General features: G+C 43.0%; 2 protein-coding genes across 2 annotated transcripts; both read right to left on the reverse strand.

Annotated features, from left to right (window-relative positions):
- Window positions 1-46,607: 46,607 nt before the first annotated feature.
- LOC139170644 (Krueppel-like factor 2) lies at window positions 46,608-48,566 on the reverse strand. Its single transcript, XM_070758135.1, has 3 exons — window positions 48,225-48,566; window positions 47,470-47,854; window positions 46,608-46,783 (listed from the first exon to the last, which is right to left on the reverse strand). Exons 1-3 carry the CDS (start codon window positions 48,564-48,566, stop codon window positions 46,608-46,610), a joined length of 903 nt encoding a protein of 300 aa, XP_070614236.1.
- Window positions 48,567-50,405: 1,839 nt separating this feature from the next.
- LOC139170645 (Krueppel-like factor 3) lies at window positions 50,406-52,304 on the reverse strand. Its single transcript, XM_070758136.1, is given in 4 exon segments — window positions 50,406-50,581; window positions 51,272-51,496; window positions 51,499-51,706; window positions 52,002-52,304. Coding segments are annotated over 4 exon segments (912 nt in total).
- Window positions 52,305-72,089: the final 19,785 nt, after the last annotated feature.

Raw genomic sequence — 72,089 nt, forward strand, 5'->3', positions numbered from 1 at the left:
TCCGGAAGGATTGACAGCGCACTCAACCAGGAGTGCGGCGACCTCAGCGGCTTGGTCTACTCAAGCATCAATAGAGGACATTTGTAGGGCTGCAACCTGGGCAGCCCCTACGACGTTTATTAGACATTACAAGTTGGACTCCTTTGCTTCAGCGGAAGCGGCCTTTGGCAGGAGGGTTCTTCAAAGAGTTTGTGTTTCTCCTAAGTCCCTAGCTAGACCTTCTCCCTCCCATGGGCTTTAAAGATCTTTGGTATATCCCATGTTGGACTCTCCTTCCAGATGCAGTGGAGAAGACCCGTTGTACCTACCTGAACGGTCTTCTCGATGCACTGGAAGGAGAGTCCAAACCCACCCGGTAGTTGAAGTTCAGGGACACCGGAGGTTGGGTTGGTTTATGAGTTATTGAATTGTTCAATAAAAGTTGGTTATCCTCTTAAGTGCCTTTCATTTTTAAAACTGAGCTCATGGGGGACTGCAAGGGGGCGGTACCTATTATTATGCTAATTTTTTACTCAGTCTCTACCAATAGGATTGGTTAAATACCCATGTTGGACTCTCCTTCCAGTGCATCGAGAAGACCGTTCAGGTAGGTACAACGGGTCATCTCATCACCGGCTCAAGGTTGACTCAGCCTTCCATCCTTCCAAGGTAGGTAAAATGAGGACCCGGATTGTGGGGGCAATAGCCTAGCTCTGTTAAAAAAAGTGCTATTGCTAACATGTTGTAAGCCGCCCTGAGTCTAAGGAGAAGGGCAGCATTAAAAAATCGAATAAATAAATAAATAAAACAGGCCCCATGAACTTCCAGTAGGCCCATTAGACCTGTTTTTCACCATCCACAGGCTCCGGAGGCTTTCCTGAAGCCTGGGGAGGGCGAAAATGGCTTATTCCCACTCTCTGGAAGGGAGAAAATCAGCTGGCCAGCGTGCACATATGTGCTGGAATTGACTTAGGGCGATTTATTTATTTATTTGTTTGGATTTCTATGTCGCCCTTCTCTGTAGACTCCGTAGGCTTTGTATGTCCTCAGATATGGCTCTGAGTGCCATCTGTCGCACGCGTGCCATAGGTTCACCAACACGAACATAACTGATTTGATACAAGGCAATTTTTTTCCCCACTGCCTGGCAAAATGTTAATTGGTGTAATGAGGCCTCAGCAAAAAACCATATTCTTTTCCTGGTTACAATCTAAATATGGCTCAGCTTGACGCAAGACATAAACAACATGCCTTAGTTATTGGACAGCAGTATTGACTTCCATTCTATAGTAGCTCTTTGCAGTGGATAAATAAGAAGCATTCACACTTTTGAAAATTAAGAGGAAAAAATATTCTACTTGAAAAAAAGGAAGATACGTATGAAGAACACTTGAGAGGCAGATTTGGCTGATACTATTGATGTAAACCGGCATAGAAAGTGTTTTTTATAGACTTGCCTTCCATTATTACAATAAAAAAATCAATATACAGTGGTACCTCTACCTAAAAACGCCTCTACTTACAAACTTTTCTAGATAAGAACTGGGTATTCAAGATTCTTTTGCCTCTTCTCAAGAACCATTTTCTACTTACAAACCCGAGCATCCTGGGAGGAAACAGGGCCAGAAAAGGTGGGTAGAAGCCTCATGTGGGGCCTTTCTAGGTAGGAAACAGGGCCTCCACTCTCCCTTTCCCTAATCGCACACATTATTTGCTTTTACATTGATTTCTATGGGAAAAATTGCTTCTTACAAACTTTTCTACTTAAGAACCTGGTCACAGAATGAATTAAGTTCATAAGTAGAGGTACCACTGTATTAATGTTTGCTGCTCACTGTCTGCATATGACATGAGAGAATGCCATTCCGTTTTTTCCCGTTACATTACTGTATATCAGCGGGTGGTTGCTCCCACTTTGGACTGGTTCTTAGAACCGGTAGCGATGGCAGGAGGCTCCGCCCTCTTGGCCGAGACGCTTCTGCGCATGCTCAGAAGTGTTGCACATGAATGCAAGCGTGTGCACAAACCAATAGCAAAATCATTTACAACCACTACTTCTGTATATGTCTACTTGATTGTGGAAGTTTGGCTTACACGATGCTTTACTTGCGACATCAAAATTTTAATATAATTCTATCTATCCTTTTTCATGTTCATTAATAAACTCTTGTTACGGCTGAAAGAAAAAGGGAACACCTTCTCCCTGGGGGCCCTGGATATGGCAAAGTCCGGTTTTTCCATTGACACAATCCTTTTCTCTTCTGACAATAAAACTTCCCAATCCCTTCCTTGCTGAAAGGAATAGAGCATTGCTCGCCTTAAAGCAGGCCGAATAAAATAGGAGAACATTAAAATGAAGATCTTGACCCAGTTATTCAGGAATCATTAACTAGGCAAAATCTGATGAACCATTTTTTAAAATCCAAAATGAAATGACATTCAGGAGGAGCTCAATGAGACTTGCAAAATCAATGTCTCCCCGATTATATCAGTAATTCTCAATTATTTCATGTTACACTCCCTCTAAGAAGAAGTAAACATTTCGCCCTCCCAACTCTCCGCTGTGAATGTAAATAGTCCTCAAATTGTGCCCCACCATGAGACGCACATCTTACTTGACACTTGTATCAGTGTCGCATTCATTGGCATTGTAGCCAGGGCAGCCTGTTCTAAAAGAAAACATATTGGAATATTCATTTCTCCAATGGACACCATACATTTTTTTTAAAGAAAGTTTGTTAGAAGTTAGTATTGAAACAGGGCAAATTTGCTTAATAATTTGATTCAAAATACCAGTTATCCTGGTAAAACAGAAATCAATAGGGATGATTTTATTAGATGTTAACAATTTACCTCATTTCCTGTTAATTTAATTATACGCCTTCTCCCTGTACCCCTAATTTTGTATATCCTCTAATTATGGAAGAAGGGCCATAATATGGAGGTAATATGGTAATATGGAGGGATATCCTGTAGCCATTAATGGGCCGCATTGAGAGAACTACACTGTTGTCGGTAAAGGATGCAAGTATAGAGCGTGTGGTACATCAAGTTTCCAAATAATGATTTGGGTCTGTGCCGACGACGATATAACCAGACCAGAATATAATTATTGTTGTTTTTCTTTTCTAACTACATAGTTCACCATTCTTCCCAACGCCTCCTGTCTAAGGAAGAAAGCAATGACCATACCAAAGTGTCCATTACCAATATCTGTCTCACCAAACATATGGTCATATTTTGTATATTGTGTGGGATTATTTTGTACCTGTATTTATAAGTAGTAGACAATTGTCATGGAGCCCACAAAAAAGTGTTGTATTGTGTGGGGCGGTGGGCATAAGAGCTGAGGTGATTCAGGAGTTGCCTTGAACATAATTTTAATTCCTTAACAACAGCAACAACTGGGAACAAGAACACCTGACAGAAAACTGAATGCCGTTACTGGTAGGGGACGGTGCACTGATAGTGGCCACACAAAAATTGCACAATCTGGAGGCCGCTACTGGTGCACCTTCCCCTATCGTACCGGTAACAACCTACCATTTGCACAACCATTTTTCTGAAGTGATAGAGGGTTGTCTGCCTAAGCAAGGGGTTGTACTAGAACAGGGGTAGGCAAAGTTGGCTCTTCTATGACGTGTGGACTTCAACTATAAAGCCCTTCATGGCACAGGACCAGGGTATCTACGAGACCGCCTTCTGCCGCATGAATCCCAGCGACCGGTTAGGTCCCACAGAGTGAGCCTTCTCCGGGTCCCGTCAACAAAACAATGTCGTTTGGCGGGGCCCAAGGGAAAAGCCTTCTCTGTGGCGGCCCCGGCCCTCTGGAACCAACTCCCCCCGGAGATTAGAATTGCCCCCACCCTCCTTGCCTTTCGTAAGCTCCTTAAAACCCACCTCTGCCGTCAGGCATGGGGGAACTGAGATATTCTTTCCCCCTAGGCCTTTACAATTTATGCATGCTATGTTTGTTTGTAGGGATGTTTGGTTTTACAATAAGGGTTTTTTAGTTGTTTTAGTATTGGATTTATATGATGTTTTTTATTACTGTTGTTAGCCGCCCCGAGTCTACGGAGAGGAGCGGCATACAAATTCAATCAATCAATCAATCAATCAACTCCCAGAATTCCTGAGCTAGCATGATTCTGAGAGTTGAAGTCCACAAGTCATAGAAGAGCCAACTTTGCCTACTCCTGGACTACAAGACTGCCAAGGTTCTGTTCTGTTATGTTCTATTCTGTTCTATTCTATTCTAAATACTATTTTTCAGTGAAAGCTCAACCACATTTGAGATCTAGTTTCCATGAAAGTCAGAGTTCCGATGCTTAGTAATCACACTGAGATTCCATAAGGGAGATTAGGGCATGTGCTTTGGTGTCTGGCTGGGTTTAATTCCTTCGTGCAATTAATTTGCAGATCATGCAGGAATAAACACATCCTTATTAAAAGGATATTTCCAGTTTTAGATTGCTCATTTTGAGTGCTGATTTTTTGTGGTTTAAACAGACACAATCCTGGCAGATTCTGACATTGATCTTATTTTTCAAATCTATGTTGGTTTTTTTAAAAAAAAAAAAAAACACTGCCAGTATATTCTTGGGGGATTGTGAGGGATCACACCACAGGATTAGGGTTCTCTAATAGCTCTTCTGAGCTCCATATATCTATAAGAGAAGAAAAATACAGACAACACATTGCAAAAAGTGAAACTGACCAGGCTTTTCTGGTGTCCCAAAGTCAGATGCAAGAACCACTAGATAGCAATTTCTTGATGCCCCTGCCTCTTACATTACCCTCTGTAGACAATTATGTAGAAGCCTATGCTGTATAATTCTACAATGTTCCAATTTCCTATTTACCCCTATGCCCACCCCTGCACCTACCCCATTGCCATGGTTCCTACAACTTACTTGTTTATAAAATGTTTCCTAGCCCACATGGCTAAGCTTGCCTCTGTTAATTAAATCTGCCTGCTATCTGGAGATAGTCAGCAATAAAATAAGAATCTGCCCTATTTTTGTATTTATTGTTTGTTGTTTGTTTGTTTGTTTGTTTGTTTGTTTATTTATTTATTTATTTGATTTCTATGCCGCCCAATCCCAAAGGACCCAGGGTGGCTTACAACAATATGAAAAAATACAAATTACAATAATTAAGAAATCAAATATAAATATTAAAACAATAAACCCTTGTTATAAAACCCACAACTCAAACAATCCAATCAAGACATAAACACACCATTCAATACGATTCGGCCATGACAGATGTAAATATTCATCACCCCCAGGCCTGCCAGCAAAACCAGGTCTTCACGCCCTTTCGGAAGGTCACTCGTTGTTGTTGTTAGTTGTGAAGTCGTGTCCGACCCATTGTGACCCCATGGACAACATTCCTCCAAGCCATTCTCTGGAGTCCATTTAAGCTCGCGCCGACTGCTTCAGGGACTCCATCCATACACCTCATTCTCCGCAGTTCCTTTCTTCTTTAGCCCTCAATCTTTCCCAGCATTAGGCTCTTCTCCAGTGAGTATAAACTTACTCCTGGTTTATAAATTTACTCCTGGTTAAGAAACTGGTAGAACCCACAACAATGCCAAGTTGGTGGCATTTCTATCCACATGTTTTTATTACTGGGAAGACTGACTCAAGAAAACATGAGGCATGGAGTTTGCTTACTGTATATAGGCAGTCCTTGACTTACGATCACAAATGTCAATTCTGTTGTTAAGTGAAAAAATTGCAAAGTGAATTTGTCCCATTTTATGACTTTTCTCACCAAAATGTGTTAAATGACTCACTGCAGTTGCTAAATTAGCAACTGTATTAAATTAGCAACTGCAGTAATTCGCTTAACAAGTGTGGTGAGAAAAGCCATGAAAATGGCACAAATCCACTTCACAAATGGTTATTAAACGAATCTGGGATCTCCATTGACTTTGCTCATCAGACAGTCGCAAAATGACTCCTGAACACTGCAACCATCATAAATATGGGTCGGTTGTCAAGCATCTGAATATAAATCAGCATGGGGATGCTGCAATGGTCATAGGTGTGAAAAGCCACTAACTCACTATTTTATTTTATTTTTTTTATTTTTTTAAAAAAAATAATCTTGAATGCATTAAAAAGGACATTAAAAATACACAATATAACAATACTATGAATTGTACAGAAAAGACAATAAAGGAAAGATTAGAAATAAAGAAAATAAAGTAGGAAAATTAAAGAAAAGATTAGAGAGAAATAGAGAGAAATGTTATGTCAACTATGTAGATGACATTTCAATCACATCAACCTATAATTTCAGTTGTATGGTAGCTGTAGATTTCTCCTCAGTTTTAGTTATTTATAATAACATTTGTTGGTTAGATTTAGTGTGTAGGTATAATTTTTAAATGTTAATTATATTTTATCTAAGTAAACGGTATTTTGGGGTCACTATTTTCAGTGCTGTAATTTCAAACCAGTGATGGGTTTCTCCCAGTTCTGACCAGATCGTCTGAATCATTAGCGATCCATTGATGATGTAATTTTGGTGTCAGGGATCTGATTCTGTCTATGCCGGCCCATAATCACCGCCATCTTTTTTCCTGAATTTTCAGCTGATGTTACTGTGTTTGAATGGCCTCTCTTCATTTTGTGCTGTGAAAAAAGACCTCCTGCCTACCCTCGGGTTAATACTGACCTTTACTTCTACATTTAGGCAAGGAAAACAAAATGCACAGGTACAACATATGGGATACCTTGCTCAACAGTAGTAACTGTGAAAGGGATCTTGGAGTCCTAGTGGACAACCATTTAAATATGAGCCACAGTGTGCAGCAGCTGCCAAAAAGCCAACACAGTTTTAGGCTGCATTAATAGAGGGATAGAATCAATATCACGTAAAGTGTTAATACCACTTTATAAGGCCTTGGTAAGACCACGCTGGGAATACTGAATTCACGATGCAAAAAGGATGTTGAGATTCTACAAAGAGTCCAGAGAAGAGCAACAAAGATGATTAGTGGACTGGAGGCTTAAGCATATGAAAAATGGTTGCAGAAACTAGGTATGTTTAGTTTAATGAAAAGAAGGACCAGGGGAGACAAGATAGCAGTGTTCCAATATCTCAGGGGTTGCCACAAAGAAGAAGGAGTCAACCTATTCTCCTAAGCACCTGAGGATAGAACAAGAAGCTGAACAAGGAGAGAAGCAACTTAGAACTAAGGAGATATTTACTGACAGTTAGAACTGTTAATTAATGGAATAGGTTGCCTCCAGAAGTTGTGAATGCTCCAACGCTGGAAGTTTTTAAGAAGATGTTGGATGACCATCTGTCTGAAGTAGTGTAGGGATTCCTGCCTAGGCAGGGGGTTGGACTAGAAGATCTCCAATGTCCTTTCCAACTCTATTATTGTTATTTCTTCGTAGAGGTACCACTGTACGTTGTTATAGTTGACCTAAATAGTCTAAAAAGGAACGGGTGGTACAAGATGAGGAATACAACTGTTTGCTTTCCAACTTAATAAATAAGGAATAGGTTTTTTTGTTTTCTTTTTTTAAAATTGAATCATAAAGGTCAAAAGTGGAAAGCCAGGCAGATATCTGAAGCATGACAACAGCCGGTGACTTATCATTTCTCTGCCTTTTGGAAGATGTTTTGTACTAATTTGTTGACTAAACTGGCACTGATGGGGGCAAATGCTTCTCGGCCTTGATTTTGCCCTAGAGTAAAATCCATCTATCGACAAGGCAGATACAACTCATTACATGGAGGGTTTCAGGTTTCCTGGTAGTTCTCCGGGACTGAAGACTTGAAATGGCATGACCTTTTCAAGGAAAGCAAAAAGATGCCACTAAAACTGGGATGGCAGTGTAAGAGATGGGATGAGGAAAAGTCATACAGTGGTACCTCTACTTAAGAACTTAATTCGTTCCGTGACCAGGTTCTTAAGTAGAAACGTTTGTAAGTAGAAGCAATTTTTCCCATAGGAATCCGTAGACTCCGGGCGGCTTACAGCAATAAAACAATATATAACGACAAATCTAATAGTAAGAATCTAAAATAACAATAATACATTTAAAAAGTCTAAAAAACAAGAAACCCCAATATATTAAAACAAACAAACAAACATACATATATTCATATCATACACAGAAAACTACATAGGCAGGGGGAGATGTTTCAGTTCCCTCACGCTTGACGACAGAGGTGGGTTTTAAGGAGTTTACAAAAGGCAAGGAGGGTGGGGGTAGTTCTAATCTCTGGAGGGAGCTGATTCCAGAGGGTCGGAGCCACCACAGAGAAGGCTCTTCCTCTGGGTCCCGCCAAACAACATTGTTTAGTTGACGGGACCCGGAGGAGACCAACTCTGTGGGACCTAACCGGTTGCTGGGATTCGTGCAGCAGAAGGCGGTCTCGTTGATACCCTGGTCCGGTGCCATGAAGGGCTTTATAGGTGATGACCAACACTTTGAATTGTGACCGGAAACTGATCAGCTGTTATCCAAAGCAGCCAAGGGTAGAACAAGAAGCAATGGGTGGAAGCTAAACAAGGAAAGAAACAACTTAGAACGAAGGAGAAATTGCCTGACAGTTAGAACAATTCATTCGTGGAACAGCTTGTCTCCAGAACTTTTCCAACATTGGAAGTTTTAAGAAGATGTTGGACAACCATTTGTCTGAAATAGTGTAGCGTAAGCAGGGGGTTGGACTAGAAGACCTCCAAGGTCCCTTCCAACTCAGTTATTCTGTCCTGTCCTATCCTATCCTATCTTAACAAGGAATTCTCCAGCACTGCAGGCCACATAAATTTTGGGTTCAATTGTTGTCATAAATCAGGGATTACCTGTAGACTAAGGAGACTTCTTCTAACCACATATATTAAATATTATCAATGATATTATGTTGAATTTACACTGCTATTATTCTATATTTTTTCTTCCCAACATGAGATGCTGTGGACTTTTTCATCTCATATTTAGCCTCCTCCTCCTCCCCCTCCTCCTCCTCCTCTTTCCTACCTACCTACCTATCTATCTATCATCCATCCATCCATCTATTGCATTTATATGCCGCTCACTCCAAATGGACTCTGACACAACAGGTATAAATTCAATGTAAGTAAAAAAAACAATTAAAACATCACTAAAATCACACGTATTATAAAACCATATTTGCAACAATCAGTCTTAATTCCTGGCCTGCAGGCCTGCTAGAAAGCCAGGTTTTAACTTCTCCTCCTCCTCCTCATTATTATTATTATTATTATTATTATTATTATTATTATTATTATTATTATTCAAAAAGAGGACAGTGAAAATATTTACTGACACCTTACATCCGGTACACAAATTATTTCAACTTCTGCCCTCAAAATGTCGCTACAGAGCACTGCACACCAAGACAACTAGACACAAGAACAGTTTTTTCCCTGAACGCCATCACTCTGCTAAACAAATAATTCCCTCAACACTGTCAAACTTTTTATTAAGTCTGCAGTTCTAGTTTTTTCTCATCATTCCTAACATCCTTTTCCTCCCCCTTAGGACTGTATGGAACTTGTTGCTTGTATCCTAAGATTTTTATGGATATTGATTGTTTCTTCATTGCTTATTTGACCCCTGTGACAATCATTAAGTGTTGTACCACATGATTCTTGACAAATGTACCTTTTCTTTTATGTACGTTGAGAGCATATGCAACAAGACAAATTCCTTGTGTGTGCAATCACACTTGGCCAATAAAGAATTATATTATTTATTTATTTGTTTGTTTGTTTGTTTGCTTATTTATTTATTTTTGACCAATACACAATGAGGGTTTTAGTGGGTACATATATATATACACACACATACTAAAATACATGATGAAGGTTATAGAGGAGATACTCATAGTAAAATATATCTAAGAAATAATAGAAAAGAAAGTATAGTAAAAGAAGATATCAGTGAAAGAATAGAAGAAGAGAGGAATAGAAGAAAGGTATAGGAGATATAAGAGAGCAATAGGACAGGGGAGGGAAGGCACTCTAGTGCACTTGTACTCGCCCCTTACTGACCTCTTAGGAATCTGGAGAGGTCAACCGTAGATAATCTAAGGGTAAGGAAATCTGAGGAAAGAATTCAAAAGAATTTTATTACCTGACGGACACAATAACCTCCCACGCCTTATTTTTTCCACATGCACGTGGCTCCCACAGCTGTTGGAGAGCGGGGCGGCAGGCGGGGGGAGGAACTACCCAGTCACCGCCTTCCTCAGCTCCGGGAGATTAAAAAAGTGGGAGCTTTCTAAGGCCGCCGCTTCCAAACCATCGCGAACGAGCGGCAGTGCGGCAGGTCGAGGAGACGAGAGGCACCATGAGGGGGCCCAGCGCTTGCCGGACCCGGCCGGAGCAGCTCCCTTGGCCCCCGAACGGACACAGCAGCGGCAAAGCCCGTCACCTCAGTGGGAGGAAAGCCAGTCCTGGGACGCCTTGGCGGTTGCTGCTCGCGCTGCTGGCTTGTTTTGGGGTGAGCTCCTGCAGAGGTAAGTGAGGGGGGAGGGGAGAGTCCGTGGAAACTCATTTTAAACAGAAGCCGCAGCAGAAATAAATCTTCAATAGAACGGGATGTAGGACCAGGATCTAGAATAGAATAGAATAGAATAGAATATGGAAGAAATAGAATAGAATAGAATATGGAAGAAATGGAATGGAATGAGGAAGAAAGAACAAAACAGAAGGAGGAAGAAAGAATGGAATGCAATGAAGAAGAAAGAATGGAATAGAATAAGGAAGAAAGAATGGAATAGAAGGAAGGAAGGAAGAAAGAAGAATAGAATAAAATATGGAAGGAATAATAGAATAGAATGTGGAAGAAATAGAATGGAATGGAATGAGGAAGGAAGAAAAAATAGAACAGAACAGAATGAGGAAGAAAGAATGGAACGCAATGACGAAGAAAGAATAGAATAGAGTAGAATAGAATGTGGAAGGAATGGGATGGAATGAGGAAGAAAGAATAGAATAGAATAAGGAAGAAAGAATAGAGTAGAAAGAAGAATAGAATAAAATAAGGAAGAAAGGATGGAATGGAATGAGGAAGAAGAGAATGGAATGGAATTGAACAGAACGAGGAAGAAAATGGAATGTAATGAGGAAGAAAGGATAGAATAGAACAGAACAAGGAAGAAAGAATGGAATGCAATGAGAAATAATAGAATGGAATGGAACAGAACAAAATGAGGAAGAAAGAATGGAATGAAATGGAATGAAGAAGAAAGAATAGAATAGGGAAGAATAGAATAGAAAGAAGAAGAATAAAATAGAATAAGGAAGAAAGAATGGAATGAAATGGAATGGAGAAGAAAGAATAGAATAGGGAAGAAAGAATAGAATAGAAAGAAGAATAAAATAGAATAAGGAAGAAAGAATGGAATGAAATGGAATGAAGAAGAAAGAATAGAATAGGGAAGAAAGAATAGAATAGAAAGAAAAAGAATAAAATAGAATAAGGAAGAAAGAATGGAATGAGGAAGAATGGAATAGAATAGAATTCTTTAGCGGCCAAATGTGATTGGACACAGAAAGAATTTGTGATTTGTGAGTTCAAAAAAAGAAAGCCTGCAAGATTCTGGGGAGGGGGGGGAATGATGATGGTGATGACGAGAATTCTGAATTTGGGACATCTGTAGTACTATCAATCATGGATCTTGGGGAAAATAGATATGGAATAAGAAAAATGTGATAGAAATGGGAGTGGAAATAGGACAACCTCAGAAAAAGACATTGTATAAATACTGTATATTAGAACTCCTTCCAACAGAACGGATGGAGGGTAAATATAAGAGGGTTTTGAATCTGCCTATTTGGTTGTCTTTGACAGGGAAAATAGAATTCTTTATTGACCAAGTGTGATTGGACACGCAAGGAATTTGTCTTTGGTGCATATGCTCTCAGTGTATATAAAAGAAAAGATATTTTTCAAGAATCATGATGTACAACACTTAGTGATTGTCATAGGGTACAAATAGCAATCAGGAAACAATATTAATAAAAATTGTAAGGATACAAGCAACAAGTTACAGTTGTACAGTCATAAGTAGGAGGAGATGGGTGAAAAGAACAATGAGAAGACCAATAGTAGTAGGAATGCAGCCTTGGTGAATAGTTTGATAGTGGTGAGAGAATTATTTGTTTTAGCAGAGTGATGACTTTTTTGGGGGGGACACCTGTTCTTGTGTCTGAATTGTTCTGGTTTTTGTTCAAGCATCCCTTCCTTTCAATCTTATTCAAAGTTTACTTTTCTTGCTTCAGGCTTTAAGGCAGGGGTCTTCAAACTTGGCAACTTTAAGACATGTGGACTTCAATTGCCAGAATTCTCCAGCCAGCATAGCATTCTGGGAATTGAAGTCCACAAGTCTTAAAAGTTGCCAAGTTTTGGGACCCCTGCTTCAAGGCAATTGTAAAAGTTTGCTTTCACTCCCGCTCCCCTTCCCTAATTTCTCCAGGATTTTAATACATGAAGTTTTCCTTAGCTGTTGGGCTAGAATCCTCAATCTGAGTATTGCATTGGCAGTTCTGTGTTAGCAAAAACTTCAGAAGAGAAGGATTTAGGGGTAGTGATTTCTGACAGTCTCAAAATGGGTGAGCAGTGTGGTTGGGCAGTAGGAAAAGCAAGTCGGATGCTTGGCTGCATAGCTAGAGGTATAACAAGCAGGAAGAGGGAGATTGTGATCCCCTTATATAGAGCGCTGGTGAGACCACATTTGGAATACTGTGCTCAGTTCTGGAGACCTCACCTACAAAAAGATATTGACAAAATTGAACGGGTCCAAAGACGGGCTACAAGAATGGTGGAAGGTCTTAAGCATAAAACGTATCAGGAAAGACTTAATGAACTCAATCTGTATAGTCTGGAGGACAGAAGGAAAAGGGGTGACATGATCAAAACATTTAAATATGTTAAAGGGTTAAATAAGGTTCAGGAGGGAAGTGTTTTTAATAGGAAAGTGAACACAAGAACAAGGGGACACAATCTAAAGTTAGTTGGGGGAAAGATTAAAAGCAATGTGAGAAAATATTATTTTACTGAAAGAGTAGTAGATCCTTGGAACAAACTTCCAGCAGATGTGGTTGGTAAATCCACAGTAACTGAATTTAAACATGCCTGGGATAAACATATATCTATTGTAAGATAAAATACAGGAAATAATATAAGGGCAGACTAGATGGACCATGAGGTCTTTTTCTGCCGTCAGTGTTCTATGTTTCTATGTTTCTATATCCCGAAATACATAATAAATAAGGCAAGTGACTTACCTATTTTCTTGATAAAGGGCTCTTAAGGGGGCTCTTTGTCACCCTTGAGCTACAAATATTCCCTTTTATTAGGGTTAATTTTATGCATTGCAGGAAGCTGCTTTTCCTGCACTGTAACATATTAAAAGTTACCCCAACATTCAAAAAGTGTGTTTCATTTTGCACCAATCAAACTTGGCTGTGGAATTCTGGGAACCCGATTTAAAGTTGTCAAGGTTGGACTCCCATGATCTAAATTGGAATACTTCTGTTTCCAACTCAGGTCTATGTCTTAGGAGTTTCTTAACAATTGTAAAAAGTTATGCTCTGGTTTCGTTTCTTTTTTTCTCTTTAAAAAGAAAATGTAGGTCTTCTATAATATATGTACTGTATATTATGCAGAGCTTTAGAGTCAAATCTGGGGACGGCTCCTTGTCATAATTATAGCAGTAAGAATGTAATTTCAGTTTTTAAAATTCCATCACATTTTAGTTTACTTCTAGCAACAAACGTCATTTCCAACGCAAAGTTACTTGTTATCAAACTGTAAGGAATGGTGCCTTTTTTAGGTCAACTAATAAATCAGCAAACTACTGAATTTTCAAATAATAGTTGACATAATAAAGAATGTGATACCAATGAATATTATGCACTAATTTTAAATAGAAGCCACAGCAGAAATAAATCTCCAATAGAACAGGATAGGATTTCTTCACACAATGTAGGCATTATAGCTTTGATATTCCAAGTAGGTCAAGCAATTCATATTTCCCTTTTTAAATATTTTCAAGTACTGGTATATAGAATAGAATAGAATAGAATAGAATAGAATAGAATTTTTTATTGTCCAAGTATGATTGGACATACAAGGAATTTGTCTTGGTGCATATGCTCTCAGTGTATATAAAATAAAAGATACTTACATCAGGAATCATAAGATACAGTACATTGCTTAATGATAGTCTACAAATAAGCAATCAAATCATATTAGGAACCAGTCAATATAAATCATAAGGATACAAGCAATAAAGTTAGTCATACCATCATTAGTTGGAGGAGATGGGAATGGGAACAATGAGAAGATTAATAGTAGTGCAGACTTAGTAAATAGTTTGAGGTTGTTGAGGGAGTCCTTATTTCACTGATGTAACAAAAGTGACACCACTCATCAAAGAACACAAAGAAATACAATTATATGAAATGTTCATATTTAATATCATCTAGTCTCATCTGCATTATTTGCTTTGTAGTTCTAAATGAAATCATGTTCATATAAACAACTTCAAAATATGAAAACCTAAAAATGAAAATATAATGAAGAGAATGTGAATAATGGCAGAATCTTGTTTGTATCTTTTCTAAGTGTTTGTGCTTCTGCCCAAAATATTAACTATGCACATCTACATTGCCCGGTTAGAATTTTAATGTGGTCCTTAGCTCCAGATCCTATTCTTTGTGCAGTTCCCTTCAATTTCTTCATTGCTTCGTTCTGTGACTTTAAAAAAAAACAACAGAAATACCGTATGTAGAATAGTTGCAAAATACTTTAAAAAAAAAATTCTTTATTAATTTTTCCAGTTAAAAAAACACACTTGTGTGTGTGTGTGTGTGTGTGTGTGTATGTGTGTATACAGAAAAAAAGAAACATATAACAAACTAACAACATAGCAACAAATACTAACCTGTAAAACAAGTTCATTTTTCTTTAACAACCTATTACTATTATTTTCTTAGCTATTTACATTTTTGATTGTTATAAATATATTACGTATTTCCTATGAATTGAGTCACCTATTTCAATTTCAGCATTTCTTTCACTTATATTACAAAATTTAGATACTCATATTCTCTTAGTCAATATACAGAAAGCGAGATAGTATAATATAGTATAGTGCAGTGATGGCTAACCTATGGCATGCGTGGAAGACCTATGGCAAAGTGATAAGTGAAGGACTATCTGTATACTGTACCTTCAAGTCGTTTTTGATTCTTAGCATTTTTATACTTAACCTATTTTTTCAAGTCTTCCAGCAGCCATCAATCCCTGTTGTGGTCCATCCACCTTGCTGCTGTTTCCTCTCTTCTTCGCTTTCTTTCTATCTTTCCCAGCGTTAAAGACATTTCAAGAATCCAGGGTTTGTTTGTTTTTTAAATTTTTAAATTTTATTGAAAATATAAAACAATAACCTACACAATACAAATGAATATACATTAACTAAATCATACATTAAACAACTATAGCAACAAAAAAGAAGAAAAGATAACAAACAAAATGAAAAAAATCCAAACTAAACACTTTAAAAAGGGAAATATCCCATTTCCCTCATAGCTACCATACATTTAGCATATTTCATCACATATCTTATGGAGATATACGTATCGTTTAGCATGTATAAGTTTCTAATGATTAGTGATTGATGGCAGAATTGTTCATATTGACTATTAATAATAAAACTAGTTCTCCCCATAATCAGTCATTAATCAGTTATAAATTTCTTTATCACCCATCTCTACTTATCACACACTTTTGTCTATATATTGTTCTACTTATTTAAATATTCTCATTAGTACCTTCTCTATACTACTATTATTTTGGTTTTCTTCTTCTTAGCCAACCATTTATACTATTTGTCCCAACTTTTGTAGTACAGTGATCCCTTGATGTTCGCGATCTCGATCTTCGCGAAACGCTATATCGCGATTTTTCCCACGATGACGTCACTCTCTTCCTTCCTCTTGCTCTCGAGCGGCGGGCGGCGGGTGGGTGAACGGGCGAGCGGCAAACAGCGGGTGGGCGGGTGAATGGGCGAGCGGCAAACGGCGGGCGGGCGCGTGAACGGGCGAGCGGCAAACGGCGGGTGGGCATCAGCGAGGATCCGAGGTGGCGGGGAAGACCCAGGGAAGGTTCCTTCGGCCGCCCAGCAGCTGATCTGCTCAGTAGCGCAGCAGCAGCGAGGAGCCGAAGATCAGGGTTTCCCCTTTGCGTGGGCGGCTGGGAAACCCCGATTTTGGCTCCTCGCTGCTGCTGCGCTACCGAGCAGATCAGCTGCTGGGCGGCCGAAGGAACCTTCCCTGGGTCTTCCCCGCCGCCCACACGCAAACCCCACCATCTGCGCATGCGTGGCCATGAAAAAAAGGGCGCGCATGTGCAGATGGTGTTTTTACTTCCAGAACCCTACATCGCGAAAAATCGATTATCGCGAGGGGTCCTGGAACGGAACCCTCGCGATAATGGAGGGATCACTGTAGTCTGTTTCTTCTTTTTCTTTTAATCGCGTTGTTAATCTGTTCACTTCCAAAATTTTGTTTATAACCAGTAGGATCCAGGTTTTCACATAAAATGTCCAAAATAGGCTAATTCCATACTGGTCAGGAGGAGACCCTATACCAGTGATAGCTAACCTTTTTCTCATCGGTTGCCGAAAGCACGCGTGTGCGCGACAGCATGCAATAATAATAATAATAATAATAATAATAATAATAATAATAATAATAATAATAACAACAACAACAACAACAACAACAACAACATACTCAGCTGCTGCTGGAAAAAAATCGCACAGACTGACTACAAGCATAGACATGATGCTGTGGCACAGATGATCCACTGGAATTTGTGCCGGAACTACCATTTACCAGTGGCAAAGAACTGGTGGGATCATAAGCCCGAAAAAGTGCTCGAAAATGAGCAAGCAAAACTACTGTGAGACTTCCGACTTCCGACTGACTGAATTCTGAAGCATAACACACCAGACATTGTGATCGTGGAGAAAAAGAAAGTATGGGTCATCGACATCGCAATCCCAGGAGACAGCAGAATTGAGGAGAAGCAGTTAGAGAAATTAGTGAAATACGAAGATCTAAAAATCGAGCTGCAACGACTCTGGCATAAGCCCGTGAAAGTGGTCCCAGTGGTACTTGGCACGCTGGGCGCAGTACCAAAGGATCTCAGCGGACATTTGAAAACCATTGGAATTGACAAAATCTCCATCTGTCAATTGGAAAAGGCCGCTTTACTGGGATCGGCAAACATAATTCACCGCTACATCACGCAGTCCTAGGTGCTTGGGAAACGCCCGACTGATGATGAAATACGTAATCCAGCATAGTGATCTCGTTTGCTGTGTTGTACTGACATAATAATAATAATAATAATTTATTTGATTTGTATGCCGCCCCTCTCCGAAGACTTGGGGCGGCTCAAGTGTAGGTGCTGGCACCCATAACACAATGCATGAGCAACAGCCCTCCCCACACATTTATACGTGCTCCCCCCACCCTGTGCATTCGAGTGCGCCCCACATTGCTCCTGTGCAGTGAAGGGCTACCAAATTTTTTACTACCATGCTGTGGGTGTGGCTTATGCAGGACACCCTCCATTTTCTTTCAACATCTTTCAGTGCAAATTGGGTGCTCTGGGGTATAGCTCCATTTTCACTACTCCACTGTGTTCCCCCCCATCTGGACAGCAGCCCACCCCTGCTCCTGTGCATTGTGCAATCAGCCCGCTCCCCCTGCGCATTAGTGCATTCCCCCATGCTGCCTCCACTCCCTATGCATATGTGCGCGACACCTCCCCCCATGATTCCCCTGTGCAGCAAATGCAACCGCCTGTGCTGCCACTCCCCATACCATGCGTGCACCACCACCCTGCTCACATGGGGTGGCAACCTCTTAAATATTGATATATTCAAGAATCTTCTCCTATACTCAAGTTCAAAGGCGTGAATGTTTTTTCTAGCCTGGGTCTTTAAAGTCCAACTCTCACATCAATAAATATGTGAAGGAAATACCGTGGCTTGTGCAATTCAGATCTTTGTAGGTGTAGACCCATCATGGCATTTTAATATATTTTCCAAGGCCATCATCAATACTCTAGGACAGTGATGGCAAACCTTTTTTTCCTCGGGTGCCGAAAGAGCATGCTAATGCGCATGCACGAGTGTCCGCACTCAATTCAATGCCTGGGAAGGGCAAAAACAGCTTCCCCTGCCCACCGGAGGCCCTCTGGAGGCCGAAAATGGCCTGTTTCCCAACTTCTGATGGGTCCAGTAGGCTCATGTTTTATTTATTTATTTTATTTATTTATTAGATTTGTATGCCGCCCCTTTCCGTAGACTCGGGGCAGCTCAGAACACAATAAAACAATTTATAACAAATCTAATAATTTAAAATTTAAAATTTAAAATAGTTAAGAAACTATTTTAAGCAGACATACCTACAAACATACCATACATAAATTATATAGGCCCGGGGGAGATATCTCAATTCCCGCATGCCTGACGACAAAGGTGGGTTTTGAGGAGTTTACGAAAGGCAAGGAGGGTAGGGGCAGTTCTAATCTCTGGGGGGAGTTGGTTCCAGAGAGTCAGGGCCGCCACAGAGAAAGCTCTTCCCCGCCAACCGACATTGTTTAGTTGATGGGACCCGGAGAAGGCCCACTCTTTGGGACCTAACCGGTCACTGGGATTCGTGCAGCAGAAGGCGGTCTCGGAGATATTCTGGTCCGATGCCATGAAGGGCTTTATAGTTCATAACCAACACTTTGAATTGTGACCGGAAACTGATCGGCAACCAATGCAGACTGCGGAGTGTTGGTGTAACATGGGCATATTTGGGAAAGCCCATGATTGCTCTCGCAGCTGCATTCTGCACAATCTGAAGTTTCCGAACACTCTTCAAAGGTAGCCCCATGTAGAGAGCGTTACAATAGTCGAACCTCGAGGTGATGAGGGCATGAGTGACTGTGAGCAGTGACTCCCGGTCCAAATAGGGCCGCAACTGGTTTTGTCCTTCCCAAGCTCCAAAAGCTTCCCTGGAGCCAGGGGAGAGTAAAAATGCCCTCTCCCATTCCCCAAGAGGCTCTCTGGAAGCCAAAAACGCCCTCCCAGAGCCTCTGTGCAAGCCTGAACACCACACACATGCATGTTGGAGCTGAGCTAGGGCAACACCTTGCGTGCCAGCAGATATGGCTCCATGTGCCACCTGTGGCACCCATGCCATAGATTCGCCATCACTGCTCTAGGAAATGTTAATCTATAGTGTATTTCTTGTCTGATGTTCCATATGTTCTTGATTCCTTATAAATAAAGAACCATAAAAATTCCTTATTTATAAATAATTGAAATATTAACTGATTGAATAATATGAAACTTTTTTGCTTCTGCGCATGCACGGAACCCCCCCAAAAATCATTGAAATCTTTCTCGCACGCGCCCTCCCCTTGCAATATTTTGCTTCCTGTGCATGCATGGAGGCAAAATTTCACATGCTGGGGACATGGCATTGTGCGCACAATGCACCCGTAGAGGTAGGAGTGGCAACCCCCACCTGAACTAATCCTCCCCTCACTCGCACCATCCTGCCCAAACGGATGAAGCTTCTGGGATGAGAAGCCAAACGTTTTCCTCTAGGAAAACAACAGTCTGACTGCCTCTTGAAAAATCACCTTTGAGACAACTGTGACCTGGATGACTGAGAACCTCCACAGACATTTACATTCTAGCTACCGTATTATATCATCAGCAACACAGTATATTCTTTATAATAAAATGCAGCACTTACAGAATCTGCCTCTTTTCCATCTATCATCTACCATCTATCATCTCCAAATCCAAGCCATTTTTCAGATATTTCATAGTTCTCATCAAGACCAGTTCTGTAGTGTTTTACCACGGATATCTGTACTTCTTCACCTTTTGACACTGCAGGATGAACATTTGACAATATGTTTTCATACGGAATGAGAAAATAAAATCTATATTAAGAAAAGAAAAATGCCTTCTGGTAAGATTTGGTGAGTTAGGCCCAGCATTTCTAACATTCAGCAATTGCTGTTGCTTTTACGAGGGTTGCCCAGAAAGTAACGCACCACATTTTTTTCCTTCAACAATTATTTATTGAACACAATGAAACTTACACACAAGAAAGAATGATGCTCCCTATTTTTCCACGTAATCTTTGCCCCGTTCTATGGCCTTCCTCCAGCGAGACACAAGTGCGTGTATGCCCTGTCGGTACCACTCCTTGTTCTGGTCAGGAAGCCATTTCCGCACTGTGCGAATCACCTCTTCGTCATCCTTAAAATGTCTTCCATGAATGGCATCCTTTAATGGCCCAGACAAGTGGAAGTCTGAGGGAGCTAGGTCAGGGCTGAACATTGACAAACATTTGTGAATGTTCCCAACAGTTTCTTTCTCTGCAGTGAGAAATTTAATGACAACACGCTGCTTGTAACGTACATCACTTAGACGCCATTTCAAAACACTGCTATAGATACGCTATTTGTCTGAAGAAAGACAAAATTTACACACGCACTCCTGACAATTCAAATAATGTATATCTAAAGTTTCGCATTCGTACCATTACTTTAGGCTGAGAGGAAAAAATGTGGTGCATTACTTTCTGGGCGATCCTCGTAGAATTCATGCCATTTAAACTAATTCAGACCTAATTAATTAAGGCATATCTATGATATCAAAATGTACATAATTAAATAAAATATACAAACTGTCCATATTTAAACTTGAAATGACAATTTAGAATTAGATGTGAAGCATATTTACTTCAAAATAAGTTTGATATGCAGTATTTCCAAATATTCTTTAATTTCCACAAATTCTTTAATGGTTTTAATAATTTACTGATGGATCAATATTTGTACAATTTGTTTTTTTTATTTTAAGTATAAGTAAACCTCATTGCATCTAATGTATTGCTGTTAAACTACCTACTGCTAAAGAATTTATGATACTATTATCTTAATAGTGATAATACTTTTGTGTCTTTTAGGTTGGAAATCTATTGGAATATAGAAGGTTTTTTTTAAAAAAAATAATTACAAATGATTCTGAAAACTTTAACTGTAGATCAGGGAAGACATGATTTAAAAGAAATAAGCAACATAAAATCATCTTTATTCCAATACTGATAAGCAAAACAAAGTTTTGAAATATAACATCCCTCTCAATGAAATAAAGTCTTTGGAGAGGAGCAGCATACAAATCTAATTAATAATAATAATAATAATAATAATAATAATAATGATGATGATAATAATAATAATAATAAATGTATACAAATTATTTTTAAATAGCTAGTGCAAACTATAAAACGTGATACAAAAAAATTATAAGTTAAAAAATTTAAACACAACAAATACAGCAAGAATATTTAATAAAATATTAAAAAGAGTTAATAAGAAATATAAAATCATCGCATTACTGAAATTTTTCAAAAATATGTTTAGTATTAATATTACGTCTGCAGGGATTATGCAGATTAGTCAAAAGTAGAATAATATCCACTACAAAACAGTGGTGGGATTCCATTTTTTTAACTACCGGTTCTGTGGGCGTGGTTTGGTGTGGTCATGCGACTGAGTGGGCATGGCCAACTCAACGTCACTCACAGCAAGGTGGGGTGGCACTTTGCTGTGAGTGACATTGGGTTGGCCACACCCACTCAGTCACATGACCAGTGCTGCAGAGACAGGGCAAATACCTATGTGTCTCCCCCCCACACCATGGGCTGACAAAATAAAGTAGCCCGGACTGGAAAACTCATGGCTGGGGCGGAGGAGGAGTGGTCCTCCTTAACAAGCTCCAAACTGTTGCTGAAAGTCTAGATTTTGTTTTGGGGTGTTGTTTGGGTTTTTGGTTCTTTTTTACAGAACAATTTCTGCACCGCCAAATGTTGCAGCGTTGCTTGTTGCTGCTGTGGGCGTTGCTGCAGCCTTTGGGGCTGCCCAAGTAAAGAACCGCACTGGCCAAGGGCAACTGTGAGAAGCAAGAAGGTAAGCCATGGTGCTCGCCCATATGCCAACTTCACACGCTCTTGCTTCCATGCGCACTTTCTCACTCCGGTTTCGTGCTCCTGGCGTGTCCAAGTAGTGTAAAGGGATGAAGACACTGCACAGATGCATTTTAAAAATCAAAGAACTTTGCCCAAGATGTCCCGTTTATTCAGGGGCTACATGTCTCCCAACAATGAGTTTGTCGGCGATCTAACAAAACATCTTCCATCTCTTCAAGATTGACTTTAACCCACCCACCCCCCGAAGAAGCCTAGAAGCTGGGAGCAAAAGTAGCGGCAGCAAGGGCGACAGGGACCTATGATTTGCCTGCGCATGCACACCAAGCAAAAATATTAAAAAATGGAGAAAAAAGATGGCGGCACCTATAGGACTGGCATTATAGTAGCAGCGCACAAATTGCTCAATCTGTCAGCCGCTACCAATACGTCGCTGCCTACCATACCAGTAGCAACTCACTACTATTGGGGCTTCCTTTGAAAAGTGTTCGGAAACTTAAGATCGTGCAAAATGCAGCCGTGAGAACTATTGTGGGGCTTCCAAGAGCTGCCCTCGTTTCGCCAACACTCCGTGGCCTGCATTGGTTGCCGATCAGTTTTCAGTCACAATTCAAAGTGCTGGTAATGACCTATAAAGCCCTACATGGCATCAGACCAGAATACCTCCAGGACCGCCTTCTGCCACACGAATCCCAGCGGCCAATTAGGTCCCACAGAGTTGGCCTTCTCTGGGTCCCGTCGACTAAACAATGCCATTTGGCAGGACCCAGGGGAAGAGCCTTCTCTGTGGCGGCCCCAGCCCTCTGGAATCACCTCCCCCCAGAGATTCGAATTGCCCCTATTCTTCCCACCTTCCGCAAGATGTTGAAGACCTATCTATGTCGCCAGGCATAGGGGGAATAACTATCTTGTTCCCCCAGCACCACCTTTTTTTTGACTGTAATATATGAAAATGGTAAGATTCTGCAGTAATGATCGTTTTTTAATATTTATGGGTTTTAAATTGTTTTTAACTTATATTGGATTTGTACTTTGTATATTGTATTGCTGTTGTTGTGAGCCGCTCCGAGTCTTCGGAGAGGGGCGGCATGCAAATCTAATAAAACTAAACTAAACTAAACTGCCGCTGATGTAGGGAAAGGACAAATCACAAGTTCTAAACTTTCCAATTACAGTACTTATATTTTATTTATACGGAGAACTGATACATGCCTCAGACTCCGAAGTGTTTTCATTTGAATATTTTGAAGAAAATGGACATCAGAGAAAGAAGCCAAAGCCTTACTGGGGAGTATAAGCTGTGCTTTAGTTTTTTACACCTGTACTTGCCCTTAAGTCAACTCAGCCTCTGGGGTACACTAGGATCTGAAAGTCCAAGAGCCTTGCAGAAGGAGGTAATGGCAAACCATCTCCAGTCTCCGTATTATTTGCCAAATAAACCTTCATCCAAGTAATTTTAAAAGTTACTTTACGACATTTAAAAACTGTTGGTGCTCCTACAAATAATAGCCTTGGATTAGATCCAGAATACATTAGCTCTACTTAGTTCCTGTTAAAATCAATAGACCGAGCTAGCACATGACTTTAATTAAGCGCCAATATGATTTTTATACGTAACTGCCTTGCTTCATTTACAGAACTTTCCTGGACCTAGATGGCAATGTTTTCCCAGTATTTTTTCCTTGTATTTTTCAGATTATTGTTTCAACCACAAAATATGCAGTAATTAAGGGTCTGATTTCACTAAAGATTATAAATTCAGTTAATTTAAGTTGGAATCGAAATTAATGATTTTGAAAAGTTTACTAAGTAAACTTCTGGATTTGCACATCGACCTCAAACTGCAGTCACTTTTGCGACTTGAAAGTCTACATCAAGAAGTTCCAAATTTTATAATGATTTAGTGTGGAGTTCCTTTTTAAGGATGAACTGCCAGGAGGAGGTCTTGCTACGTATCCCTGAAATTCTGCTACTTGTTCCAATTCATTGGAATTATAACAAAAAATATGAATAATATTTTGAGAGGTCTTTGAACATTTATTATAATATCTCAAATGTCCTAGGATGGTCAAGAAATTCAAGAGAACAGTTAATAGAAAAGATATCTCTACATGGGGCTACCTTTGAAAAGTGTTCGGAAACTTCAGATCGTGCAGAATGCAGCTGCGAGAGCAATAATGGTCTTTCCCAAAAATGCCGATGTAACACCAACACTCCGCAGTCTGCATTGGTTGCCAATCAGTTTCCGGTCACAATTCAAAGTGTTGGTTATCACCTATAAAGCCCTTCATGGCACCAGACCAGGGTATCTACGAGACCGCCTTCTGCCGCACAAATCCCAGTGACCGGTTAGGTCCCACAGAGTGGGCCTTCTCCGGGTCCCGTCAACAAAACAATGTCGTTTGACGGGGCCCAGGGGAGGAGCCTTCTCTGTGGCGGCCCCGGCCCTCTGGAACCAACTCCCTCCGGAGATTAGAATTGCCCCCACCCTCCTTGCCTTTTGTAAACTCCTTAAAACCCACCTCTGTCGTCAAGCGTGGGAGAACTGAGACATCTCCCCCTGCCTATGTAGTTCTAGTGCATGATATGGCTGTATGTATGTTTTTTATATTGGGGTTCCTTGCTTTTAGATTTTTAAATGTATAATTGTTATCTTAGATTTTAATTATTAGATTTGTCAGTATATATTGTTTTTGTCACTGTTGTGAGCTGCCCCGAGTCTGCGGAGAGGGGCAGCATACAAATCTAATAAATAATAATAATAAATAATAATAATAATAATAATAATAATAATAATAATAATAATAATAATAATAATATCCGAACATAAAGGTGTGTATTTGTTATTCTTAATTTCAGTTTGGGTGAATTTCTTTTGCTGTTGTTCATGTAACTTTGTTAATAGCAGTACAACTTTTATAAATTGATTACGTTAATGCACTCTTAGGGAAATGGTATTATTGTACACTGCTCAAAAAAATAAAGGAAACACTTAAACAACACAATATAACTCCAAGTAAATCAAAATTCAGTGAAATCAAACTGTCCATTAAGGGAGCAACACTGATTGACAATCAATTTCACATGCTGTTGTGCATATTCAACTTTGTACAGAACCAAGTATTCAATGAGAATATTTCATTCATTCAGAACTAGGATGTGTTATTTGACTGTTCCCTTTATTTTTTGAGCAGTATATTTTAACAATGTACGTGCTACATTATTTTTTTACTATCTAGTTGCATGTATTATATTAAATAATGACTTGAACCAGGCCACTATAGTTTATTCAACAAAGCTTACTGGAACCAGTCAAGACTTAATAAAGATTAATGACTGCCTTCTGTAGATAGATAAATAACGCTGTATAAGAATAAAGGAACAAAATTTCTCTTGATCACATCAAATTTGAAGATAATTAAAAGCACAAAAAATTCTCTCACAGGTTCATTTTCTTAAAAGGAGGCTATCTAGAGTCGATCTCACCCCATTATATTTTATGTTTTGGTATGTAGGTGTTGCATGGTTTTTAATTGTTGGGGTTTTATATATTTTTCTCTTTTAATATTAGATTTGGTTCAATGTTATATTGTCTTTGATTATTGTTGTGAGCCGTACCGAGTCTTCAGAGAGGGGCGGCATACAAATCTAATTAATAATAATAATAATAATAATAATAATAATAATAATAATAATAATTATTATTATTATTATTATTATTATTATTCCTCCTAAGAGGTCTGTAAGAGGTGTGCATAAGTGCACCATTATGCCTACCATCCCTATCCTACTGTCCTATTGCCTAATTTACCTGTACCTACTGTGCTTTGCTAATGATCTTAGGTACAGTATGTACACACTCAAAACCGTAGAAATGGTGGTAGACTTTAAGAGAAACCCTTCCACCCTTCCACCTCTCACAATACTAGACAACACAGTATCAACAGTAGAGACCTTCAAATTTCTAGGTTCTATCATATCTCAAGACCTAAAATGGTCACCTAACATCAAAAACATCATCAAAAAAGCACAACAAAGAATGTTCTTTCTGCGCCAGCTCAGGAAGCTCAAACTGCCCAAGGAGCTGCTGATACAGTTCTACAGAGGAATCATTGAGTATGTCATCTGCACCTCTATGACTGTCTGGTTTGGTGCTGCAACCCAACAGGACCGACACAGACTTCAGAGGATGATCAGAACTGCAGAAAATAGCGCCGGTCGACTTACCGGCTGGCAGCATTTGCCGGAGGGACCGGGCAGACACCGGACTCCCTCATGGCGGCCACCATCTTGTTTTCGGCCGAAATCTCGCGAGACGAGATTTCGGCCGAAAATCAGGCCTACGAGGCCTGACATTGCTGCCGGTCGGGGGCAGGGCTTGCTGGCCCTATTTAAGGGCCTGCAGGCCCTGGGCCAAGCCTTTTCGCCCGGACCAGCAGCTGGAGCAGACATTCAATTTTGTTTGCTCCTGGCAGCCATTTTGTGGTGGCCTCGTGTTGCGGCCGCCATTTTGAAGCCGGCGAAGAGGCCTTTCTTCGAAGCCCAGCGGTGCCAGAGGACTGCAGAACAGTTGGATCGGCGGCGCTGGTGTCCTGGTCCCCCTCGGGCCCGAGGGGGAGTGGTGATTCGCTCCCGGCTGGAAGGGGGTTTGTGGTTGGGCCTAGCCCAGGGTTCGGGGTGACTGGCCTTGGGGGTCCACAGGGGCACCTGGGGTTGGGCCCTGTTTATTGCTCCAGGGGGTGGATTTTAGTGCTGTAAGCCCCTGGGTAATTTTTTGCCTGGCAAGGTTACCTTGCTGCAGGTGTGTTAGGGCAAAATAAACAAAAGGGTTTTTCTTTATTTACTATTAGGAGGCATGGCCCCTAAGAAGAGGCAAGCCAAGGCCCCTGTGGCCCAGCCTGCTGCCACGCGTCCCAGGAGGGCCCTTAGGCCTTCTGCCCGGGCTCGGGCGAGTATGGAGAGGGCCTCTGGGGTGGTGCTTGCGGAGGGGGCGGTGGGGCTTTTACCTGCAGCCCCTCACTCGGATGTTTCTCCTGCCCTTTCTTGGGCTAGGGTGTTGCAGAGGCTCAATGAGCTCGAGCAGTGGCGGAGCGGCTCGGGCCCTTGGGGGGCCCTCGAGCAGGTGCCAGCAGCGTCGGGAGGAGCTCCAGCAGCAGCCCAGGCCGGGCAGACGGCCCATACCGGGCAGAGGGCCCAGACCGGGCAGGCGGCCCAGTCCGGGCACTTGGTGGCTTTTCCGGGCCCCGCTGTGCTGGGGCCCCCTTGGATGTCTTCAACCCCGTACGGGGCAGGTGAGGTTGCACCACACAATACACCTCTTTCATTTCTTCCCTTGGCCGGTGCGGGTTTTCCCCCGACGGGGCTGGGGAACGGGGTTAGCTTTGGGGGCCCCCAGGTGGGCGCATGCGGGCAGATCTGGTCGTCGTCGGCCCTGTTAGCGGGGGCGCCGGTGCCTGGCGCGGCGCCGCCGCTTGGGCCGGGGGTGGCTGGGGTGCCCGGGGTGCCCGGGGTGCCCGGGGTGCCCGGGGTGGGGGGTTGGACCCCTACAGCTCCTGCAGTTATGCCCCCACTTCCATTGATGGCCTATCCCCAGGGCTTGGGGGGTGTTAGGGATGGGGCCACCACGGTGTGGGACCCGTTCGCCAGTATTAAGGCGGGGGCCATCCCGTGTGGTCTGCCAGCCACCCCGTTAGGTTACCATCTCCACCCGTCCGTGAAGGAAGCTATTTGGAGGGGGGAGTATGTGGACCTTTTTTCACTGCTCAATCGGGAGGTCCCTAAGCAGGAGAAAGACGTAGTTCCTGGGGAAAAGCCCAAGAAAACAAAAGTCACCAAGTGTTTCAGCTCCTGGCTGTACGCTTTTCTGACGTATACGTCAGTGGTGATTCAGAGGCAGCCAGCCATGGCCTCGGCGATGCTTAAGTATATTGATTTGATCGCCAGGGCTAATTTTGAATACAAAGGCACCATATGGCGCCATTATGATAAGGGCTTTAGGATGAGGATGGCTGTGGAGCCCAACCTGCCATGGGATATGGTGGTACCGGACCTGTGGTTCCGGGCCACGCATATGTCTGGCAAAGAGGGGTGTGAGCGGACCGACAGCGGTCATTTCATGGAGGAGGAGCCTGCGGTGGCCACGTCGGCCAAGGTGACTCCTGTTGTAGCTGGTAAGGGGGCCTCACCCGCCTGTCATGAATTTGCTGCGAAAGGGGCGTGTTTTCGTCCCTTTTGCAAATACAAGCATGCCTGCGGGAATTGTGGGGGGCCCCATGCATCTTCTGTGTGCCCCCGCCCCAAGAAGGGGGCGGAGAAGAAGGGTGGGGGTCCAGGTAAGCCTCCCGCATCAGCTGGGGGAAAAGGGGCCCAGCCCAATTAATGTAGCTGTGCTTGAAGGTTGGTTGGTCGACTACCACCCTCGCTCGAGAGCGGCTGCTCTCTTGCTAGGTTTTTCAAAGGGATTTAGGATCCCTTACGTGGGGGTCAGGAAGGCTTTCATGTCCGATAACCTCAGGTCGGTTGTTGGACATGAGGACATTGTTAGGGCCAAGATTGGGAAGGAGGTGGCCGAGGGCTGGGTCCTCGGGCATTTCCCGGAGCCGCCCTTTCCGAATCTTAGAGTGTCCCCTTTGGGGGTGGTCCCCAAAAAGGCGAGTGGTGAATTTAGGTTGATTCACCACTTGTCTTTTCCTAAAGGGGAGTCAGTGAATGATTTCATTCCTGACGAACTGTGTTCGGTGTGGTATGCATCTTTTGATGCGGCCGTGACCATGTTTAGGAAGTGTGGGGTTGGAGCCCTTATGGGCAAGTGCGACATCAAGTCGGCATTCCGGCTCCTCCCCATACACCCGGATGACTTTGAGCTCCTGGGCTTCCATTTCGAAGGTGGTTTTTATGTGGACAGGGCATTGCCAATGGGCTGCTCTGTCTCATGTTCTCCTTTTGAGAGTTTTAGCACCTTCTTGGAGTGGGCGCTCAGGAGGCGTAGTGGCCTGGGCTCGGTCGTTCATTACCTTGATGACTTCCTGTTGGCAGGGCCTGCGCACTCGGAGCAATGCTTTGCTCTGATGCGGGACTTCGAAGCCCTTTGTGCTCAACTAGGGGTGCCTTTAGCCTCTGAGAAGACCGAAGGCCCTGCTACCAGGATTACCTTCCTCGGTATTGAATTGGACTCAGAGGAGCAATCTTCTAGATTGCCCCTGGACAAGTTGGTTAAAATCAGGTGCAAGCTGGAGGCGGTCCTGGGCTGCAGGAAGGTTACGCTTCGGCAGCTCCAGGAACTGGCCGGGATCCTTAATTTTGCCTGTCGGGTAGTGGTGCCGGGCAGGGCTTTTTCTAGACGGTTGTATGATGTGATGCGGGGGCTGCGTTTGCCCCATCATCGTACCCACTTATGCGCAGGAGTCAGGGCTGACCTCTGCGTGTGGCGGGAGTTTTTGGAACACTTTAATGGGTTGTCTTTTTGGAGGCACGAGTTTCTTTTGGAAGCTGAGTTGCAGCTTTGCTCCGATGCTGTGGGGACTTGCGGTTTTGGAGTAGTATTAGGTGACCAGTGGTGCTGGTCGGTGTGGCCTCCGGAATGGAGTGCCTCTTCTCTGGTTAAGGACCTGACTTTCTTAGAGCTCTTCCCCTTGATAGTGGCCTTAGAGCTTTGGGGGGAGCAGTTTAGGGACAAGACTGTGCACTTTTGGTGCGACAACCTAGCGGTTGTCCATGTTGTTAATGCCCTGTCCTCTAAGAGTGACAGGGTCATGCGGCTTGTCCGCCATTTTGTGCACAAGTCCTTGTCCCTGAACGCATTGTTTCTGGCTAGACATGTCCCCAGGCTGGATAACGGGGTGGATGACGCCTTGTCCCGTGGTCAGTTGTCCAGGTTTCGGACCCTGGCCCCGTGGGCACGGGAGTCACCAGAGGTATTCCCAGTCCACCTTTGGAGCCTGGGCGGGCTCCCGAGCGTTGGAGAGACGAGGCCTCCAGGGCGATCGCCCTTTCGGTAGCACCGGGCACCCTGCGGGCCTACCAGCGTGCAGGTAAGGAGTTTGGGGATTTCAGGCAGGGTAAGGGTTACCCCCATAGTTGGCCTGCCCCAGTTGAACACCTGGCGGAATTTTGCGTCCTGCTGAGGCAGCGTGGCCTTTCAGTTAGGACTATTAGGTCCAGGTTAGCCGGCCTCGCCTTTCTGTCCAAGGCGGGGGGGGGGTTTAGTGATTTTTCTGGTGAATTCCGTATTCGGAAGATGCTGGAAGGCTGGGTGAGGGAGCGACAGGGGGTCCCTTCTGACACTCGTCAGGCCCTGATGGTTCAGCAGCTGTCCTTGATTAATCAGGCCTTGGACAGTCTGTGTGCCTCTCTGTACGAGGCCCGTCTTTTTAGGGCAGCCACTTGTGTCATGTTTTTTGGGGCCCTTAGGGTCAGCGAGGCAATGGCCTCCTCACAGGCTGACTTGTCGCTCCGTGCCTTCCAGTTCACTGATCTGGCCTTTGTACAGGGGGGTGTCTCTCTTTTGGTGAGACATTCCAAGACAGATCAGTTGCACAGAGGGGTTAAGATAGAGCTTAGTGCAGCCACCGACCAGTCTGTATGCCCGGTGGCTGCTTTGCAGCAATTTTGTGGCTTAAGGGGGTCAGGGCAAGGGTACCTTTTTAAGCATCAGGACGGTACCCCCCTGACCCGTTATCAATTCTGGGCTTTAGTGTCTAAAGCGATGGCTCAGGTGGGCATGGATCCCGCCGGATATGGAATGCATTCGTTCCGTATTGGTGCCGCCACTAGCGCGGCGCTTTCTGGTTTCCCGGCCCATTGGATTCGGGAGATCGGCCGCTGGCGGTCGGCGGCATATTTGGGTTATGTTAGGCCCGCCGAGGATCCTAGGCAGGGCTTAGGCTAGGTAACCTCTCTCTGTGTGTCCTCTTCCAGGTCCCCATGCCAATCAGAAACCGACGGCGCTGCTGTGTGGCCACAGCATGGTATTTTGGGCCGGCCGCTCAGCAGCCAGAAGCGCCATCGGGACCCAGTTGTCATTGGGACGGTGGGTCAATGTTGTTTGGATGGGCCGAAGAGGTATGCGGTGGGAGGGGCTCCTACCGACGTTGCTGGGAGGGCAGCATCTCAGGGCTGTACCCGGCGCTGCTGGGCGGGCAGCTACCCAGGGTCGCGCTCAGATGGGACTGGGTGGGCAGCAGCCCATAGCCGCACCCAGATGGCTGGTCTTGCACCTCGGTGGCAATGACCTATGCCTGCCTGGTGGTCTACCGTTGATCATCCAGGCGCGCGAAGACCTGCAGTGGCTTCGCACTGTGTGGCCAACCACGCAAGTGGTGTGGTCAGAGATCCTCCCAAGGATCGTATGGAGGTACGCCATTTCCCTTAGGGCCATTCACTGGGTCAGGCGTAGAGTGAATAAGGCCCTGGGCAAAACAGTTAGGGAATTAGGTGGGGTTGTAGTGGCCCATCCCCTCATCACTGTAGATCGGCCGTGGCTTTACCGGGCCGACGGCGTTCACCTGTCAGAGCAGGGGAATGCCATTTTCTTACAGGACCTGCAGCGGTCGCTGCGTGAGCTGGCGCAGCTAGAGGGGGGAGTCGGGGGGCCAAGATAGAGATCTGACCCCCGCTCCGTGGCAGGTTAGGGGCGGAAATCTGGGTGGTGGTTAGCAACTGCGCGTTCTCCCTTGAGCATCTTTGGGGATGATTGACAGGTTCTCTCCAAGCTCATGGTGGGGTGCTACCTGAGCAGTTGGGGGGAACCTGTCTTTGGGTCCCGCACATTGAAGTCCCCGGGTAGGGGTGCGCCGGCAGGACCCCTCTCATGCGAGTGCATGGCAGGGTCTCAGGTGAGGGAGAGGTCCCTCACCTGGACTAGCATCGAGCTACGCCCATAGTTGCCCAGGAATGTTGATTGCTACGTCATTTCCGCCCCGGAAGTATTTGTTTGACCCTGCAGGTCCATTGTTTGGGTCATAGTTAAGCATGTTGATTTTATGCTAATTTATGCTAATTTATGCTAATTTAATAAAATAAATTATGCAAATTATTATTAATAAAAATGACCCAAGTTTAAATCCAGCTCTTGTGTCCGTGTCGTTACTCCGTCTCTTCGGCAATAGCGCCGGTCGACTTACCGGCTGGCAGCATTTGCCGGAGGGACCGGGCAGACACCGGACTCCCTCATGGCGGCCGCCATCTTGTTTTCGGCCGAAATCTTGCGAGACGAGATTTCGGCCGAAAATCAGGCCTACGAGGCCTGACGTTGCTGCCGGTCGGGGGGGGGGCTTGCTGGCCCTATTTAAGGGTCTGCAGGCCCTGGGCCAAGCCTTTTCGCCCAGACTGGCAGCTGGAGCAGACACCCGCCCGCCCTCCCTATTTTGCAGTGTGCTACTATGGGTCGCCCCTAGTGGGGCCGAATGGGAATTTTTTGTGGCTTTGCCCATTAGACATGGCCGTTTTTTCGCCCATTCCACACTGGGGAGATGGATGTGCGGTTAGGGGGTGCTTGCATTTAATTAGGTTGATTGGCTTACCTTTGGTCATTTGGGTAGGCAGGTTAGGGGCGGAAATCTGGGTGGTGGTTAGCAACTGCGCGTTCTCCCTTGGGCATCTTTGGGGATGATTGACAGGTTCTCTCCAAGCTCATGGTGGGGTGCTACCTGAGCAGTTGGGGGGAACCTGTCTTTGGGTCCCGCACATTGAAGTCCCCGGGTAGGGGTGCGCCGGCAGGACCCCCCTCATGCGAGTGCATGGCAGGGTCTCAGGTGAGGGAGAGGTCCCTCACCTGGACTAGCATCGAGCTACGCCCATAGTTGCCCAGGAATGTTGATTGCTACGTCATTTCCGCCCGGGAAGTATTTGTTTGACCCTGCAGGTCCATTGTTTGGGTCATAGTTAAGCATGTTGATTTTATGCTAATTTATGCTAATTTATGCTAATTTATGCTAATTTAATAAAATAAATTATGCAAATTATTATTAATAAAAATGACCCAAGTTTAAATCCAGCTCTTGTGTCCGTGTCGTTACTCCGTCTCTTCGGCAAAACAATTGCTGCCAACCTGCCATCCATTGAGGACCTGTATACTGCACGAGTCAAAAAGAGGGCGGGGAAAATATTTACTGACCCCTCACATCCTGGACACAAATTGTTTCAACTCCTACCCTCAAAACGTCGCTACAGAGCACTGCACACCAAGACAACTAGACACAAGAACAGTTTTTTTCCGAATGCCATCACTCTACTAAACAAATAATTCCCTCAACACTGTCAGACTTTTTACTAAATCTGCACTTCTATTCTACTAGTTTTTCTCATCATTCCTTTCACCCATTTCCTCCCGTGTTGACTGTATGACTGTAACTTGTTGCTTATATCCTAAGATTTTTATTAATATTGCTTCTTTGTTGCTTATTTGACCCCTATGACAATCATTAAGTGTCGTACCATATGATTCTTGACAAATGTATATTTTATTTTATGTACGCTGAGAGCATATGCACCAAGACAAATTCCTTGTGTGTCCAATCACACTTGGCCAATAAAAATTCTATTCTATTCTATTATAAAGTGTCTTGAATTTTGTTTGAATTAATTTAGTTTACAGTTTCTGACAAACAATTGTGATTTATTTCTTACTGATTTTTACATATATTTTGCACTTTACAGAACAGGGGATGTAAGACATCCAGTTAGTTACACTTGAAGTAGCATGAGATCCTTGCATATCAAACAATCTTGATATACTGCTCAAAATAAATAAATAAAGGGACCACTCAAAGAACACATCCAAGATCTGAAAGAATGAAATATTCTCATTGAATATTTTGTTCTGTACAAAGTTGAATGTGCACAACAGCATGTGAAATTGATTGTCAATCCTAAGTAGACAGTTTGATTTCACAGAAGTTTGATTTACTTGGAGTTATATTGTGTTGTTTAAGTGTTCCCTTTAATTTTTTTGAGCAGTGTATAACCTACAAATGTACAATCTGAATGTGCAGTGTTTCTGAGACTCTGTGTATATAGTGTGGAAGCACAGACACACACATATAAATCTTTATGGTATGTTCAAATGGGATATGTAATATATCTTCCCCTAAGCTGTCGGAAAGAAACAGAGATAATATGATATGATATACTGTATGATAATAGGTATATAGCCATGATGGCAAACCTATGGCACGTGTTCCACAGGTGGCACACGAAGCCATATCTGCAGGCATGTGAGCCGTTGCCCTAGCTCAGCTCCAGCGCGCATATCCGTGCCGGATAGCTGATTTTTGGCTTGTGCAGAGGCTCTGGGAGGGCTTTGAGGGGGAGGCCTGAGGGGACTGAAAAACGGGCCTACCTGAAGTCAGGAAAGAGGGGAGGGTGGGGTCATGTGTATTAGTGAGCAGAAGCCAATGCGCGCCGGTGTGCAGCTCCAGTAAGAAATGCTGAGATGCATGCACAGCTGCGTGCCCCCTGACGCACCCCTGCACGAGATTTGGCTTCTGCGCATGCCAGCAGAGCCAGATTTTTAGGGCTTTTTGGAAGGCCAGGAGTATGGGGGTGGTTGGAATCCCCGGAGGCAGCTGGTTTCAGAAAGCCTGAGCCACCACAGAGAAGGCCCTTCCACACAGCCCTGCTAAGTGGCACTGTTTGGCCGACGGGACCTGGAGAAGGCCTACCCTGTGGGCTCTAATTGGTCTCTGGGAAGTGTGAGGGAGAAGAAGGTTACGTAAATAATCTGGCCTAAGCCATGTAGTGCTTTATAGGTGATAACCAGGGGTGGGCTGCTGCCTGGACGGGGGGGGGGGGGGGGATGGACGCAGTGGGTAGCAAAAATGGAGCTCCACCCCAGAGGACCCAATTTGCACTGAAAGATGTTGAAAGAAAATGCAGACAGCATGGCACAATTCCACCCTCCCACAATTTTTCCCATTCTTTGAAAAAGAATCAATTTATCTAATTCTGTCCTTTGCTTCATTATATGTAATGTGAAGTTATATATTATCTTATCCTCTTTTAACATTCCAAGCCCAAATTCTGCACCAATCCTCTATTACTGCTTTGGGTATAGTACTTTTAGTGATATTATTATAGGAGCTCCTTCAATAGTTTAAGGGGGAGAAATCATCCTTCTGCATCCCAGCGACCAGTTAGGTCCCACAGAGTCCCATCGATTAAACAATGTCGTCTGGTGGGACCCAGGGGAAGAGCCTTCTCTGTGGCGGCCCCGAACCCTTTTCTTCTTGCATGCCAAAAATGGGTGTGTGGGGGGGTTTGCCCATTGGGCCATTTTTCACAGTCTGGAGGGTTCAGGAAATCCTCCTGAAGCTTAGAGAGGGTGAAAACGGCCTTCCCCAAGGCCAAAAATCAGCTGACTAGTGCGCCCACGCGCACTGGAGCTGTCATAGGGCAATGCCTCGTGTTCCCTCAAGTATGGCTCTGCGTGCCACCTGTGACATGCGTGCCATAGGTTCACCATCCCAAGATTGAGGAATCAAAAACAAAACCAACAACAACATCCAGTCCAGTCCAAGGCAATGATAATCCTTTTGCTGGAATATTACACCCCCCCCCCCAAAAAAAAAAATCTGCTTGGATGAAGAAATAAAAAGTCAAGTTTGACTTAAGGGTGTATTTATTTTTCGTGCATATTTATCTACTTTCAAGTAACTAAAGCTATAGCTGCCATTTAGCATTATTATGTTGAAGCAAAGGGCAGAACATGCCGAGCAGTGTTCCCTCTAATTTTTTTTTGGGGTGGGCGGAAAAGTATAGTGTCTGAGCGGCAGTCTCTTCGGGACTGGGTGGCACTCTTTCCCTCTCACTCTTTCCCTCTCGGCTTCTGGGCAGGTTTGAAAAACTCTGAGTTGATGATGATTTTTAAGTGAGCCATTGCTCACTGCTCAGCTTAGAGGGAACTATGATGCCGAGGGCAATTTTAATGACTTTAGTTTCCTTTTTTCAAAAGTAGCATGAAATACTTAATTTATATATATATATATATATATATGTCACATGTTTAAGCTGAATTTGAAAATTAAGGGAGACTAGGATAGATCTATTTCGGCTTTATTTTGGCCTCATCAGCTAGCCATACCCACTGGGACTTGAACCTGCAACCTTTGCCTTGTAAGGCAGAGAATTATCCTCTAGGCTACAGTATCCAATCCCTTCAGCTCTGTACCAGGGAAGGGTTACATTTTGTGTCAAATCACCCTGGTATATTGAAGGAACATCACAGCTCCTTTTTTGCCTCTCGGCCCAACCCAGGGCCATTTCCAAGGCAGTTAATTTTATTGATAGCCGACAATTCTATCTGTATGTGTCACATGTTTAAGCTGAATTTGAAAATTAAGGGAGACTAGGTTAGATCTATTTCGGCCTTATTTTGGCCTCATCAGCTAGCCATACCCACTGGGACTTGAACCTGCAACCTTTGCCTTGTAAGGCAGAGAATTATCCTCTAGACTACAGTATCCAATCCCTTCAGCTCTGTACCAGGGAAGGGTTACATTTTGTGTCGAATCACCCTGGTATATTGAAGGAACATCACAGCTCCTTTTTTGCCTCTCGGCCCAACCCAGGGCCATTTCCAAGGCAGTTAATTTTATTGATAGCCGACAATTCTATCTGTATGTGTCACATGTTTAAGCTGAATTTGAAAATTAAGGGAGACTAGGATAGATCTATTTTGGCCTTATTTTGGCCTCATCAGCTAGCCATACCCACTGGGACTTGAACCTGCAACCTTTGCCTTGTAAGGCAGAGAATTATCCTCTAGGCTACAGTATCCAATCCCTTCAGCTCTGTACCAGGGAAGGGTTACATTTTGTGTCGAATCACCCTGGTATATATATATATATATATATATATATATATATATATATATATATATATATATATATATATATATATGTTAAATGTTTTTAGCTGGAATTTTTAAAATTAAGGGAGACTAGTATAGATCCATTTCGGCCTATAATTTTATAAATAAATAAAAACATAAATCCTTTTGATACGTGAACCAGTATAATGTAGTGACTAACAGTGGTTTTCAACCTTTCTAATACAGTTTAATACAGTTCCTCATGTTGTGGTGACCCCCAACCATAAGTCTAGCGCCAATTCTCCCAACAGAGCTTTTAAGCTGATTGGCAGGAAGGTCATAGGGACACCCCTACTGTAAACGCCTGATTGGTTGAATTGTAAAAATATGTTACAGGGCGCCAGAATAGAAGCTTTAGTTGCTAACACCATGGGAAATTTGTCTTTTCCCATAGTCTTAGGCGACCCCTGTGAAACGGTCGTTCGACTCCCAAAGGGGTCCTGACTCCTGACTTTTAGGAATTGGTCGGTTGGAATATATGATATTCCCTGATTAGAACTTTCTGAATGGACTATATGGTAATTAAACAAACACACAAATAATAAATTCTTAGGGGCAGCTTCCACAGCAGATTCAACAGACTTAGACAAAATTACATATTGATTTAATAAATACCCATTTCCCAAATTTGATCAGAATGCAGGAGGCAATAATTAATAGATGGGAACTACATAAAGCAATGCCTCATCCTTTCTACATATACTAATACACATTCCTACAAACCCCCTCAGTTATTTTTGAAGTCAGATTTATTTCCAGTCTTGGTAGCCAGCTTTCATAGAGGATTGTGTAAAATAAAGAAACTATTCTTAAAAAATGGAAACAATATTATTAGCACTAACGCATTCATTTTCATTTATCATTACAGGGGCTGGCCAATTTAATGGACAAGTCATGTGGTCTTCAGCTCAGTTTGGTAAATTATTATTTTGGAAAAAAAAGAAAATTTGTTTTATCTTACTTTAAAAACAATGTTAAGATTAGCCTTCATTATTCAATGTTCTTTGTGAAAAATGAGAGCATATAAATAAACTGAACGTTCCTTCAGAACTGAAGAAGATTCTTGGATGAGAAACAAAATGTCTTCAAAGAAAAAGAAAATCTAATTGCCTTTTGAAAAAGGACCTTTGAGACAACCATGACTGAGAATCTCCAGAGTTTTAAAAAGCAATGTAAATTTATTTCTATAGGTAAAACATCATAAAGAAAGATGAAATATTTTCCCTCCTCATTTCAGTCCTCTCCATTACTACTATATTTGGCTAGTGTCTTTAACAGTTGCCCTCTTAATGTATATTAATTCCCGTCACCCAGTAAATGACAAAAATATCTAGCACTGTAATAGTGCCTAAAATTGTAAAATTTTTGGAAAAGTTTGGGAAACATCTGACCAATCAGTTGAATGGCAAGGCCGCCATTTATTTTTATTCGTATACATTTCATGTATTCAATTCATGTTTATACTCACGTAGTAGCTAATAAGTGGTTGACAAAAATAAGCAAATAACTAAAGATCGCATGAAGAGTTAGTACCACTTTATCATGCTTTGGTATGACCACATTTGGAATACTGCATCCAATTGTGGTCGACACAATACAAAAAAAATGATCTTGAGACTCTAAAAAAGAACACAGAGAAGAACAACAATGATTAAGGGTGGACTGGAGGCTAAAACATAGGAAGAATGGTTGCTGGAATTGGGTGATGTCTCATCTAGTGAAAAGAAGGACTAGATGTGACATGATAGATGTTCCAATACTTAAGGGGCTGCCACAAAGAAGGGGGAGTCAATCTATTCTCCAAAGCACTTGAAGGCAGAACAAGAAGCAATGGGTGGAAACTAATCAAGGAGAAAAGCAACCTAGAACTAAGGAGAAATTTCCTGACAATTAGTCAGTGAGATGACTTGCCTCCAGAAGTTGTGGGGATTTTAAAGAAAAGGTTGTACAACCATTTGTCTGGATTAGAATAAGGTTTCCTGCCTGAGCTGGGGGTTGGACTGGAACAATGATGTCGAACCTTTTTTGCCCTACACCAATAATTGAATTGAATTGAATTTATTTGACTTCTATGCCGCCCAATTCCGTAGGACTCAGGGCGGCTTCCAAAAATAATGCAATGCCCCTCCCCTGCATGCGCACAACACCCCTTCCATGCTGACCCACACATATGCACCCAGGCCTCACTGTAGCCTCCGGACTTCCGCTAGGCCCATTTGGGCGTTTTTTGCTCTCCAAGAGTTCATGAAAGCTTCCTGAACCCTTGGGATGGTGAAAAACGGGCCAATGGGCCAACCGTAAGTTCACTTCTGAACTTTCAGTTGGCATGTTGGGCCATTTTTTGCCATCCCCAGGCCTTGGGAGGTTTCCCGGAAGCCTGGGAAGAGCGAAAACAGCTGAAAAGAAGACTGAAAATCAGCTGGCCAGTGCAGGCTTGCACACTGGAGCTGATATAAGGCAATGCCTCGGGTGCCCTCAGATATTTAATTTTAATTTTTACATTTTATTCTTTGTCCAATATACAATACATATGGAAGAGAATAGACATTAAGTAATATATATGACAATAGAAAGTAAAAACATAGAAACATAGAAGTCTGACGGCAGAAAAAGACCTCATGGTCCATCTAGTCTGCCCTTATACTATTTCCTGTATTTTATCTTAGGATGGATATGTGTTTATCCCAGGCATGTTTAAATTCAGTTACTGTGGATTTATCTACCACTTCTGCTGGAAGTTTGTTCCAAGGATCTACTACTCTTTCAGTAAAATAATATTTTCTCATGTTGCTTTTGATCTTTCCCCCAACTAACTTCAGATTGTGTCCCCTTGTTCTTGTGTTCACTTTCCTATTAAAAACACTTCCCTCCTGCACCTTATTTAACCCTTTAATATATTTAAATGTTTCGATCATGTCCCCCCTTTTCCTTCTGTCCTCCAGACTATACAGATTGAGTTCATTAAGTCTTTCCTGATACGTTTTATGCTTAAGACTTTCCACCATTCTTGTAGCCCGTCTTTGGACCCATTCAATTTTGTCAATATCTTTTTGTAGGTGAGGTCTCCAGAACTGAGCACAGTATTCCAAATGTGGTCTCACCAGCATTCTATATAGCGGGATCATAATCTCCCTCTTCCTGCTTGTTATACCTCTAGCTATGCAGCCAAGCATCCTACTTGCCTTCCCTACCGCCTGACTGCACTGTTCACCCATTTTGAGACTGTCAGAAATCATTACCCCTAAATCCTTTTCTTTTGAAGTATTTGCTAACACAGAACTGCCAATACAATACTCAGATTGAGGATTCCTTTTCCCCAAGTGCATTATTTTACATTTGGAAACATTAAACTGCAGTTTCCATTGCTTTGACCATTTATCTAGTAAAGCTAAATCATTTACCATATTACAGATCCCTCCAGGAATATCAACCCTATTGCACACTTTAGAGTCATCGGCAAATAGGCAAACTTTCCCTACCAAACCTTCCCCTATGTCACTCACAAACATATTAAAAAGAATAGGACCCAGAACAGACCCTTGTGGCACACAGCTTGTAACCTGACTCTGCTCAGAATACTCGCCATTAACAATAACTCTCTGATGTCTATGCTTCAGCCAGCTGCAAATCCATTGAACTATCCAGGGATTAAGTCCAATCTTCACTAATTTATCTATCAGCTCTTTATGTGGAACCATATCAAAGGCTTTGCTGAAGTCCAGGTAGGCAATATCCACGGCACCACCTTCATCCAACACCTTTGTGACATAGTCAAAGAAATCAATGAGATTACTCTGACATGATTTGCCTTCAGTAAAAGAAGAGAAGTAGATGGGAAGGAGAGAGTATATATGATATAAGAGATAAGGAGAGAATAGATAGATAGATAGATAGATAGATAGATAGATAGATAGATGATAGATAGATGATAGATAGATGATAGATGGAGAGATAGATGATAGATAGATAGATAGATAGATAGATAGATAGATAGATAGATAAGGAGAGAATATATATGACATATGAGATAAGGAAAGACAATTGGACAGGGGACGATAGGCACATCAGTGCACTTATATACGCCCCTTACTGGCCTCTTAGGAACCTGGAGAGGTCAATTGTGGAGAGTCTAAGGGAGAAATGCTGGGGGTTGGGAGTTGACACTATTGAGTCCGGTAATGAGTTCCACGCTTCGACAACTCGATTGTTAAAGTCATATTTTTTACAGTCATAGCCATAGGTTCGTCATCACTGGACTAGAAAAACTCCAAGATCCCTTCCAATTCTATTATTCTTTTATTCCGTTTGTACTATTTATATTACAAAGAAATTTGGAATTCAGGCTACACTACGTGCATCTGTGATCAGGCTACTCCACTTGAATTTGTAAAATGAACATTTTATATTAATAATAGATTATGAGATCACAGAGCAGTGCTAGTTTTTCTTCTTTTCTTATTTGCCATCTAAAATGTGTCTTCAGAAACACATAATGTACAAATCAATTACCGTAAATTGGAACTGTTGCTATGAAACAACATTGGTTCACATATGTATATTTGGGTGGTGTTATTCCCTAATTAATATCAGCCCTAAATAAATTTTAATTTTAATTGTGAGTTAGAAATAGCAGACACGAAGAGTGTATGTCTGCTAAGTCATTTATTGGACAATAACATTTCCTCTGATAGTCTCTTCATTTTATTTGGAAATTAGAATATATTGTTCTTTAGACAAACCATTATCTTAATAAAAATTCTCGTATTTGGATAAGATTACTCTTCACCTTAATAGTTAAAAAAACCTCTTTCATTGTAAGCTAAATTTAAATAAGTATTCTTCTTTTGGCAAGCATCTATGTGTACCAATTAATACTTTAACTATCTTGACATCTTTTTTTTGGTAATCTCAGATTTGTTTTATATATAACAGAATAGAGTGTAGCCTTAAAATATGGATTATTTATCTTACTTAGCAAAAGAGATTGTTATTACTATTTTCCTCTTTCCACAGATCAGTGAAGGCGCAGAGTGCATATTTATTCCAAAACGACTATTTCTGGAAAAAGCAACTGCTAAATCCAGGCAGATAGCACTACATTTGTTCAGCAGTTACCCCACAGAGAGTATGATCCAGGAGAGTTACAACTTACAGGAAATATGGAACAGATACAAGAGGAAACTTATTAAAAAGCACCTTAAATGGCATCAAAAGTAGTAATGGCTGGTAAATATATATGTATACAGTATATGTTGCAAGCCAACCATTTCTCCTGATAAGAAAATACTTATTTGTGAAAATATAACTTGTGGGAAGTTAACTTCCTCCTAGAAAAATGAAATATCCTAGGAAATATTAAAAAGGAAGATTATTATTATTATTATTATTATTATTATTATTATTATTATTATTTATTAGATTTGTATGCCGCCCCTCTCCGTAGACTCGGGGCGGCTCACAACAACAATTATATAGAATATCCCTGGAAACATGCTTTTAGGCCAGTGGTTCTCAACCTGAGGGTCAGGACCCCTTTGAGAGGTCGAATGATCGTTTCACAGGGGTCTCATAAGACCAGGGAAAAGGACAAATTTCCCATGGTGTTAGGAATTAAAGCTTCTATTCTGGCATCTTAGAACATAGTTTTACAATTCAACCAATTGGGCGTTTACAATGGGGGTGTCCCTCTGATCTTCCTGCCAATCAGCTTAAATCTCTATTCAGAGAATTGGTGCTAGACTTATGGTTGGGAATCACCACAACATGAGGAACAGTATTAAGGGGTTGCGGCATTAGAAAGCTTGAGAACCACTGTTTAAACAGAAAAAAGACTCACTCTTAGTAGCTCCCACCTTTGTCAATGTGCCATCAAGGAATGGCCCAGCTCACTCATCCCCACAGCTTTGTTAATAGCCTGGACCAGTCTATTCTACATAACAAAGATCTACCTCCTTCAGTTAGCCATATACAGTATCTCATCTATATTATGCGCAATAATCAAATCTGTTTTCAATTTGTTTATTTATAAGCCATTAAATTTTCTCCTCTTATGCTTGTATATTTGTGTGTGTGTGTGTAGTATACTCAATTCTTTTTCTAATTTATAACTTTGTAAGAACAGAGAAAAGAGAAAAGAAGGTGCTAATATCTTTTAGTAACTTTCAAATATTCTTACACGTATTTTAATTTTAATTTTCTTAAAGACATTTAATTCTTAAAAGTATTTAATTTCAATTAATATTATTAAATGTAATTTCAGTCAAATCAATCAATCCAATTAGATCAAAATGTAATTTCAGTCAAATCAATCAGTCCAATTAAATCTAATCAATTCAAATCAGTTAATTCAGTTCAAATAATTTTATCTTGACTTCTTTAATGCATTGGCTGGTCATTCTTCTCTAGAATACTGTATTTAAAAACCAGTAGCAATCGGCTATATTTCCTCTGGCCACACAATATCGCTAGGTGATCAATTCTCCAAGTCTTCTCTATGTAGCTCTAAATGACTCTTTTACTGTAGCTTCCGGTTTTCTTTTTTTATCTCTGCCCTTTAATTCATTATTTAAATCTTTTCCCATTTTATTGAAATTTGTTTTTCTGAAATCCAATACTTTGGTTGAAGTATAGGATTGCTCACAATCAGTTTTTACATCTAACCACAAACATAGGTGATCACTGCAACTGACGTTTTCTCCCACCTTAACCTCTGAAACCCGGTTCCCATTGGTAAAAACTAAATCTAGAATATTCTCCCCTCTAGTTGGTGTCTTAACCAGCTGTGCCAGAGCTGCTCCTGTAAGGGCCTCTACTATATTCTTACTTTTGCATGTAAGAGCACTAGGGATATTCCAGTTAATATCAGGCGTGTTGAAATCACTCCTAATCACAATATCTCCCTTTACTGCCATTTGGGCAATTTCATCCACCATCTTGTTGTCATAATCCTCATATTGCCCTGGAGGTCTATAGACATAGTTCCCTCTAAGCTGAGCAGTGAGCAATCGCTCACTTAAAAATCATCATCAACTCAGAGTTTTCCAAACCTGCCCAGAAGCCGAGAGGGAAAGAGTGAGAGGGAAGGAGAGAGAGAGGAAGAGAGGAAGAGAGAGAAACAGATAGAAAAAAGAGAGGAAGGAAAGGAGAAAGAAAAAGAATGGGAGTATGGAAGAGAGAAAGAAAATCAAAATCTAGTTTGAAACTAGCTCAACTATTTAAGTGGCATTTTGATATTGATAGAGTTGCCCTATTATGAGCTCAGAGTTATAGACACACAGTACAGTATTTTATTTTGAAATTCTCTGAGGCAAAACAGGGTGGGTTTTTTGTTTGTTTGTTTGTTTGTTTGTTTGTTTATTTATTAATTAATTATTTCTGTGCCGCCCAGTCCCGAAGGGACTGCCGCTCAGACACTATACTTTTCCGCCCACCCCCCAAAAAAATTAGAGGGAACATTGTCTACAGATCACCCCAAATCTAATGACAGAACCCTCTTTAGTTTGCATGCAAACACAGAATGTCTCCAGATCTTTACATGTATTTTGAATGAGTGTTGTTTTTAGACTTTCCTGCACATAAATGGCTACTTCACCTCCCTTTCTACTCTATCCTTCCTATACAATGTATATCCTGGTATGGATATTTCCCATTCATTGAAGTCCTTAAACCATGTCTCAGTTATGGCAACCAGATCCAAATTATCTCTTGATATTATGGCCATTACTCACAGACCTTGTTGTTCAAGCTTCGAGCATTTGTGCACATTACCCGAAGAACGTTATTATCATTGTTTGTTTGTCCCTTATCCTCAACAACTACATCTATTTCATTTACAGCTCCCCTTTCATAAATTTCAACAAACTGATTTATCCTCGTTGTCCGGGGACAGAAATCATCCACGTCGGTTACATCTCTGTCCCCTTTACCTAGTTTAAATACCTGTCCAAAAAAGTTCTGAACTCCTCACCAAGCACTTGGGTACCTCTGTATGATGGATGCAAACCATCCCCAAACCATCTCACTTCTCTTTTCCTCTCTTCCTCCCCACTGCTTTCCTATTTAAAATATTTAACAGATTAACAGAGTTGGAAGGGACCTTGCAGATCATCCCAATCAGGAGATCCTACACCTGCCTCGACCTAGGATCATTTATTTTTCTGTATTTTGGACCTTGTTTTATCTCATTTCCCCCTCCTCCATGTCTAATGGTCTCTCTGATGTAGTATTCAATTTCTTTCAGCTTTAGGCCAAAGAAAGCTTAGGTGTTCACACCCTGAGTGCCATCTACAGGACATACTTTATGAATACTTAACATTGGACTATGACAGGGGTAGGCAAAGTTGGCTCTTCTATGACATGTGGACTTCAACTCCCAGAATTCCTGAGCTAGCATGATAGGCCCAGGAATTCTGGGAGTTGAAGCCCGCAAGTCATAGAAGAGCCACCTTTGCCTACCCCTAGAGTATGAGATCTGATTTTCCTTTCTCCCTGAGATTTTCCTGTACTCCATCAGCTTCTTAGCTAGTGATCAAAATAACAGATTCCACTTTTGATGAGATATGACCAGAGATCAGCTGTTGCAATGATTGGTTTTATTTTAGGAAAAAATCTGTAGAAAAGGAGGGCAAATTGAAGGCTTAGAGAATTCTGAGAAAAGTCCATAAATATTGCACTTTCTTCTAATACTAGAACTTGAAGCATTGTACAATGGTTTTACTGCTAGCAGTTGTATCTACATCTGGAAGAGTTTTGAGGGAGCTACCAAAATAGCTATCATGTAAACTAAACATGAGACTCAAATTATAGACTTGAGAGTTTTGCTACCGAGCTCTGTTCTACGGTGCAGCTGAGACATTGGTTGAACCACAAAGCAGCTTTAAGGCAAATCTAGTTCACCTCCTCAATAGACTCTCAGCAAATGGCTTTTAAATAAGGGTGAAAGACACATCAATGCAAATGCTTTATTTTAGAAAAGTCTTTTAAAAAAAAACAGTTTTCAGAAAATATTTATTTAAAACAAAATAATAGGTAGAGGGGGCAAAAACCTATTTTATCTCCTGTTTACAGTCCAACTTCAGTATAGAACTATTTACAATTCCGGTCCAAAGACAAGTTTATTTACAGAATCTGTAATCCAGTAGTAGTTCTAGTAGACTTTAAGGCACATTTTGAGTGTACAGGATAGTTTTGGCATGTTCTCAGAAAGAAAGTCCTGTTCACACTTTTGTCTGGTTTTGGGGGGTTTTTTGGAAGTCCATTTTTCACAGTTATAAATATTCTTTTCTCCACCCTATAAATCATTCTCGGCACAATTCAAGTGAGTTGGTTTTGATGATAAGACCGAAATATGACAGTCTTGGTTTTGACTTCAAATAATATTGTAGAGTGAAGGTGGGTCAAAGAATTTTGTTTTTTTGTTATTGGAGGGTGAGGATCGGTCAAGGAATTGTTGCAGTTCTTCCAAGTGCTATGGTGGTCTTTCTGCAGTTCTTCTCCATAAATAAGCCCCATGGGTAAAGTCCAAGTCAGGTTCTTGGCTCTTGAGGAAGCACCAGAACCAGCTGGTTCCCGGGGTCAGTGTTCAGTCCAAGTATTTTTTTCTGGACAGACCTAGTAGAACCACCTACTAGATTTCCCCCCCCCGACCCCCACTCTGATCGACAGGCATCAAGGGACAGGTGTTAGAGGCTACTGGTGTTGCTTCATGTGAGATGCCAGGTGATCAGAGCGGGAGGAGGACTGGTTGCACAGGTGGCACAGAAATCGACAATGGCCAGTATGTTTTTGATAATGGCGGGTCATTTCCTCACAGCAAGAAAACTTCCATCCGCATCCTTCCCAGTTGCAATAATAGAGTTTTTCACCTGTTTGGGGAGAAGAGGGGAAAGAAAATGATAAGAGTGACCACCAGACCTGGTCCTCCTTCTTAAGGGATCTCATCTCTCTCTTTTTAATTTATTAAAATTATGCCTTCTAAATGTATTTGTAAATGAGCCAAGGTGGCACAATGATTAGAGTGCAGTACTGCAGGCCACTAAAGCTGACTGCTAGATCTGTAGGTGAGCAGTTCAAATCTCACCTTCCAGGTTGACTCAGCCTTCCATCCTTCTAAGGTGGGTAAAATGAGGACCCGGATTGTGGAGGCAATATGCTGGCTCTGATAAAAAGTGCTATTGCTAACATGTTGTAAGCCGCCCTGAGTCAAAGGAGAAGGGAGGCATTAAAAAAATTGAATAAATAAATCTACCTTGCTCTTTAATCCTAAGTAGGAAAGGCAACCAAAGCATTATTTCTGTAAAGGTCAAAAATTCCTGTGGCTTTTTGACAGCTGTATACCTCACACCTGTGATGTCCTCACTCCTGCCATGTACTCCCACAGGGCAGGTGAAATACCCCTTTTGAACTCAGCTGTACCAGCATAACTATCCCTCCTTCTGTGTTCACCTCTCCAAAATTGTGTGCAAACCTCAGGGGGCGGATGGGGTGATGGAGTGTGTTTAGCAGACTCCTCTGAAACTCCCTCCTATGACGCAATAAAGCGATGCCTTACCCTTGTGTGTTTGAAGGTGCGCCTTGAGATGAGAGCTCTTCCTGTACATTTCCCCGCAGCCATCATAAGTGCACCTCTGTGTTGTGGTCCGTTTGTGGGATGAAGAGCGCTGTCCTCTCGATTTGGTTTCCCACATTTTCATTGGGGAGGCAGGTGGGGTGATGATGATCCTGGAGGGAGAGGCCTGACAGGGGAGGATCTGGTCAAAGAGTCCGTTAGGAGAGGGTCCATGGGGGTACTGAGGCTGCAGAAAGGGGGTCGGTGGGGTCTCACACTTGATGTTCATGCAATTCCGGGACTGGCCCAGGTCAGGCAGAGCCTCATGGGCATCCACTTCGGGCGAGACAATGCCCATGAAGTAATAGCCTTCTAAGCCACAGGACCACTGCGAGGAGAGGAGAAGTGGCCCGCGGTTAGTGGATTGACCTGAGACACTGGCCTGACCCGGGAAGGGGTCAGGGTCCTCCTTTCCCCCCCCCCAAAAAGAATTCACATCACAAAAATTCACCTCACAAAGGAGTGAGGGAGAACAGAGGGCGCCTTCCCATGAAACCCCCCTCCCTCTTCTCGAATTAAGCGGGGTCCCTCAGGTTTGAGTGGAGGAACCCCCCCGAAGGCGAGGGGAATGCAAAGCTTCCATGCCGCCCCTTTTCCCCCCGCCTCCCGAAGGAAGCGGCAGTGCCTCTGAGCACGTGCAGAGCGCGTGCCGTTCCAGCCACCCACCACGCTCTCTACGGTCTGTGGGGCCAACTCACCTGGGAAGATGGGCGGCTGTCCACCTTCTGGAAAGAGGCGAGGGATGCCAAACAGGGGGCTATGTCTGCCTCGGGGTCGCCCAATCCAAATAGATTTCCCGGCCACGCCGTAGAAGGCCTGGCCGGCGGTGGAGAGTATTTAAATCGCACCGAGCCATCGCACAGACCAACAGCTCGACCAGATGAGATATGTCTCCGAGGCGGGGAGGTGTCACTCGGGGGATGTAAAGCGATGACGCCTGCCTCTTCGAGGAGGCGTAAATTCAGCTCTCCTAGAAAAGGAGGAGCGCCAGAGTTGGGACGGCCCTGGTCTTCGGGCCCTGGTGAATCTCTGCCCGCCATCAGCGGGGTCTTGTTGCCCAGGGTGAGGCGAACCAAAGGCTCTAGCTGCGTTGGCCTCAGGTTTCTTAATCTCCGGAAAGACTCCCCAAGTGCATTATTTTACATTTGGAAACATTAAATTGCAGTTTCCATTCCTTTGACCATTTATCTAGTAAAGCTAAATCATTTACCATATTACAGACACCTCCAAGAATATCAACCCTATTGCACACTTAGAGTCATCAGCAAATAGGCAAAACTTCCCTTCCAAACCTGGAACTGTATCAAAAGCTTTGCTGAAGTCCAGATAGGCAATATCCACGGCACCACCTTCATCCAACACCTTTGTGACATAGTCAAAGAAATCAATGAGATTAGTCTGACATGATTTGCCTTCAATAAAGCCATGCTGATTTGGGTCCAATAAGTTATTGTTTTTTAAGTGCTGATTTATCCTCTTTGAGTAGAGTCTCCATCGTTTTAACTACAACTGATGTCAAGCTAATTGGCCTGTAGTTACCAGCTTCTTCTCTACTGCCATTATTGTGGATAGGCACAACACTGGCCACTCTTCAATCCTCAGGAACATCTCCTGTTAACAGGGATTGATTAAATAAATCAGTCAGGGGGGTAGCAATCATATATCTGAGTTCTTTAAAAACTCTGGGGTGGATGCCATCTGGACCCATTGCCTTATTTATCTTTAATCGTTCACGTTCTTCTAAGACATTGGCTTCTAAGATCACTGGAGCTGAATCTCTACAGCTGGAAGCAATGCTATATCCATCTATAGTATTATATTGTAAAGTGTCTTTTGAGAAAACTGAACAGAAGTAGCTATTCAAATGGTCAGCGACCTCCTTATTCTCAGCAATGCATGTATTATTCCCGGTACTAAGCTTCGTGACGCTGCAGTTTTTCTTCTTCCTATCACTAATATACATCTGAAGGTTTTATCCCCCTTCTTTACAGATTTGGCAATTTCTTCCTCTTTTGAGGCTTTAGCAGCATATATTATCTGTTTCGCCTTCTCTCTCATTTTATACACCTCTCTATCAGCTATATTTCCAGACTCTTTATACCTCCTATAGGCAGCCTTTTTTTCATTGACTGTAGTCCTTACACCATTGCTAAACCATAGCGGTTTGTTCTTCCTTTTACCTTTAATTATTTGCCTTACATACAGTCCAGTAGCTTTTAAGATGGCCTTTTTTAATACAGTCCACTGGGTGCTCGCTCCTGCCATTTTATCCCTCCTCTTTAATTCATTATTTAAATATTCCCCCATTGCATTAAAATTAGTTTTTCTGAAATCCAATACTTTGATTGCAGTATAGGATTGTTCACCATCAGTTTTTACATCAAAACACAAACATAGATGGTCCTTTTACCTTTAGTTATTTGCCTTATATACAGTCCAGTGGCTTTTAAGATGGCCTTTTTAATATAGTCCATTGGGCACTTGCTCCTGCCGTTTGATCCCTGCCCTTTAATTTATTATTTAAATATTCCCCCATTCTATTGAAATTTGTTTTTTTGAAATCCAATACTTTGGTTGTAACATAATGAGATATGACCAGAGATCAATTGTTGCAATGGATGGTTTTATTTTAGGAAAATATCTGTAGAAAAGGAGGGCAAATTGAAGGCTTAGAATATTTTGAGAAAAGTCCATAAATATTGCACTTTCTTCTAATACTAGAACTTGAAGCAGTGTATTTTTTACTGCTACCAGTTGTATGTACATCTGGAAGAGTTTTGAGGGAACAATTCAAGTGAGTCGGTTTTGACTTCAAGTAATATTGTAGAGAGACGGTGGGTCACTCTGATCACCAGGCATCAAGCCACAGGTGTCAAAGGCTATTGGTGTTGTTTCATGTGTGATGCCAGGTGATCAGAGCGGGAGAAGGACTGGTCGCACAGGTGGCACTGAAGTAGAAAATGGCTGGTATGATTTTCATAATGGCGTGTCATTTCCTCACAGCAGGAAAACTTCATTCCGCACCCTTGCCAATTGCAGTAATAGAGCTTTTCATCTGTTTGGGGAGAAGAGGGGAAAGAAAATGATATGAGTGACCACCAGATCTGGTCCTCCTTCTTAAGGGATCTCTCATTTTAATTTATTAAAATTATGCCTTCTAAATGTATCTGTAAATGAGCCAAGGTAGCACAACGAGTAGAGTGCAGTACTGCAGGCCACTGAAGCTGACTGCTAGATCTGTAGGTCAGCGGTTGAAATCTCACCTTCGGCCTTCCATCTTTCTAAGGTGGGTAAAATGAGGACCCGGATTGTGGAGGCAATATGCTGGCTCTGATAAAAAGTGCTATTGCTAACATGTTGTAAGCCGCCCTGAGTCTAAGGAGAAGGGAGGCATTAAAAACTTGAATAAATAAATTGAAAAACTAAATATACCTTGCTCTTTAATCCTAAGTAGGAAAGGCAGCCAAAGCATTGTTTCTGTACAGGTCAAAAATCACTGTGGCTTTTTGACTGCTGTATACCTCACACCTGTCCATCTGATGTGCTCACTCCTGCCATGTACTCCCACAGGGCAGGTGAAATACCCCTTTTGAACTCTCAGCTGTACCAGCATAACTATCCCTCCTTCTGAGTTCACCTCTCCAGAATTGTGTGCAAACCTCAGGGGGCGGATGGGGTGATGGAGTGTGTTTAGCAGACTCCTCTGAAACCTTCCCTCCTATGACGCAATAAAACGAGGCCTTACCCTTGTGTGTTTTAAGGTGCGCCTTGAGATGGGAGCTCTTCTTATTTGTTTTCCTGCAGCCATTGTAATTGCACCTGTGCGTCGCCGTCTGTGTTGAAGTGCGCTGTCCTCTGGATTCGGATTCTCCCATTTCCATTGGGGAGGCAGGTGGGGTGATGGGGATCCTGGAGGGAGAGGCCTGACAGGGGAGGATCTGGTTAAAGAGTCTGTTAGGAGAGGGCCGTGGGGGTACTGAGGCTGCGGAAAGAGCATCGGTGGGGTCTCCCACTTGATGTTCATACAGTTCTGGAACTGGCCCAGGTCAGGCAGAGCCTCATAGGCATCCACTTCGGGCGAGGCAATGCCCATGAAGTAATAATAGCCTTCTAAGCCACAGGACCATTGCGAGGAGGGGAGAAGTGGCCCACGGTTAGTGGATTGACCTGAGACACTGGCCTGACCCCCCACCAAAAAAGAATTCACATCACAAAAATTCACCTCACAAAGGAGTGAGGGAGAACAGAGGGCGTCTTCCCATGAAACCCCCCCTCCCTCCCTCCTCTCAAGTTAAGCGGGGTCCCTCAGGTTTGAGTGGAGGACCCCCCCTTGAAGGCGAGGGGAATACAAAGCTTCCACGCCACCCCTTTTTTCCCCGTCTCCTGAAGCAAACAGCAGTGCCTCTGAGCACGTGCAGAGTGCGTGCCGTTCCAGCCACCCACCCCGCTCCCTACGGTCTGTGGGGCCAACTCACCTGGGAAGATGGGCGGCTGTCCACCTTCTGGAAAGATGCGAGGGATGCCAAACAGGCGGCTATGTCTGACTTGGGGTCGCCCAATCCAAAGAGGCTTCCTGGGCGCGCTGTAGAAGGCCTGGCCGGCGGTGGAGACCATTTAAATCGCGCCAAGCTAGCGCGCAGACCAACAGCGTGACCAGATGAGATATGTCTCCGACGCGGGGCGGTGTCGCTCGGGGGAGAAGCGCCAGAGTTGGGACGGCCCTGGTCTTCGGGCCCTGGTGAATCTCTGCCCGCCATCAGCGGGGTCTTGTTGCCCATGGTGGGGCGAACCAAAGGCTCTAGCTGCGCAGGCCTCAGGTTTTTTAGTCTCCGGAAAGACTCCCCGCCCGGTTTACCCGGGGGTGGCCTAGGTGTTAAGCCGCGGGAGTTTTCCATGTAGAAGATACAAGAAACGTAAAAGTTTCTTTTGGTGCTCGTCTGAAGCAATACCGCGATACCTCTCCCACTCGCCTCTCGGTATCAGATGGCCAAAACCCGGACGGGGTTTGTGTCGTGGTCCGTTTGTGGGATGAAGAGAGCTGTCCTCTCGATTTGGTTTCTCACATTTTCATTGGGGAGGCAGGTGGGGTGATGAGGATCCTGGAGGCGGAGGCCTGACAGGGGAGGCTCTGGTCAAAGAGTCCGTTAGGAGAGGGTCCATGGGGGTACTGAGGCTGTGGAAAGGGGGTCGGTGAGGTCTCACACTTGATGTTTATACAATTCCGGGACTGGCCCAGGTCAGGCAGAGCCTCATAGGCGTCCACTTCGGATGAGGCAATGCCCATGAAATAATAGCCTTCCAAGCCGCAGGAGCATTGCTGGGAGAGGAGAGGAGAGAAGTGGCCCGCGGTTAGTAAATCGACCAGGTTTTTTTTCTTTTTTTTCCTTCTGGGCTCTGGGTATGTTTTTCCTATTACAGTAAATGAAGTTGAATGTGTATAATTTTAGAAGTGTAGTGTGTTTGTTTGTGTACATACACTTTATATAGTAGATAATCGGGGTGGGCTACTGCCCGGACGGGGGAAGGGAACACAGTGGGGTAGCGAAAATGGAACTTCACTCCAGAGCACCCAATTTGCAGTGGAAGATGTTGAAATAAAATGCATAAGGCACGCCCACAGTGTGGTAGTAAACATAAACATCTTGGTAGCCCATCACTGGGTGAGAGGAATAAAAAAAATCCAAAACTTTAAGGCATAAAAAAAAAAGAGGGATTCTGAGGTGGCGAGGAGGAGCACACACCTCCCATACACCCGGCGCGAGGCTGCCTCCTATACATGGCGCTAGAGAGAGAAATCCAGGGGGAATGGCAGGAAACTAGCCAGGCGTTCGTGCCGCTCTCAAATCTCCTGGGAAATTTTCTGGGTTCCGGTCCTTAAGTAGAAAATGGTTCTTAAAAAGAGGCAAAAAAAATCAATGAAAAAGCAAATAATGCGTGTGATTGGAGAAACCACAGGGAGGGTGGAGGCCCTGTTTCCTTCCAGGAGATTCCTAGACAGGCCCCACAGAGGCTTCTCCCTGCCTTTTCCAGCCCTATTTCCTCCCAGGAGATTCCTAGAGAGACCCCATAGAGGATTCTCCCCACCTTTTCCAGCCCTATTTCCTCCCAGGAGATTCCTAAAGAGACCCCACCTTTTCCGGTTACAGTTTCAGAGGCTCAGGTTTGTAAGTGGAAAATGGTTCTTGAAAAGAGGCAAAAAAAATCTTGAGCAGGTTCTTATCTCGAAAAGTTCTTAAGTAGAGGCGTTCTTAAGTAGAGGTACCACTGTTTATATACTGTTTATGTTTTCGTAGATTTTCATGGTTATAGCTATGTAGGTCTTGGTATATTCGGGTCTTTTCCTGTGTAAGATTGGTAAGAATCTTACATGCGGGGAAAACCCGAATCTGCCAAGAACGACACACTCAGACACAGACACACACACACTCACACATCAAACTTACAAAGAACTGAAAAAGAAAAAGGGAGACTACTATAGATCTATTTTGAGCTATTTAGCTCTCATCAGCTAGTCATACCCTTCTACGATTCAAACCTGGACTGCTTGCTTGGCCCCTGGAGTAGGGCTGAAAGGCAAAAGGAAGCAGTATGCACCCTCCCGTATTTGGGTATACTAGCTGACTCGACAGAAAAACAGACAGACAGACAGAATCAAAGACTACTGAAAGACTATTCAGCACAGGAATCAGTAGTGGGTTTTAAATCCTGTTGTGTGTGTGCTTGCCATCCCACCGTCTCTCTACAATATTACTCTCACCGCCGCTACCACTTTGTCGAACGGGGAGCAACCCACTGCTGGTGGGAATATATTTGCATTGGAACATTAGTGCAAATGTCACAAATTGATAGATTTGTGGAAAACGCTGAATGCAAGGAGTCCTCAACTTATAACCATTTTTTTTAGCAACCATCCAAAGATACAACTTGAAAAAGTGACTTACGATTGGTTCCTTTCACTTAATAACCATTAAAGCATTCATACAGTCAATTGATCAAACTTTGGACACTTGGCAATTGGCAGCAGGGGTGGATTCTATTTACCTTCCCCACCGGTTCGCATTGCAACATTTTGCGCCACCCGACCATAGTCAGTAACTGGAATCAGCCGGAAACATAGCTGGGGACACTAATGGGCAGTCAACATTTTTACTGCCACACTGTGGGTGTGGCCTATTTTGTGTGTGTGGCTTAATGGTCATGTGACTGGGTGGGAGTGGCTTGAACGATCATCATCGTACAAGTGAACTGTTGAGTCCTCGATTTACAACCTTACCAGTGTCACTCGCTGGGGTAACAATTTGCTTCGTGTTTCCTGCGCTCTTCTTCCTAGGTCACCCCCCCCCACCTCAGGCTGGGAAGCTAGGCGAACGGGTGCTGCCACAAGCATAAATGCTGCCAGCGCCGCTTCCACCCACGTCTTCTGCCTGCCCTTCAGGTAGGAGGTGACTGCATGAGGCTGGAGGAGAGCCGGGCAGGAGAGAGGGAAGCTCGTCTGAGGCCAGGAAGGAGAAAGAGGAAAAAAGCAAGGAATGCAGATGCAGCAGCAGGGGGAACAAGGAGAGCCGAGACCAGTAATTCAGGTGGCCACTGATCAGCTGGAGCTGTGCACGCATCTTCATTTCCGCTGGTGGAACTGTGTTCCACCCCGTCCTGCCTGCTGCCCACCCCTGACTGAGGAGCTGATCAGCTGTGCTTTAGGCAAAGGAATAAAGGTTATATTAACACGGGAAGGCCCTTTTTCAAGCAGCGGAACAGGGGAAACCTCCCAAACAGGAATGAAATTTGCAAAAAATTCAAAGATGGCGGTGTGCACAGACCAGCTCCAGCCGATCCAGTTCAGTGATGTCACCAGTCGGTCACTACCAGTTTGGGCCATCCAACCCAAACCAGGAGGAACTCACCTCTCATTGGCAGATATTTATGATGGTTGCAGATTCTCGGGTTCATTTGCAATCTTCCTAGACAGCTTCTGACAGGCAAAATAAATGGATCTGCTTAACAATCACATGATTCACTTAACTTTGCCCAGGGGGAGTCATAAAATTGGGTGCAATCACTTAATAATTACCTCACTTAGCAAATTTTAATCATGTAACCCATGAGGATGCTGCAAGGGTCCTAGGTGTGAAAAAGGGTCAACAATAACTTTCTTTGAAGTAAAGTAAGGAGAAGAAGAAGTAGAAAGGTAGGAGATCGAGGCTGGAGAGATTGGAGAAGGGAGGTGGAGAGAAAGTTAAAGAAAGTAGAAGGGTAAGGAGAAGAAAAAGGGAAAGGAAGGTTGGGTGAATAGAAAATGGAAGTTCAGACAGGCAGATATTGATAGTACAGTGGTATCTCTACTTAAGAACTTAATTTGTTCCGTGACCAGGTTTTTAAGTAGAAAAGTTTGTAAGTAGAAGCAATTTTTCCCATAGGAATCAATGTAAAAGCAAATAATGTGTGCGATTAGGGAAAGCACAGGGAAGGTGGAGGTCCTGTTTCATCCCAGGAGATTCCTAGAGAGGCCCCACGGAGGCTTCTCCCTGCCTTTTCCAGCCCTGTTTCCTCCCAGGAGATTCCTAGAGAGACCCCATGGAGGCTTCTCCCCGCCGTTTCCGGCCCTGTTTCCTCCCAGGAGGCTCGGGTTTGTAAGTAGAAAATGTTTCTTGAGAAGAGGCAAAAAAATCTTGAACACCTGGTTCTTATCTAGAAAAGTTCGTAAGTAGAAGCAATTTTTCCCATAGGAATCAATGTAAAAGCAAATAATGCGTGCAAACCCATTAGGAAAGAAATAAAAACTCGGAATTTGGGTGGGAGGAGGAAGAAGAGGAGGACAGTCGCTGCCAAAGGAAGGAGGTGAGGTGAGGGAAATAAAAAAAATTCAAAACTTTTAAGGCTTAAAAAAAAAGAGGGACTCTGAGGTGGCAAGAAGGAGCACGCACCTCCCATACACCCGTGCGAGGCTGCCTCCCATGCACTGCACCAGAAAGAGAAACCCGGGAGAATGGCAGGGAACTGGCCGGGCCTTCGTGCTGCTCTCAAATTTCCTGGGAAATTTTTCCGGGCTCGGGTTCTAAAGTAGGAAATGGGTCTTAAGAAGAGGCAAAAAAATCTTGAACACCCGGGTCTTATCTAGAAAAGTTCTTAAGTAGAGGCGTTTGTAGATAGAGGTACCACTGTATTTGGATTGAAGTCAAAGCAAGATATTTTTGGTGGTTTTTTAATTAATGTGTTTGGTTTATATGGATGTAATTATACAGGTCTACCAAAAAATATTGTTTGTAATTATCGCAGTTGATCTTGTACTTTTCCAAATCATTTTTTGTTTTGATTTCAAAAATTTATAGTTTCCACGGAGCAGCATCATTATTACAAAGAATAGGAATATATATATTTCTATTTGAAATATACCGGCAACATTAGAGAAGGCAGTACAGTGATACCTTGTCTTACAAACTTAATTGGTTCTGGGACGAGGTTCTTAAGGTGAAAAGTTTGTAAGACGAAACAATGTTTCCCATAGGAATTAATGGAAAAGCGATTAATGCGTGCAAGCCCAAAATTCAACCCTTTTGCCAGCCGAAGCGCCCGTTATTGCACTGTTGGGATTCCCCTGAGGCTCCCCTCCATGGGAAACCTCACCTCCAGACTTCTGTGTTTTTGCGATGCTGCAGGGAATCCCAGCAGGGGAATCCCAGCATCGCAAAAATGGGTTCTTCGCTGGCAACGGAAGTCCGGAGGTGGGGTTTCCAATGGAGGGGAGCCTCAGGGGAATCCCAGCAGGACAAAAACGGGTGCTTCGCTGGCAACGGAAGTCCGGAGGTGGGGCATCTCAGCGGCGGAGGTGGGTTTGTAAGGTGAAAATAGTTTGTAAGAAGAGGCAAAAAAATCTTAAACCCCGGGTTTGTATCTCGAAAAGTTTGTATGATGAGGCGTTTGTAAGACGAGGTATCACTGTATATACATATACATGGAAAATGTAGAAATAACGTTAATAACAAAAATGCGTCTATATCAGACACTTCTATGCAATAGAGCAAAACTAAGCATAATTTTGGAATCAGTACGTCATCAGAAAAACACAAACAAAGAATGTTCTTCCTGTGCCAACTCAGGAACCTCAAACTGTCCAAGGAACTGCTGATTCAGTTCTACAGAGGAATCACTGAGTCTGTCATCTGCATCTCTTTAACTGTCTGGTGTGATTCTGCAACCCAACAAGACCGACACAGACTTCAGAGGATAATCAGAACTACAGAAAAAACAATGGCTGCCAACCTGCCTTCCATTGAGGACCTATATACTGCACGAGTCAAAAAGAGGGCAGGGAAAATATTTACTGACCTCTCACAACCTGGACATAAACTATTTCAAGTCCTACTCTCAAAATGTCACTACAGAACACTGCACACCAAGACAACTAGACACAAGGACAGTTTTTTCCTGAACGCCATCGCTCTGCTAAACAAATAATTCCCTCAACACTGTCAAACTACTGTATTTACTAAGCCTGCACTACTATTACTACTAGTTTTTTGTCATCATTCCTATCACCCATTTCCTCCAACTTATGACTGTATGACTGTTTGTATCTTTAAGATTTTTATTAATATTGTTTCCTTATTGCTTATTTGACCCCTATGACAATCATTCATTATTGTATTTCATAAGTCTTGATAAATGTGTATTTTCTTTTATGTACACTGAAAGCATATGCACCAAAGACAAATTCCTTGTGTGTCCAATCACACTTGGCCAATAAAGAATTCTATTCTATTCTATTCTATCTCCATAAAATAGACATATTACCTTTGATGATCATTTTTGTGTGTGTTGACCAATGTTATTTGACTTATTGTGGAGAAAAATAAAAAATAAAATCTAAAAAAACCCCACTTTCTTCAGCACCTTTTAAACTTTGAATGGTCCCTCACTGAACTTTTGTAAGTCGAGGACTGGGGGAGGGGGAGGAATCATTATATTGGGGAGGGGAGAGAGCCCATTTTCCTTTTCAAAGCCTCATATATTTGGCCTCTGCTACTTCTGCCTGTCAAGCAAAAAAAGAGGAGAAGGATAAGACCCTTCTCTATGAAGAATGGTTGCAAGAACTGGGCATAGCTAGTTTAATGAAAAGGACTAGAGGAGACATGACAGCAGTGTTCCAATATCTCAGGGGTTGCCACAAAGAAGAGGGAGTCAGGCTGTTATCCAAAGCACCTGACGGGAGAACAAGAAGCAATGGGTGGAAGCTAAACAAGGAAAGAAACAACTTAGAACGAAGGAGAAATTTCCTGACAGAACAATTAATTCGTGGAATAGTTTTGTCTCCAGAACTTGTGACTTCTCCAACATTGGAAGTTTTAAAGAAGATGTTGGACAACCATTTGTCTGAAATAGTGTAGGGTGTCCTCCTGCATAAGCAGGGGGTTGGACTAGAAGACCTCCAAGGTCCCTTCCAACTCAGTTATTCCGTCCTATCCTATCGTAACAAGGAATTCTCCAGCACTGCAGGCCAAATAAATTTTGGGTTCAATTGTTCTCATAAATCAGGGACTACCTGTAGACAAAGGAGGCCTCTTCTAACCACAAATATTAAATATCATCAATGAGATTATGTTGAATTTACACTGTTATTATTCTATATTTTTTCTTCCCAGCATAAGATGAGATGCTGTGGGATTTTTCATCTCATATTTAGCCTCCTCCTCCCTCCCTCCCTATCTATCTCTCATCTATCCATCCATCTACCCATCCATCCATCTATCTATTGCATTTATATGCCACTCACTCCAAACGGACTCTGAGCGCCTAACAACAGGTAATAAATACAATTTAAGTAAAAAACCAATTAAAAATCACTAAAATCACATGCATTATAAAACCATACTTGCAACAATCAGTCTTAATTCCAGGCCTGCAGGGAATTTAATAATATTATTATTATTATTATTATTATTATTATTATTATTATTATTATTATTCAAAAAGAGGGCAGTGAAAATATTTACTGACCCCTCACGTCCTGGACACAAATTGTTTCAACTCCTGCCCTCAAAACGTGGCTACAGAGCACTGCACACCAAGACAACTAGAGACAAGAACAGTTCCTCCCCCCACCCAACACCATCACAACAAATAATTCCCTCAACACTTGTCAAATTTTTTATTAAGTCTGCAGTTCTGGTTTCTTCTCATCATTCCTATCATCCTTTTCCTCCCCCTTAGGACTGTATGTAACTTGTTGCTTGTATCCTAATATTTTTATGAACATTGATTGTTTCTTCATTGCCTATTTGACTCTGTGACAATGATTAAGTGTTGTACCACATGATTCTTGACAAATGTATCTTTTTCTTTTGTGCACACTGAGAGCCTCTACACCAATGACAAATTCCTTGTGTGTCCAATCACACTTGGCCAATAGAAGAATTCTATGAGGAAATAATTCAAAAGAATTTTATTACCTGACGTAAATAATAGCCTCCCACGCCTTATTTTTTCCACACGCGCGTGGCTCCCACAGCGGTTGGAGGGCGGGGCGGCGGGCGGGAGGCGGAGCTGCCCAGTCGGCGCCTTCCTCAGCTCCGGGAGATTTAAAAAGTGGGAGCGTTCTAAGTCTCCCCCCCCCTCCAAACCGTCGCGAACGAGCGGCAGAGCGGCGGGTCGAGGAGACGAGAGGCGCCACGAGGGGGCCCAGCGCTTGCCGGACCCGGCCGGAGCAGCTCCCCTGGCCCGCGAACGGCCACAGCAGCGGCAAAGCCCGTCACTTCAGTGGGAGGAAAGCCGGTCCTGGGACGCCTTGGCGGTTGCTGCTCGCGCTGCTGGCTTGTTTTGGGGTGAGCTCCTGCAGAGGTAAATAAGGGGGGAGGGGGGACAGAGTCCCTGGAAATTCATTTTAAACAGAAGCCGCAGCAGAAATAAATCTTCAATAGAACTAGGATATAGGATTTCTTCACATAACGTAGGGATTATAGCTTTGAGATACCAAGTGGGTCAAGCAATTGGTATTTTCTTTTCTAAATATTCTCTCCCTTCTCTCCCTTCTTTGATCCATAGAGACATGCTTGGAGGAAAGAAAGGGGGGAGGGAGGTAGCAGGAAAGCCTAAAAATTAGGAATTGGTCGGTTGGAATATATGATATTCCCTGATTAGAACTTTCTGAATGGACTATATAGTAATTAAACAAACACACAAATAATAAATTCCTAGGGGCAGCTTCCACAGCAGATTCAACAGACTTAGACAAAGTTATATGTTGATTTAATAAATACCCATTTCCCAAATTGGATCAGAACGCAGGAGGCAATAATTAATAGGCGGGAACTACATAAAGCAATGCCTCATCCTTTCTACATATACTAATACATTCCTACAAACCGCCTCAGTTATTTTTGAAGTCAGATTTATTTCCAGTCTTGGTAGCCAGCTAAAACAATAAGATGAATTTTTGTTGTATTTGTATGTTTGTTCATCAGTGAAGACTCTTCAGGGGAACAGTAGAATCTCCTCTTGTCCATGATTTCTCACTCCTCTGCATTTATTTTATATGGTTCAATTTCCTTCATTTTCTTAAAGCAAACTAAATTTGGCCTGAATTTTGAAAACAAAATTCCTTTGTTTTAAAAAGTTTTGATCCAAAATAGGGACCTGGTAGAGGCTCTGTCAACTTTTTAACACAAAGATCTTCAGAGCAATAACTATGTTAACATCTATGTAGTTTATAATATTCATAAATATAGAAGTTTTCCAAGGCTGTTTTTAATAAAATGAGTTTGGCTTGAAGAAATCAATAACTTTAAGCCAACCATCAAGTCTCAATTTACACCACAATGCAATATATATTTATGATTGACTTAACATGAATAGGATGCCAAAGAAAATAATAGTGACCCTAATCTGGGAGAAGAAACACAATTTTAACAACAAGCTTAAAGAAAGATTGATAGAAATAACTGTAAACTTCGACTTCACCCATAGTAACCAGAAAATATGGTCACCATTATGGAAACTAGGAGCAGTAAGTTTTACTTTCTGGTTAAATGTTTCTTTAGATCGTGTGTGTGTGTGTGTGTGTGTGTGTGTGTGTGTGTGTGTGTGTCAAACTCGATTTCATTGCGATCTGCATCAGGATTGTATAAAATAAAGAAACTTCTTAAAAAATGGAAACAATATTATTAGCATTAACTCATTCATTTTCTTAAATTGTTTATCATTACAGGGGCTGGCCAATTTAATGGACAAGCCGTGTGTTCTTCAGCTCAGTTTGGTAAATCATTATTTTAGAAAAAAGTTTTATTTTAAAAATAATGTTAAGATTAGCCTTCATTATTCAATATCTTTGTGAAAAATGAGAGCATATAAAAAAACTGAACATTCCTTCAGAACTGAAGAAGATTCTTGGATGAGAAGCAAAATGTCTTCAAAGAAAAAGCACCTTGGGACAACCGTGACTGAGAATATCCAGAGTTTTAAAAAGCAATATAAATTCTATTTCTACAGGTAAAACATCATAAAAAAGATGAAATGTTTCCCCCCTCATTTCAGTCCTCTACTACTATATTTGGCTAGTGTCTTCAACAGTTGCCCTATTAATGTACAGTACTTCCCCATACCCAATAAATGACAAAAATATCTAGCACTGTAATAGTCCCTACAATTGTAAAATTTTTGGAACAATTTGGGAAACATCTGACCTATGAGTTGAATGGCAAGGCCATCTCCTGTTAATAAATTAAATTAGCCAAAGATTTTTGTGCCATTGCAGCTATATAAGCTATATAATTGCAGCTTAAAATAAACCACTCTAAACTCCACTGCAAGAAATATGACGTTAGTAACTGAGTAGTTGATGCATGGAACTTACTACCAGACTCTCTAGTATCATCACCTAACCCCAAAAACTTTACCCTTAGACTATTCACTCTTGACCTCTCCTGATTCCTAAGAGGTGAATAAAGGGTGTGCATAAGTGCACCAGAGTGCCTTCTATCCCCTGTCCTAATGTTTCTCTTTTACTAGAATCAGGTATATAATATTATTATATCTCGGTATACCACCAATACGTACATGAAAAAACAAACAAATAAAAATAAACAAATAAATAAATAAATGTGAGGTTGCCTATGGGTGATTATCTACCTCAGTTGGTCTAGGGCAGTGATGGTGAACCTTTTTTGGTTCATATGTGTGTTTGTGTGTGTGTGCGCTAGCACGCACGCACACATACCCACACCCCTTCCCTTCATGGTGCCCTTGCGCATGCGCGCAATGCCCCCATTTATTTTTCTTCGGATACATTTCATGTATTCAATTCATGTTTATACTCATGTAGTAGCTAATAATTGGTTGACAAAAATAAGTAAAGATCGCATGAAGAGTTAGTACCACTTTAATATGCCTTGGTAAGACCACATTTGGAATACTGCATCGAATTGTGATGGACATGATACAAAAAAATGATCTTTAGACTCTAAAAAGAACACAGAGAAGAACAACAATGATTAAGGGTGGACTGGAGGCTAAAACATAGGAAGAATGGTTGCTGGAATTGGGTGATGTCTCATCTAGTGAAAAGAAGGACTAGATGTGACATGATAGATGTTCCAATACTTAAGGGGCTGCCACAAAGAAGAGAGAGTCAATCTATTCTCCAAAGCACTTGAAGGCAGGACAAGAAGCAATGGGTGGAAACTAATCAAGGAGAAAAGCAACCTAGAAATAAGGAGAAATTTCCTGACAATTAGAACAATTAGTCAGTGGGTTGACTTGCCTCCAGAAGTTGTGGGGATTTTAAAGAAGAGATTGGACAACCATTTGTCTGGATTAGAATAAGGTTTTCTGCCTGAGCTGGGGTTTGGACTGGAACAGTGATGTCGACCATTTTTTGGCCTACACCCATAATTGAATTTAATTGAATTTATTTGACTTCTATGCTGCCCAATCCCGTAGGACTTAGGGCGGCTTACAAAAATAATGCAATGTCCACCCCTTGCATGCGCACAACACCCCCTCCATGCTGAGCTACACATATGCGCCCAGGCCTCACTGAAGCCTCCGGACTTCTGCTAGGCCCATTGGGCTGTTTTTCGCTCTCCCAGAGTTCATGAAAGCTTCCTGTACGCTTGGGATGGCAAAAAAGGGCCAATGGGCCAATCGTAAGTTTACTTCTGGCCTTGAAAACATAGATAATTCTAGAAGTACTTATTTGGTCTCCTTATGCCTGAATATTTCTTGTTGGGGCATAACAATATAATTATTTTTTGAATTAAATTCTTTTCATGGTAGCTTAATTGACTATCAGAACAATATAGTTGTTATGAGTAGGTATCTTTTTTTCTTGTTTCTTCATTTGACTTTATTTAAATAACATTAAGATGCCATTTCAAAATCCTACATACATCTGTTTCTCCAGAGTCTAGTGACTTTATGAAATTAATAAGCAAGAAATTATGTAGGGTATGATACAATTCTGGGGCTTTAATATTAAAGTGCTGCTTATCCACTTAATTTTGAATAGTAAATTCAAACAAGAAATACAAAATGAGAGCTTCAACAGAGGCATACTTATCTGCATTCTGGATAAAACTTTTCTGTGGAATAACTTGTGTTTCAATTTCTAGTCATTGCTACAATTTATTGCAAAAAAAACCCCCCAGAAATGGAAAGCAATAAATATTTAGAATAACTGGTAAAGTACTTTCATACATGTTCACATTATTTGGCAAGCATCTATGTCTACCAATTAACACTTTAACTATCTTGACATTTTTTTTTGGTAATCTCAGATTTATTTTATACATAACACAATAGAGTGTAGCCTTAAAATATGGATTACTGTATTTATCTTACTTAGCAAAAGAGATTGTTATTACTATTTTCCTCTTTCCACAGATCAGTGAAGGCGCAGAGTGTATATTTATTCCAAAACGGCTATTTCTGGAAAAAGCAACTGCTAAATCCTGGCAGACAGCATTACCGTTGTTCAGCAGTTACCCCACAGAGAGTATGATCCAGGAGAGTTACAACTTACAGCAAATGTGGAACAGTTACAAGAGGAAACTTATTAAAAAGCGCCTTAAATGGCATCAAAAGTAGCAATGGCTGGTAAATATTTATTTATTTTATTTATTTATTCTATTTTTATGCCGCCCTCCTCCTTAGACTCAGGGCGGCTTACAACATGTTAGCAATAGCACATTTTAACAGAGCCAGCATATTGCCCCCACAATCCGGGTCCTCGTTTTACCCACCTCCGAAGGATGAAACGCTGAGTCAACCTTGACTTGGTGATGAGATTTGAACCACTGACCTACAGATCTACAGTCAGCTTCAGTGGCCTGCAGTACAGCACTCTACCTGCTGCGCCACCCCTGCTCTGATATATATATATATGTGTGTATATATGTTACAAGCCAACCGTTTCTCCTGATAAGAAAATAATTGTTTGTGAAAATATAACTTGTGGGAAGTTAACACCCTCCTGGAAAAATGAAATATCCTAGGAAATATTAAAAAGGAAGGATATTATATAGAATATCCCTGGAAACATGCTTTTAGGCCAGTGGTTCTCAACCTGAGGGTTGGGACCCCTTTTTGGGGTCGAATGATCGTTTCACAGGGGTCGCCTAAGACCAGGGGAAAAGACAAATTTCCCATGATGTTAGGAATTAAAGCTTCTATTCTGGCATCTTGGAACATAGTTTTACAATTCGACCAATCAGGCGTTTACAGTGGGGTTGTCCGTCTGACCTTAAAGCTCTGTTTGTAGAATAGGTGTTGATTGCTTACCTGAACGCCACTTCTCGTATGCTGAACGGGTACAGCAGTCACGTGGGTTGCTCACTGTCCAATCCACATAGGACCGAGCCTGTCTTTAAAAAGATTGCTGGATCCTCCCCTTCCCCAGAATTTGCGAATCCGTAGACTTAGGCTCAAAAAGTGGTGGCTCAAATAGTGCTCTATTCTCACAGATAAGAAAATAAGGAAAAAAAGGCACAACCATAGTCAGAAGTACATAGGGAGGGAAGTGACTGCTGTTCCCGCTCAGCGTACGAGAAGAGGTGTTCAGGTAAGCAATCAACGCCTATTCTCCGTACTGAAAGAGCGGGTCCAGCAATCACGTGGGACATACCCAATAGATGTGTCCCTAGGGAGGCTATCATGAGAGATAATGGACTGGAGGACTTTTCTGCCAAAGGCAGCATCCGCTGAAGCGTAAGAGTCAATTTTACAGTTCTTATGAAGGAGTTGGGAGAGGCCCATTTGGCCACCTTGCAGACATTTTCCAAGGGTGCTTGAGTTGCAAGCTGCTGTTGTAGCTGCACTTCTTGTAGAATGTGCCATGAAACCTTGTGGAACATTGAGGGATGCTGACTCATAAGCTTTGGAGATTGTCCCTTGGATCCAACGGCCTAATACAGTGGACGAGACCTTGGCCCCCAGAGATCTGGGCTGGAAGGCTACGAATAAGGCTTCTGACCTACGAAAGGTCCAGGTTCATTGGATATAAATCCGCAGAGCTCTAGTGAGATCCAAAGTGTGCCATTTGATGGAGAGATGGTGGTTTTGGTTGGAGCAGAAGGAAGGCAATACAATGTCCTGGGATCTGTGGAACAAGGAACTGACCTTTGGTAGAAAGGTGGGGTCGAATCAATGCACTACTTTGTCCGGATGAAACTGGCATAAGTCCTGGCAAATGGAAAGAGCCGATAACTCAGAGATGCGGCTGGTGGAGGTGATTGCCACCAGGAATGCTACCTTGTAGGACAGGTGTCTGAAGGAATCGGAACTTAGCGTTTTGTATGGTGCTTGAGTAAGAGAGTGCAGTACTCGAAGTAAGTCCCAGGATGGATATCTGTGGACAGTGGTAGGCCTGAGATTTGAGATGCCTCTTAACAGCTCTTGTATTTCAGGGAAACTACATAGCGGTTGTCTTCGGGGTCCTGCCAGGATTGAGGATAAGGCTGCTAGGTGCCGCCGGATAGTGTTGGCTGAGAGACCTAGATGAAAGCCTTTCATGAGGAAGGACACGATCCTGTGAATGGGGATACAGAAGGGAGAGAGGCAACACTGGTGGAATTTAGACCAGGTATGGTTGTAGATCCTGTTGGTAGATATTCTTCTATATTTTAGGATCACTTCCACGACATCTGGGTCATAATCTGGAAGGTCTAGGTCAAGCCTGATAACAGCCAAGCGGTGAGGTGGAACCACTCCAGGTCTGGATGGTGAGAGACCTCCTGCTCCCCGAAACGGGGAGTCACCAGGGGCCTGGATGGATAGCCACTGAAGGTCTATGAACCAGGGCCAGCGAGGCCAGAGAGGCTATCACTATCACCTGAGCCTGCTGGAGGAGAATCTTGTGGATTAGGTCTAGCAGGATTGGAATTAGTGGGAAGGCGTATAGGAGACCTGGAGGCCAAGAAGTTCTGAGTGCATTGGTTGCTTCTGCTCCCGGGAACAGGAATCTGGAATAGAACAGAGGGACCTGAGCGTTGGTCGCAGTCGCGAACAGGTCTAGTGACGGGTGATGGAATTTAAGGCAGATCTGCTGGAATAGGTCCACATGGAGACTCCACTCTCCTGGGTCCAGAGTTGAGTGGGAGAGCCAGTCGGCCTGCATATTGAGGATTCCCGATATGTGGTTGGCCGACAGAGAGTGCAGATGTCTCTCTGCCCAAAGACCCAGTTTCAGTGCTTCCTGCATCAGGCCCTTGGACCGGGTGCCTCCTTGCTGCACATGTGGCTCTTTATAGCCATATTGTCCATTAGGATCAGGACATGTCGGTTGAGGATGTGTGGTTTGAACCTCTTGAGGGCTAGCAACACTGCTTTCAGTTCCAGCCAATTGATTGGCTTGGTTGACTCCTCCGTTGACCACGTGCCTTGGGCTATCAGGCCCGGAGCGTGAGCTCCCCAGCCCACCAGACTGGCATCCGTGGTGATTGTAAACTGGTCTGGAATCCTGAATAGGGATCCTTTGTCCAGGGTGGAGGAGTTCCCTGGCATGGAGACGTGCCCAGGGAATGATGCCAATACAGGACACCATCTTTCCCAGTAGGGAAGACAGGGAGGCGATTGAGACCTTTCTTTGGTACCTAATTTGAGAGATAAGCTCTTTGATTCTGATCTTCCTTTCAGTAGAAAGGAAAACCTGAGATAGGTGGGAATCTATGACTAGCCTCAGGTGCTGAAGGGAACTGGAAGGATGAAGCTGACTTTTTTTGATATTGATGGAGAAACCGTGCTCCTGTAGGATAGACATGGATAACTGAAGATCTGTATGAGTGCCTTCCTTGTAGGCACCGTGAACTAAAATGTCATCTAAATAACACAAAATATGAATGGGGGTAGACCGGATATGAGTCGCTAAGGAGCCCAAGAGCTTAATAAAGACTCGAGGGGCCGAGGACAGGCCGAAAGACATGGCCCTGAACTGATAGTGTTTTCCCTGAAAGGCAAAGCAGAGGAATTGTCTGTGGCCCTTTAAAATGGGTATATGGAAATAAGCCTCCGTAAAGTCCAAGGAAGACATGAAGTCCCCTGGGTGAATGGATGCCAGGATAGAAGATAAGGAATGCATCTTGAATTTTATCTATTTAATGTAGTGGTTCAATCTTTTATGATCCAAAATGGCTCTCCATCTTCCGGGGGTCTTACGGACCATGAAGAGGATGGAGTAGAAGCCATGTCCTCTCTGAGAGGATAGAACCGGCTGGTCAGCTCTGATAGTAAGCAGATGTTGGATCGCTTCCTCCATGCGGAAACGGGAGGAAAGGGATCTAGGAGAAGGGCAAGAGATGAAATGTTTGGGGGGAATGGAGATGAACTCCAATTCAATTCCCCATTCAACTGTGGAAATAACCCAGGGGTCCTTACAGGTATGGCGCCAGCTGGAAGCGAACCAGGTCAAGCGCCCCCCCAATGGGGATTGAGTGGTCATTAGCACCTGGACCTTTTTGAGGCCCTCGAGGAGGAGGAGCCTCTTTGATATCGAGACTCTCTGCCCCTGGGAATCCTGTCTGATTGGGGACAAAAGCTGGAATTATACTGACCTGAGTTCCTTTGAAATGCGAACCCCTGATTTTGTTGGCAATTTGACTGCCAAAAGGGCTGAAGCATTTTAGTAGCCTTCTTGGTAGTAGTACCCAGGATTTTCTTCTTATCAGTGGTTTCTGTAAGTAGAGGATCAAGTAAATCACCAAATAATAGCTTACGATTTAGAGGACCCAACGAGAGCTGCCACTTCTGCCTCACTCCCGCTTGCCAAGGGCGGTGCCAGAGGCAGCCACCGATTTTGCCGCAAATCTAGAGGATTGCAGGGTGGCGTCCGCTACATACTGGGCCACTGCGAAGACCTTGTTGAGGTCCTGCTGGCCCCTCAAGTCATCGGGAGGAATATGCTATTGAAGTTGTTGTAACCACAGAAGCATTCCCTGAATAGTTTAGGCATGGGGATGACCTCAGTATCTTCCTGCTCCTCCAGGAAGAAGAGGAGATTTTCCTCTTGTGGAGCTGCAGAGGTCGGTGCAGGTTTGTACTGGCCTGTGGCTGCCCTGGCTTTGAGCAGTAGAGACTGAAAGGGAAAAATAGTAGAGGATGGGGGAGTCTTGATTTGTGATTCTTCATCCTCAGACAGGCCTTGGAAGGGGTCATCCCTGTCTTCAGGACCGTCATCATCCTCATTCTCCTTGGAGGATTCAGAGTCTGGTTCTTGTGGGACACTGTAGGTTGAGAAGGAAGTCATGGGTCTGAAACAAGAGTGACTACGAGGATGGGGATGCACATTGATGGCCTTGAATTTGGTATCAATAGCTTGAGATAAGACATAAAACATAGATTGCAGCTCAGGAAGGTTAGGAATAGAAGCAGGTAAATCAGAGGGAACCCTGTGGGCCCTGGAAGGTTCAGGCTCTAAGGGACCCTGATTCAAATGGACTGGTACCTCTGGACCTAAGCCCCATAAATTAGGTTGGGGTCTATTTAGGTTTGGCTCATCCAAGCGCGGGGCCTGGATGGCGGGCAAGCATCGGGAGGGCCTCACCGTTGCCTAGCCGGGGAAAAGTTCCCCTCCCCGCAATCTGGGACAGCGTGGCCATTAACAAGTTAGTGCGCGGGGGGGGGCCCTGATGGGTTGTTTACTGTCCCCTCCAGACGCTCTTGCAGGGCTTCCAGGCTTCCCGCGGGGCAGCGAAGAAGCAAAAAAACAGCACTCTCCCGCTCTCTCTCCCCCTCTCTTTCTTGCTTTATTTCTCTCTCTCTCACCCCTTTCTATCTCTCCCTCTTTCTCTCTCTCTCTCTCCCTCTCCGCTGCAGACCCCCCCACGCCAAAAGTGCCCAAACGTGCGCAAACCTCACCCGGGGGGGGGGGGGGAGAAGCAAAACGGCACTGGAGGGACCAAGACGGTCTGCAGCTGAGCGTCTGGAGGAGGAGGAGGCGGAAAGCCAGGGGGCGGGGAGGGAAGCAATTGGCCAAATTCTTTCTTGCCTTTAGGGAAAGGAACTGTTGCTGCTCTGCCATAGGGTGCTTTCCTCCCCGCCCCCTGGCTTTCCTCTTCCTTGCCGCCGCCAGACGCTCAGCAGCAGAGTGGAGGGGAGATTCGGGAACTTAGTATATAGATGGTAAAATCTCGTACGCTGCCGCGGGCCGGGCAAATGGCCTCAGCAGGCCGCATCTGGCCCACGGGCCGTAGTTTGGGGACCGTTGGTCTAAAACCAAAATTTGAGAGAAGCAATAGTCTAAACCAATTGATTCTTAAGAGGAAGGGGACCCAAGCTCCTAGGCCAAAGAGCGTCTGCCACTCAAAGACAATCTGGATCAATCCTGGGTACCTCTGGTTGAGGAGCCTAGCACAAGACTAAAATCATGAGACTGTCACAGCCTACTCTGGGTCGCACGGTGGACTGTAAGGTGCCAAACGGCCTGTGTGTGAGTGGGCTGCTGGTGCCGGTGTTACTGGACGCTGAGGGCCTTCACGCCAAGAAAACTCAATAAAGAGTCAGACTAAGTCTAGGGGACAAAAAAAGCGCCCTTGTAAAACATCCCACTCCGCAGGAGGTAGCAGAAGCAAACACTAGTCAATTAGTAATAAAAACCTCCCAACGGGGCAGATTTAGCAATAGATAAACTCAGCCGGCTGCAGCGATGAGGCAAAGCAATTGCGCAATTAACTAAAAGCCTCATCATGTCTTCTCCTCTCAGAGTTGAGCCCAGGAGGGCTGGCTGGAAGCCAAACTGCTTTGATTACCGATAAGAACAAACTAATTACTTATCTTTTCTGTTGATTTTAGGGGGAAGAAGAAAAAGGGAAGCTGTTTGGAGAGGAGCTGAGCCACCACGCGGCCTGCCGGTAGGAGGACCAAGCGAATTCTGGGGAAGGGGCGGATCCAGCAATCTTTTTAAAGACAGGCTCGGTCCTATGCGGATTGGACAGCGAGCAACCCACATGATTGCTGGACCCGCTCTTTCAGTACGGAGAATTGGTGCTAGACTTGTGGTTGGGGATCACCACAACATGAGGAACTGTATTAAGGGGTTGCGGCATTAGAATTTATTTATTTATTAATTATTTAGATTTGTATGCCGCCCCTCTCCGCGGACTCGGGGCGGCTCACAACAAGACACAACAAATCGTAACAAATCCAAATAAATTTAAATATTTTAAAAAGTTTTAAAAGAATGCTTGAGAACCACTGTTTAAACAGAAAAAAATACTCACTCTTAGTAGCTCCCACCTTTGTCAATGTGCCATTAAGGAATGGTGCAGCTCACTCATTCCCCACACCTTTGTTAATAGCCTGGACCAGTCTATTCTACATAACAAAGATCTATCTCCTTCAGCTAGCCATATATTAGGAATTGCCCAAAGCCCTTTCATTACATCATCACCCAGCAAGGCTCAGCCTACAGAGTTACCACTACCAGACTACCACATGGGAGTCTGACAGCCAATCACTGCTTTTCTTGCCCAGGAGCAGCAGGGCCCAAGAATGGGCATAAAACAAAGAACTCTCAGCATCTCTTCCCTTCTTTCTCTCCTTCAACATACTTGAAGCAGGTGATCTATCTTGTCCTTCCCCGGACTTCAGACCATGTTGCCCTGCTGTCCTCTATTTAACCATCCTTCCAAACGGACCCATGCTTCCAGTGTCTTTTATTGCCACTTGGAACCAAACCCAGAAAGATATGCATGTATGAGTGGATGTGTTTTACGATACTTCTACGAGGGTTATCTGGAAAGTAAGGTTACAAGGCACATAGTTCTCATGGGGATAGACTATCCAGAAAGATAGTCCTTACAAAAAACTATGTTTTTTTAAAAAAAACATATTTTAGTTTCTTTTCTATATTGTAAATGGGTTGTTATTCACTGGTGTTATTACTGTATATCAGTTTTTGAGATGTTGGTAAAAATATCTTTAAAAGATCTAAGGGGTGCACATTGGCGTAAGATGTGCAATTATTAATTTATGGTAGAAATAAGAGTTAGAAATATTTTTTTTCTGTGTATATGAAATATAAAGAGAAATCTCTGGAATCCATTGGGATTATGTCATATTACGAGGGTTATCCAGAAAGTAAGGTT

The sequence above is a fragment of the Erythrolamprus reginae genome, chromosome 7, assembly GCF_031021105.1.
Source record: "Erythrolamprus reginae isolate rEryReg1 chromosome 7, rEryReg1.hap1, whole genome shotgun sequence".
NCBI lineage: Eukaryota > Metazoa > Chordata > Lepidosauria > Squamata > Dipsadidae > Erythrolamprus > Erythrolamprus reginae.

Excerpts from the sequence above, each read along its gene's own strand:
- LOC139170644 (XM_070758135.1), bottom strand. The coding sequence starts at position 48,566 with ATGGCGGGCAGAGATTCACCAGGGCCCGAAGACCAGGGCCGTCCCAAC. Across the intron at positions 47,855-48,224 it reads ACAGCCGCCCATCTTCCCAG|TGGTCCTGTGGCTTAGAAGG; the intron begins GTGAGTTGGCCC and ends CTCTCCTCGCAG. Across the intron at positions 46,784-47,469 it reads GCACCTTCAAACACACAAGG|GTGAAAAACTCTATTATTGC; the intron begins GTAAGGCATCGC and ends CTCCCCAAACAG.